This window comes from Molossus molossus, unplaced genomic scaffold, assembly GCF_014108415.1.
Source record: "Molossus molossus isolate mMolMol1 unplaced genomic scaffold, mMolMol1.p scaffold_m16_p_16, whole genome shotgun sequence".
NCBI classification, from domain to species: domain Eukaryota; kingdom Metazoa; phylum Chordata; class Mammalia; order Chiroptera; family Molossidae; genus Molossus; species Molossus molossus.
The window spans coordinates 46,018,974-46,082,369 of record NW_023425351.1 but is presented as its reverse complement, the minus strand read 5'-3'; the positions used below and the strand labels follow the sequence as shown (position 1 = coordinate 46,082,369).

At 41.8% G+C, this 63,396-nt stretch overlaps 1 protein-coding gene across 11 annotated transcripts; it reads left to right on the top strand.

Annotated features, from left to right (window-relative positions):
* Positions 1–6,783: 6,783 nt before the first annotated feature.
* On the top strand, positions 6,784–39,980 carry AZIN1 (antizyme inhibitor 1). 11 transcript variants are annotated; one of them, XM_036264398.1, is made up of 14 exons: positions 6,805–7,161; positions 11,359–11,496; positions 14,305–14,347; positions 21,550–21,695; positions 27,090–27,287; positions 29,844–30,017; positions 30,416–30,588; positions 32,369–32,503; positions 33,643–33,724; positions 34,083–34,157; positions 34,746–34,908; positions 36,759–36,874; positions 37,198–37,412; positions 37,616–39,839. In XM_036264398.1, the coding sequence occupies exons 5-14, from the start codon at positions 27,186–27,188 to the stop codon at positions 37,725–37,727; spliced, it is 1,347 nt and encodes a 448-aa protein (XP_036120291.1). In that variant the 5' UTR covers positions 6,805–7,161; positions 11,359–11,496; positions 14,305–14,347; positions 21,550–21,695; positions 27,090–27,185; the 3' UTR covers positions 37,728–39,839. The 11 variants fall into 11 exon arrangements, with proteins under 11 accessions (XP_036120295.1, XP_036120298.1, XP_036120297.1 ...); XM_036264402.1 differs by lacking the exon at positions 14,305–14,347 and having other exon boundaries at positions 6,784–7,161; positions 36,762–36,874; positions 37,616–39,980; XM_036264405.1 differs by lacking the exon at positions 14,305–14,347 and having other exon boundaries at positions 6,784–7,161; positions 32,217–32,503; positions 37,616–39,980.
* Positions 39,981–63,396: the final 23,416 nt, after the last annotated feature.

Genomic DNA, 63,396 nt, shown 5'->3' with positions numbered 1-63,396 from the left:
GCTGAACATTTTAATAATGTTAATTCTTCTAATCCATGAACACGATATATGCTTCCACTTGTTTGTATCTTCTTCAATTTCTTTCTTCAATGTCCTGTTGTTTTCTGAGTACAGGTCTTTTACCTCCTTAGTTAAATTTATTCCTAGGTACCTTATTTTGTTGTTGTTGCAATAGTAAATGGGATTTTCTTAGTTTCTCTTTCTGATAGTTCATTACTGGTATATAGAAATGCCATCAATTTACCCATATTGATGTATCCTGCTACTTTACCCAATTCATTTATTAGATCTAGTAGTTTTTATAACATTTTAAAATGCAGATGTTTTAAATTATGTTTTCTATACAATAGGAGTAAAATCTTATTAAGCTCTCTTTAAACAGTCCCATTAAACTGGGATTTTCACTTTCAATTACTATTGGACTCTTTACATTTGTCACATTTATATATGACTCTAAAATATTTCAATTATAGGCTGGTGATTTTGTTTTTGAGTGACTTGTCTTTACCAACAACCTAATTCATTCAATCTTTTATATCTATTGGCACAAAAGTAAATAAGTTTGAACCAGTGTACCAGGATGACCTAAGTGTGAATGGTTATATCATTTTATCTTAGGGCTATTTCATGATAATACTTTCTCTGGCACTACCTGTGTATTTGTGTATGAGTAACCCAACTTGGCAAAAGACCCAAAACCTCAAACCCCAAACACAATTAAATATGCTGTTCTCATTAGGAAGCTATCATTCTGTTAAAGTTACATACTATGTTGTCTACTTCATTGCAGTCCAGTTTTCAAGGTTCTATTGTATTCATTAAAAGCTAGCATTATTCTTTAAATTTGAATAAAGCAATAGTACTCATGAGGACACATAGTTTGAATAATAAAAGTTGAATTGCTTAATGGTACAAATGATGCTGGATTAGGCTATAGTCCATTTGAGTGGTCAACATTCACTGACTTCACTTCAGCTGCTCCTCACTCAATCCTCTGTGACTCATCTGTGCCTCCCACTCCACTGAAATTGTTCAGTTAAAGGTCACAGATAACTTCTTTTCAGGCCCTTATCATTCTTCTCAGTGGATTAGAATAGCTTTCCAAGTATTCTCCCTGCCACACACTTACAGTCCTTTCTCCTCCCAACTCCATATTAATTCCCTTTTCTAAAATTCAAACCACTCCCATGGTTGGAACTTTTTTCAGGATAAAACTCCGAACTTCAAAAAAAATAAAAATAAAAAAATAAATCCAAGCCATTTGGAAGGCTTTGGGCAATATTTCAGGCTGGGCTGAAGGTGGTTAATGCTAAGATAGTGGAGATGGAGATGAGTAATGAGTAGACTGGAGAAAGGTTTGTGTTTAGGAGGAAGAATCACGAGGACTTTATGTATTGGCAATGAGGGTGAGGCTCAGGTTTCTTTGTGATTGGAAATATCAGAAGAGAGGCTGGTTTAATAGACATTCACTCAGCTTGCAGCACTGAAGGGTCGCTGTGCTATGTACCAGGCTTGGTGTATCTGTTCAGCAGTGGAAACAGGTGGCCCACTCTGGGGAGCCCTCCCAGGAGTATGAGAGAGACATTAAGCCCATGATTATTTAATGGGTGGTGAGTGTTACCGGAGGAATTAATTTCATCTCAGGGGTCCTGGAAGGCCTGTTACATAGTAGGCTCTCAATAAATTTTGCTGAGAAAAAACAGGCTGAGACCTGAAGGATGAGTAGGTGTTAACCAGTAAGAGAGAAGAAAGAGCTCTAAGCAAGGAAAGGGCAGTGGCAGAGATGAAGGCTCTTCAAGGATCTGGAAGAAGGCCCCTGGTACCAGGGGATGAGAAAGCTGGGGAGAGATTGGGCAAAGGTGTCAGCTCAGTGTTGAAAGTTCTGAGGGCAGCCCAAGTAAAAGGCCCACAGAGGGCTGGATGTACTGGTCTGCACTCAGAAGAGAGACCTGGGCCACATAGAGACCTAGGAGTCGTCAGCCTATGGAAGGTAACTGAAGCATGTCGGTGGGCACAGCCACCTATAAAACAGGTACTGAGAAACATCAGTATTTACGGGGTGGCAAAAGGAAGAGGATCCCACAAAGGGAAGAGGTGACCAGAGAGGTAGGAGAAAATCCATGGGGCTTTCAAGGAGGTGGGAATGGTCAAGAACTGAAGAGGGTCTCTTGGATTTAGTAATGAGGAGGTCTTTGGTGACCTAAGCAAGGGCAGAGAAGTGAGAAATGAGGGGGCTAGGAGGTTTGGCCCAGGAGGAAGGAAGAGAAGGCTGTTGCTGGAGTGGATGGAGGTGGAGATGAAAGCTATCTGTACATCAAGAGCTGGTATACTCAGCTGGTCTTAGAATTAAACTGGTTTCCATTATAGAGAAAGGAAAGACAGGTGTGGTCCCATCAGGCACTGGACTCCTTGTTTGATGCCCTTGGAAGTTTTCCTTGAAGCCTAAGAGAGCTACTATTGCTTGTATTGTAAATCACTGTGAAACTTACACCAGCCAAGAAACTCTGTTGGGAAAGTTTTAGCCAACCTGAATGATAGAACTCTTAAAGAAATTACACTTTCTCTTTCAAGAATATGCAATAATCCCACTTGCCAGTGTTGCTAAAAGTGACTGGATGTAAGCTGCTGTTAGCCCTGGCTGGTGTGGCTCAGTTGGTTGAGTGTTGTCCCATGCACCAGGAGGTCCCCAGTTGGATTCTCCATCAGGGCACATGCACACATGCCTGGGTTGTGGGCTTGATTCCCAGTAGGGAGCGTGCAGGAGGCAGCTGATTGATGTTTGTCTCCAATATTCCTCCCTCCCTCCCTCCCTCTCTAAAATCAGTAAAAACATTAAAACACACACACACAAATGGTATAGCCCTGGCCAGTGTGGCTCAGTTGGTTGGAGTGTTGTCCTGTACACCAAAGGGTTGCAGGTTCAGTCCCAGTTTGGTGCATACAAGAAGGCAACCAATCAATGTTTCTCTCTCACATCAATGTTTTTCTACCTCCCCTGTCTCTAAAAAAAATCAATAGGCATGTCCTTGGGTGAGGATTCAAAAAAGAAAATGGTACAATTAAAATGGTGGAAGTGACATAAAACAATTATATAACTAAGAGTCTTCACATTGTTTAGCCTCGCTTTGAATAATATGAAGGAAAGCACAATTTATGTTCAAAAGTTACACACATACACACACAAAAATTCAAACTTCTTTTTTTTTTTTTTTATCCTCACCCGAGGACATTTTTCCATTTTTTGTTCAGGTACAGTGGGAGGGAGAGAGAGGAACAGAGAGAGAGAGAGAAACATCGATGTGAAAGGAACACATCGAGTGGCTGCCACCCACACAACCGACCAGGGCCAGGGACAAACTGCAACCGAGGCACGCGCCCTTAGCGGGAACCGAACCCGGGTCTCTCAGGACTGCAGGCGACGCTCTAACCGCTGAGCCAAACCGGCCAGGGCAAAAATTCAAACTTCTTAACATGAGATTGGATTTACCAATGATTTGCCATTTGCCAAAACCAGAACCCCTTTTTCATCCTGTTTGAGGGATATGACATCCTGATCACTCATTCCATCTTGAATGGTTTGACAGGGTATTATTGCAACTATCCTACTTCTTTGCTAGTCCTCTTGGTTTTCTCTGCCAGCCTCTCTTTTCTCTGATATTTCTCTATGCCCTGTGCTTAAATCCCTTTTCCTATATACCTCAACATTTCCTTAATTATCATGTCTGTGGAAGAGGCTCCCAAATTCACAGCCAAAAGGGCTCCATATTTCCCTATTTCCAGGGGCCTTTGCATAGATATTTTATCAATAGCTCAAACTATGCTCAAAACAGGTGCATCTTCTTCCCTCCAAAATAGGTCCTTCTATTTCTACCTCTGTTATAATTCCATAATTCTCCTTGTTGACTAGATTAAATCCCTAAATCATTTACACTATCTCCCTTGACATTCAAGATTATCTCTACTATTCCTATGCCTTTTCCCTCCCATCCATTCTGAATCCCTTAATCTTTTCTTAATTGCCGTGAGAGTCTCCCTCACTGTTTCTCTCTTCCAAACTTTTTATTTTCAATCCCGCTGATGCTATAGTAACACTTTAAAAACATCTTGAGTATATCCTGTCACTGCTTGATGGTTCCAGAATACAGTCCAAGCTCTGATCCCTTCTTGATCTCACCCTAACCTAGCTTTTCAATCTCATTTGCAACCTTGCCCCTATGTTGGAGCCTGAAAGCCCATTTGCAGTTCTCAGAACTGGCCCATTTCTGTGCCTTCTCTCACCTATTTCCCTTGCCTAGAATATCTGCTCTCAAAATCACTTGTTTCCCACGTCTGGAACTTCTCTTAAAGTCTTTCTCTACCCAAAGGACCCAATTAAAAAATGGGCAGAACTAAATAGACACCTCTCCAAACAGGACATACAAATGGCTAAGAGACATATGAAAAAATGCGCAACATCACTAATCATCAGAGAGATGCATATTAAAACAACGAGGTACCACTCACATCTGTCAGAATGGCCGCCATCAACAAATCATCAAACAAGTGTTCGTGAGGGTGTGGAGAAAAGGGGACTCTAGTACACTGCTGGTGGGAATGCAGACTAGTGCAGCCACTATGCAAAACAATATGGTGTTACCACAAAAAATTAACAATTGAACTGCCATTTGACCCAGTGATCCCACTTCTAGGAATATACCCTCAGAAGCCTGAAACACCAATCAGAAAGAATATATGTACCCCCATGTTCGTAGCAGCACTATTTACAATAGCTAAGATCTGGAAACAGCCCAAATGTCCATCAGTAGACAAATGGATAAAAAAGCTTTGGTACATATACACAATGGAGTACTATGCAGCTGTGAGAAGGAAAGATCTCTTATCCTTTGAGATGGCATGGAGGGACCTGGAGAGTATTATCCTAAGCAAAACAAGCCAAGCAGAGAAAGGCAAATATCACATGATCTCATTTATTTGTGGAATATAATGAACATAACAGTCTGAGGAACGGGGTATTCCCAGAGACCTGGAAGTAGGGTACAGACTGACAATCCCCAGAGGAGGGGGGTTGGGGGAGAGATAAACCACAGAACTTATATGCATGCATGCATGAACAGTGGACATGGACAACAAAGCTGGGGACAGGGCGGGGAGGGTGGCGGAGGGGGGTATCAGTGGGGTAAAAAGGAGAAACATCTGTAACAAAAATAAATCAAATTTTAAAAAAATCTATCTCTACCTTTTCCCAGCAGCCTTTTTCTTACTTAGCTGCAATCATTTCCTCCTTTCACTAGGTTCCAAGCAGCATTTTATCTATCTGTCTGTCTGTCAGTCAACAATTTAGTTATTTTGTGTCACTGTCTTATTTCCCCTGCTAGGATTGTAAGCAAGATTTTAAGTGGTGTATTCATTTCTTGCCTTCCAGGGGGTTGAGTAAAGTGCTGTACTTACAAATATTCTGAATCAAAAATAATTTTTAAAAGGAAAAAGCAGAATAAAATATGGAAAAACAAAATCAGGAATACAGTCCACAGCTCCTGTTTTCTACCTAATATTTTCATCCAAGAGCTCACATTTCCGCATTGCTACCTTTCCATTCAGAAAGGCTCTCTTTCCATTTGATGATTTATTAATCAAGCAGTGCTGCTCACAAAGTAAATAAACGGTAAGGAAGAAGGGGAAAAAAACAACAACAAAAACTCAGGGTCTTTATCTCAAAGACCTTAATTTTGGAGGGTGGAGGGTGTCGTTGAATCTGAGTTGCACGGCGTTAGCACGCTAGGACTCGGGGTTTCTGATCACTAGCGCGAAGACATTTTTAAAAAGAGAGAGTAAATTAAAAGCTATTTAGGTCGTCCTAGGTCCGTCAGTAAGTTTGTTATGGAGTAATAACATTAAGATGACGTGGGGGATAATAGTAATGTGAGCTTGTAACATCAGTAATCGGGGGATAATAGTAATGTGAGTTTGTAACATCAGTAATCCCCTCCTCAACACTGGTCCTTTATTAGTAAGGGCTGGGTTTGGCTGCACAAACACCTTTTGAAATGAAGATATAAAAGCCACATTCCATTAAAAATAAAATCCCTACTGCACTGTACTGCGACTTACGAGCACTGAGGATATTTTTTTCTCGGTCACTAGCCTCCGCAGCCACCCTAATACTGGGCCAACTGGTTCTGGCCATTACGAAGTCGCTTCCATAAAGAAGCGTGGCAGGTAGCCCTCGCGGGTTGGAGCCTGGAGCTGGGAGGGGAGCGAGGGCAGTCCCCAGGCGTCGTCTGCAGAGCCCTCACAAAGCGGAGTGCTCTTGAGGGGGTCGCTCCGGGGATGACCCCACAGGCCCCCTTTACACACTCCTCTGGGCCGTACACGCGTCGTGTCGCCCCTGGACCAAAACAGCATTGGGTACTGCGGTCACTGGGAAGCCAGGCCCAGCTACCAAAGCTCCAACCCGCCGCAGGCGTGAGCTTAGGCGCCCCAGGGGCGGGGACATGGGGCAACGCCGCGATACCACCCAGCCACCTCCCCTCAACCCCGCCCGCGGGTGATGCCGCCGCTGGCTCCGCGCCAGCCGGGGAGCTGCGTACCGCAAGAGGGCGGGAAGCTGCCCCGCGCGGTCAGCACCTGCAGCGCGGAGTGGCCCCGCCCCGTCCCCTGTAGCTCCCTTCGCGCCGTCCCCCTTTCTCTTCCGCCCCCTCCCTTTACCTCCGGCCTAGCCCGACTCCGCCCCGCTCGCGAGGCGGCGGGCCGGCTGTGACGTCGCCAGGCCACGCCCCTTCCTATAATACTGGCGTCGCTCGCACCGCCTCCCCACACTCTGACTCTCCGTTCCGCCGCAGGGTTCCTCTTTTTTTCCGCCTTTTCTGCCTCTTCTCATCCTTTCTCGCTCTTCTGCCGTGTGGTGTGGTGAGACTGAGTTCTCTCCCCACCCAGCCCTCGCCTTTCTTCTTGTACCCGCGCTGTTGTTCTATTTCTCTCCTTCGGCCGCCGCCGCCACTGCTGCACAGCTGGTGTCGGAGCCACGCTTTCCCCTACGTCGTCTCCGCAGCTTATGGCCCAGGCCGCCTTGGGTATTTCTGCTCAAGGTAACCACATCCCTCTTTAAAAATTCCGCCGAAAAAGAGAAGACGCTTTACCCGACTCTTTGGGCCGTTATCTCACGTGAGTACTAATCCGAGGGGTGCGGGCGGGTCCGGGGCGTGGAGCCGGCCTCGGGGAGCGGCCGAATGCCTCCCGTCTGGGCTCCGCCGCCCGGCTGGCATCCCGGCGGCGCCCCGCGGCCGGCCGCCTCGAACATGGCGGCCGGCGGTGTGTGTGGCGGCTGTCGGTGCCTCCGCGGCGGCCGCGGGCTTGTCCCAAGGCCCTCAGGCGGTCCCGGCCGCCCGGCGGAGTCCGGGCTGCGGCGGTTGGGGCGAGGGGGCGTGTGCGCGTGGGGGCTCGTGCGGGGGGCTCGCGGCCGGGGGTCGGCGTCGCCTCTGGCGGCGTGAGGCCCCCACCCCTCTCCCGTGGTGCATTGCTGTTTCCGGGGAGGGGGTCGGGCCGCAACCCTGAGGGGCCTAGGTCCCGCAGCCCGGGCGCTGAGCGGCGCCGCACCTTTTCCTTTCGGCCCCCGGCGGGCGGCAACGGCCGGGCCCCTAGGTTATGAATGGAGCGGGGCGGGCCGGCGCCGGCCTCCTGTGACAGCTGCCGGAGGAGGACGGGTGCCGGGAGTGCGGCCTCCCTCTGGTGGAGGAAAGTTGACGCCACGCGGGGCCCCGCGGCGGGGAACCCCGGGTGTCAGGTAGCGAGTGAGAGGCCTTTGGCCCCTTTTGGAAGCCTCGGGTCTGCTGCTCCGCCCCTTGCGGCGCTCATGATTGGGCCAAGTCGGTTTCACTCACCCCAGTCACCTCCTGGAGCCTGAGGATTAGTCACCATGGCTCCGTATTGTGGTCCGCGCCACGGTTCCTGGGCTGAGGGGGAGAGCGGTAGGTTTGGGTGGCTTATCACATGCTAGTACGACTGCCAGCAGTTAATGGTGGTGACGTGTTTTAACCTTTACCCGGTATATATCCTGAGTGTAGGTTTCTTGTGCTTAGCTCCTGGTTCGGAAACCTGAAAGGGCCGGTGTACAGTTTACAGCCCCATGATGTTTCAGCAGGTCTAACTGGGTTTTTGTGGCATCTTGGATACATCAGGATATTTTCGTGTCCTGTCCGGTTTCCATGTTGAGCTTCCAGCTTTGGTGGGAACCTGAGAAGCTTCCAGCTGGGGTGGGACACTTAAGGAAGAGAGAATTGCTGTGTGGTTAGGAAAGGTTGATGCAGACGAGCCTGGGAGAAATACTAATGATTTTTGAGCAAGGCCCTAGTGCTCCTTCAATTCCTTTTACAAGTGTAAGAGTGCAGATGCTGTCATGAAGACAAATAAGCCCCGAGAAGTTTACATTTTGTAAAATAGATAGGTTCCTAATGACTATGGGTGATGTGGTAGGTGCAATAATAAAGTAATCAGTACCTTCCCTCTTGCCACCCAATTTTAACTTGCAAATTTTAAAACATCCAGAGAAGGGGAAAGAATTGTATCCACACCTAAATTCACGTTTTGCTTTATTTGCCATCACTCTGTCCACGCATCAACCGGTCATATTTTTCCATGTATTTTGAAGTAAGTTGGATGCCCTGGCTGGGTGTCTCAGTTGGTTGGAGCATCATCCCGTACACCAAAGTAAATTGAAGTTGTCTGAACGCTTCACTGCTTAAAACTCCAGTATGCACATAAATAGTGTGTAATACTGCTTATTCTTAAAAAAAAAAAAAAAAGCTTTGGGTAAAATTCACCTAACAGTTAAATGTACAAATCTTAAGTAATACTGTTTGATGAGTTTTGACAAAAATACAGCTGTGTAATCCAAACCTGTCAAGATGTGGAACATTGCCATCACCTCAGAAAGTTCTTTTGCCCCTTCAAACTATCCCCTTCTCACCACAGAGGCAGCCATGATGGGGAGGGGAGTGGTGTTGCATTGTTTTTAACAGATTAGTTTTGTTCATTCTAGAACTTGTATGTAAATGGAATTATACCATATGCATTGCTTTGTTTAAAAGACTGACTTGATTCAGCATATATTTGATACTCAACCCGTGGTGAGTATCGTTTATCAGCAGGTTTTTCCTTTTTATTGCTCAATGGTAGTCCGTTATATGAATACTTATCTTGATTTTTTAGAACAAACTTTATTTTGAAATAATTTTAGATGTACAGAAAAGTCACAAAGATAGTACAGGAGGTGGTACTGTATACTTCTCACCCAGTTTACCTAAATAACATTTTACATTACTATAGTACATTTGTCAAAACTAAGAAACTGACTTTGATATATTACTGTAGACTCCAGACTTTCCTTGGCTTTCACCAGTTTTTAATGTCTTCTTTCTGTTCAGGGTCCAATCCACGGTACCACATTGCCTTTAGTTGTGATGTCTTCCCCAGACGTCTCTGATCTGTGACAATTAGTCTGTCTTGTTTTTCATGCCCTTGACAGTCTAGAGAAGTACTGGCCAGATATCCAGTAGAGCATCTCTCAATTTGGGTTTATCTGGTATTTTCTCCTGGTTAGACTGGAGTTTGAGGTTTTTGGAAAGAAGACCACAGAGCAACTTTAAAAGTCATTGGTAAAGGCAGTGTACGTTGTTCAGAGAAATACTGGTAATTTGGTCATACTAGGTTTTTGTGGGTAATTTCTGTCAAAATGATGGGAGAAGGTATTTTTGTATCTTAACTGGCCTACTGCCCACTTGGTGAAGTCTAGTTCTCCCTGTGCTCTTCACAAGGAACATGCAATGTTGTATACGATCCAACTGATTTACACACACCATTCTAAATGAGAATAATTTACCTTCCTAAAACTGTTTTTCCCCACATTTTATTTAACCTCACATGGCTTGTCTTGTATAAATAAAATTCTGTTTATCCTGTATGTAAAGGACCTCTTACCCTATATGCCCCTTTCATTATTTCTATTAAGATGTACCTTTCAAATTTTAGGGCCTTCATTTCTTACTTGTATCTTTTAGTTAGATGGAAATGTCTTGATCATACTGAAGAACCTTCTTGAATGTCTGAAGTTTAATGTCTTTAACATTTCACATTGCTGGTCTTGGGTTGCATTAAGCAGCAAGATAATCTGGCGGTATAGCAGGGAAAAGATGAAAATGCCTCTCTCAGGATAATTTTTCCTGTTTCTTAGAATAATTGAAAATAAACTCTGTCTCTGTCTCCAGCATGAGTCTTTCAATTTATTTTAAAAATTATCTTGGTGTGAGAAGCAGCAGAACCTTTTGTTTTGGAGTACATTATTTGGAGTCTAATGTAAGGTTATAATCACTGTTACATGCTAGTATTCTGCCTTATCATCCATTAGTGTCATGGAGAGTGTGAGCAAACTGAAAACTTTTTTTTAAACCTCCTACAAAGGTGGCCATCCTGGTTGAGATAGGAGATACGCTTTAAATATGCCTAGAGTGCTTCTGAAATCTCTCAGATTCTTGCCTTTATAATTTCTAGTTTAATAATTTTTCTGGTTTCTTTCTTACTCCTTTTTTTAGCAAATGCTATCAGGTTATATTTAAACTAGCAACCACTGAATTAGGATACAAGTACGTATGGGTATAGTGGTTTACCTTAGAGATATGTCTGTCCTATCAAGCCATAGTAAATAATAAGCAGTCCTAAAATTTATTTAGCATTTTGTAGTGTGCCAAGCATGTTCACATTTATATGTTCCTAGTGTAGTAGAGTGACTAAGTCTAGAGGTTAGAGATGAGGAGGTAAACCTTTAGAAGTCACTTGCCCAATATATAAGGCAGTTCTCAAAAGTTATTTCACTTATATACATAATGTATTAGCTAAGTCATAAAATCTTTTGATCTTTTTGGTATGTAGTAGGATTTCATGCTTTAAGCAAAAAAGAACTTGGAATCTGGGCATAAAAGAAATGTTCTGGGTAGTTCAAGACTACAGATTATGTTAGAACATTATACATACCAAGTCTTAATACACATCAGGTTGGTGAGGGTACTGGACATTTTTTAATTTTAGGCAACTTAGAAATTTCGGTTTTGGAGGAAAGATGAAAGCAAAAATGAAATTAGATGAAGACTGGAAACTGAGTAAGTAGGTAAAGCTACTTGGTAAGATGACCCTGACATCAGGTTATATAAATTTTGTACTATAACAGCTTGGGAAAACATTTTGTGTGAATTAATGAAATATTGTATTAAAACTAAAATTTCTGCAGTTAAAGATGTCAATTTAAGTGACGGCAGCCTAATATACTTTAAACATAGGGTTATATGCTACTATTTTTGTTTCCTTCTTTAGGGCGAACTTTCTGACCAAGTATACAACTACCCAGAAGGCCTAGGAGAAGTGCTGTATAGAGAGCAGTTCGACTTCAACGCTGAGCCACCTTGGGAACCTAGCTGATGATAGGGGGGTTCCATCTCCTAACTTGTCCATGTAAGTATTTTTACATCTGTGCAGGGTGTGAAATTGTAAAGTTGAAGTAAAGGAGAGTCTTGTTGCTTTTTGAAACTTGCAGTTGTATTTACCTCTTAAATTGCAGTGAACCTTAAAACTCCAAGTTCTAAAAACAGGCTTGATATTAGAGGTATACTGATTCAGTTACGCATTTTTTACCAATGACTGGATCACTTAACATTTTAAATACATGACAAGTATTACAGTACTTAAATATATATTGTAGGCTAAGTTTTAGCAAATCTTATTAGTCTAGGTTTTAATATAAATTGAGGAGAGGTTTTTTTAATTTAAGATATGGGCAGTAGTTTATCACATCACTCAAACAGAGCAAAAGATAATGCTCTCCATTCCATTCACTGCACCTGTATCCCAAAGCATGGGTTATGAAGGGTGAATCTTAGTTCTTGTTTTTCTAGTTATAAGCATCTTGCCAGACACAAAGTGATGTCTAGAGTTTATATTCTTTTTCATAAAAAAACTTTATATAGTACTCAGCTTGTGGGGAAAAACTGGTTGTTTTTAGAGGACTTACTGGGAGATTATATATGTATATATGTACATCTTCTAAACAGATTTTTCAGGGATAATTTTATTTTTTACTGTACTTGATTTTTCTATGCATTTGACTTTTGAATTAAATCTGTGAAATGCAATTCTGCAGTAAATTTGTTTGCATTTAAATTTGTGCTGCTAGATTTATGTGGTTCATTTAAAATCTGTTACTTATAGATTTTTTGCTATTGAGATTTGGGTTTTGGTGTTGAGGATTGGATGTTTTCGTGTTGGCTGGAGACTTGGAGAGAACACTTGAAATTATTAGGACTGCTTAGGGTATCAATTTAGTGTTTCTTTTTTTTTTTTTATCATCCTCACCCGAGGACATTTTTCCTTTTTTTGTTCAGGTAGAGTGGAAGGGAGAGAGAGGAACAGAGACAGAGAGAAATATCGATGTGAAAGGGACACATCGAGTGGCTGCCACCCGCACAACCAACCAGGGCCGGGGACAAACTGCAACCGAGGTACATGCCCTTAGCGGGAACCGAACCCCGGTCTCTTCGGACTGCAGGCTGATGCTCTAACCGCTGAGCCAAACCGGCCAGGGAAATTCAGTGTTTCTTTAGTTTGTCTTGTTAAACAGATTCTATTAAAAATATTTGCTCTGCCCTGTCCAGTTCGCTCAGTGGTTAGAGCGTCAGCCCGCAGACCAAAGAGGCGAGACATGGGTTCAGTTCCAGCCAAGGGCACATACCTCAGTTGCGGTTTGTACCCTGTCCTGGTCCAGGTCCTATGGGAGTCAACCAATCCGTATTTCTCTCTCTCTTCTTCCTTCTTCCCTTTCCCCCTCTTTCTCTCCCTACCTCCCCTCTATCTAAAGATAAATGGGAAAAAAATATCCTTAAGTGAGGATTAAAAAATAAAAAAGTATTTGCTTTGTCATATTAGGGAAAGTATGTTAAAGCAAACCTTTTCAACACATTTGATATTAACCTCAAATTACAATTTAAGACTCGGGTTTTGTTTTGTTTTGTTTTGTTTGGGGGACAGTTTAAATAATAGAATTTCTTGAAAATTCTACTGACTTAGAACCCTGATGGGAGGGTTCCCCATACTGGTTTTCTGGCTTTCTTCTAGCTGTGTGAATTTTAGCAAATTGCTTATTTTACACCATGATTTTTATGTAAAGTTCCTTTATTTTGTATAAACTTCCTATAGTCCTGAAATAATAAAATGATTTCTCTTTGAGTGTGTGATCTTTAGAACAGCAGCATTAGCATTACCTAGAACATAAATGTGGGATTTTGGCCCAGCCGGTATAGCTCAGTGGTTGAGTGTCAACCCATGTACCAAGAGGTCACCAGTTCAATTCCTGGTCGGGGCACATGTCCAGGTTGTGGGCCAAATCCCCAGTAGAGGGCATGCAGGACACAGCCAATCAGTGTTTCTCTCGCTCCCCCCTCTCCTTTCCTCTCTCTGAAATCAATAAAGGAAAAAAAGAGGAAAATGTGGAATTTTGACCCTGCCCAAACCTTAATCCGAAGCTGCATTTTAACCTAGTGGCGTTTGTGCATATGAAAGAGAAGCACTGTTGTCACCATCTCAGTTACCATGTCAGTTCTCTCTTAATTTTTGTTAATTGTTCTATTTCCAACACATCTGATGTTTTTCCCCAAGTTGGCTTGGATATTTAAAACTTTTCTGAGGTGGGCCCTGGCCAGTGTGGCTCAGTGGTTACAGTGTCACCCTCAAACAGAAGGGTCAAGGGTTCTATTCCTGGTCAAGAGCACGTGCCTGGGTTGCAGGTTTGATCTCCGCCCCAGTCGGAGAGTGTGCTGGAGGTAACCACACTATGTATCTCTCTCACATTGATGTGTCTCCCTTCTTCCCATTCTCTAAAAATCAGTGAAGAAAATTTTCTGAGGTGGGATCTAGTTGATGTGTAGTCATGAATAGATCCTAATGTGGAAATTTAAGAACAAGTTTCATGTTTTAAGGAAGACTGTATTAAAGGATAGGCTTCTTTTAGTTCAAGTCTCTTGCTATAATGGAAACTTAACAGTGATTATATTTAACATTACTAGTGATGTTTCTCCCCCTTGAGAAACCAATCTCAATGAGCTAATAGAGTAAATGATTCTGTCCAATCAGAGAAGAGTACTTTTTATTTAGAATAATTAATAATGTTGTAGAACTTGGAAAGTCCATAGTTTTCCCTCTTTTGGGGGTGTGTGTGGATGGATGGGAACAGATAGAATATGGTAAAGATATTTGTTATTTATTCTGCAGGTTCTGACAGCCAGAGTGACTGACTCTTATTTATTATGCCCAGGTACAGTGTATGTTACATTGAATGAAACTTCAGTACTTGACCCTGTCCTATAAAGTGAAGGTCCACAACACCTTATTCATATAATTTCAAAATCCAAAAGTTAAGGAAAAAATATTTTATAGTTTCTTTGATAATGGCCTAAACTGATTTGGAAACAAAAATGACCTGAATTTGAGCTGATTTGAGGCCATTTTTATCTTATTACCACATAATGCTAATATTTCTAAATTTTACTGCAGAAATACTGTGATTACAGGGTGTTGATTAATAGCCTGGAGAGTGTTACATGATATATGAAGTATATTTACTACTATTCTAGGTGCATAGGTCGATGCTCAACCACTGTGCCACACCAGCCAGGTTATACTACTATTCTAAAATCCGAGAAATTTTAAATTCAGAAAGATGTCTGGCTTCAGAAGGCTTCTTGACTAGAATTAGTAAAAATGGCGAGAGCCCTGGCCGGTTTGGCTCAGTGGTTGGAGCGTTGGCCTGCGGTACAGAGAGACCCGGGTTCGGTTCCTGCTAAGGGTATGTGCCTTGGTTGCACTTTGTCCCCAGCCCTGGTTGGTTGTGCGGGTGGCAACCACTCAATGTGTCCCTTTCACGTCGATGTTTCTGTCTCTCTCTTCCTCTCTCTCCCTCCCACTCTATCTGAACAAAAAAATGCAAAAGTGTCCTCGGGTGAGGATAAAAATAATAATAATAAAAAATAAAATGGCAAGAGAAAATTTTACATTCCAGAAATGTCCTCAGGTATCTTAAAGCAGTTTATTATACTGGACATTTGAAATCCTGAGGTTAATTTTTTGTGTGGAGCAGCAATACTGTTTGGGAAATGGTCATTAAAGGCACTTAACACACTGGACTTTATGGAAAATACTTGGCACATAGCATTGCAGATTGTGTCACTTAACTATAAGCTCTGTTCAACCCTGTAATACTCCAATGTTCCCAATGGGATTTCTGTGCAGGTGGTCTAAGACCTAGGAATTGGCTTCAGAGTTAGGTTTTTAAATAAGGTAACTATTTGGCCCATCTGTTGTGGCTCAGGGGTTGAGCATTAACTAACCTATGCACCAGGAGGTTCCAGTTGGACTCCTGGTCAGGGCACCTGCCTGAGTTGTGGCCTCCATCCCCAGTAGCAGGTGTGCAGGAGGCAGCCAATCGATGTTTCCCTCATCGTCAATATTTTTATCTCTTTCCCTTTCTCTCAAATCAATTGAAAACATCTTTTTTTTTTTTTTTTAAATAAGATAACCATCTGAATTTTGAGATAGTTCATAATTTATTAAGTATATGGAAATTTTGGAAGTTGCATACATCATAAGGTTTTTTCTTTCAAGACTTTTCTTTAGAATATGTGTATAATATAATGTGTGACCACTATAAAAATATCTTGACAACCCTGGCTGGTTTGGCTCAGCGGTTAGAATGTTGGCCCTCAGACCGAAGGGTCTCGGGTTTGATTCCCAGTTGAGGACTCGTACTTGTATTACAGGTTTGATCCCCATGTGGGAGGCAACAATTATTCATGTGTGTGTGTGTGTGTGTCTCTCTCTCTCTCCTCCCTCTCCATCCCTTTCTTCCACCCTGTCTAAAAATCAATGGGAAAATATCCTCAGGTGAGGATTAAGGAAAAAAATATATCTTTATAAATATTTTAATGTCAGTGATACCTCAGATTAATGTAGGGTCTCTAATTGTAGAAAAGTTTTTTTCATGCCTTTAAAAAAATTAGTTTGAGGTTTATGCTGGAGTGGTTCTTTTTCCAATGGGCTGGACTTTCAAGTTGTTGTATAGCTCTGATTATAATTAATAAATTAGCCTAATGGAAAATATTTGTTTTTATTTGTTTGTTTATTTTTATCCTCACCCGAGGACATTTTTGCATCCATTTTCAGGAAGAGAGAGAGAGGAAAACAACGTCAGAGAGACGCACCTACTGGTTGCCACCCGCACAACCCCATCCGGGGCTGGGGATGAACTGCAACCAAGGTACGTGCCTTTAGTGGGACCTGAACCCGGGACTCTCTGGCCTGCAGACCGATGCTCTAATTACTGAGCCAAACTGGCCAGGGCCTCATGGAAATTTTTTAAAAACTGTATTCCAGAAAACTAAATTCCCTTCTATCCAGCTGCTTCTATTAGTTGGTGAAGAAGTCAGATTGAATTAATTATTAGCATATATCTTATGCATTGTATCCAGTATGGAAAAAGGATGCAATTAATTGATTTGTTTACATGGACTCTTAAAATTTGCCTTAAAATTTTTACCTGGTTATCATTAGCTGACTCTGTATGTGTATGTTAGTGTAGAAATTTCATATGAACACCAGCATTTTAAATGTCCATTCTTTCTCATTTACATATGCCTTAATAGGACTTACCCAACATATAAATTTATATTATTTTAACTAGGGGAATAAAATGTTCTTTACGAGTTTATTGGTACTATTTTCTTGTGTTTTACTGATAATTTTCTGTAGAAAGGCAAAATTTTGACTCACGGAGAGAAGAAATTTTAGTTTTTGTAATTTAAAGATTCTATGATTCAAGTAAATTCAATAGTATATTTAGTATACAATGGTTGTTGATACTCTTTTGACCAAAAAACCTGAACAAAACTATCCTCATTGAAATTAGGAACCAGTTTTTTTTTAAGTATGTGTATCCCCTGGCATGTATAGAATAAGTAGTATTTGATGGTGCTTCATTGGTTTTGTAAAAGTAGCAAACATATATTCTGAACAAGCACAGTGTGAATAAATAGCATGTTAATGGGTAAAACAGAGTTTGAAGGACATTATAGTCTTTTTGGGGGCCAATTCAGAATCTTTTCTGGGCCCTGGCCGGTTTGGCTCAGCAGTTAGAGCGTCAGCCTGCGGTCCCCAGAGACCTGGGTTCGGATCCCGCTAAGGGCATGTACCTCGGTTGCAGTTTGTCCCCGGCCCTGGTTGGGTTGTGCGGGTGGCAGCCACTCGATGTGTCCCTTTCACGTTGATGTTTCTCTCTCTCTCTCTCTTTCTCTCTCTCTCTCTCTACCCCCCCCCTCCCACTCTATCTGAACAAAATATCAAAAAATGTCCTCGGGTGAGGATTTAAAAAAAAAAGAAAAGAAAAGAATCTTTTGTGGGAGGGCCAAATAGATTGAAAAGCAGTGTAGACCAGTTTGTAAAGTGGATAAAATGATTTTTGCGTTTATTACAGGAGACTCTTGGACCTAGAGACTTAATAGTAACTATCAGTGTGTGTTCATTACACTGTCTTTGCCTGGTCCTATTTCAGAGTTTTTGAGTTTGAAGTTTACTCCCCTCTCCAAAAAATTTTTTTTTTTTTTTTAATGCTTAATTCCAATTAGCATTACACAAGGTACTGTGTAAACTGTACCTTGTAGACAATAAAACCTACGTAAATGATAAGCTGCCATTCTAGACTGGCCATTGTTAAGGCAAGTCTAAGGAGGCTATTGCAAGTGAAGTGCTCTCACATACTGTTAAGTAAGGCCTAGGAGAAGCAGATATTTTTGTCCTTCACCTCCATTTTGGGGTCATCCAGTTTGTCACAAGCTAACTGTAGCAACGATTTGGCCTTTTTTTTTTTTTCTTCTCTATTCCAGTGTTAGCCATCCTTTTCTTTAATCTAGTGAATATTGTGAAGAACATTATACCATAAATAGAAAATATTTGTATAGCATACAGAGTTGCAAGGATTAGGCTGATGTTCAGCTTGCCCAGACCATACATGAGGTCTGTAACTAACTGACTTGCAGCAGGAGACAAGATAACACACTCTTGGAATATTCTGCTCTAAACTTTTTGTTCTTTTTAAAATTTTATGTAAGCACACATTTCAAATTTCTCTTCAGGACTTAACTTGTTATGGAGTTGGTCTTTGTTATCTTGAGCAAAGTTATTGGGGGTGGGTAACCTGTAATGTGTGGACTTGGTCTTTAGTTTAAAAATTGCGTATGGCCTTGGCTGGTTTGGCTCAGCCATTAGAGCGTCGGCCTGCGGACCAGAGTCCTGGGTTCCCTTTCCGCTAAGGGCACGTACCTTGGTTGCAGTTTGTCCCACGGCCCTGGTTGGGGTCATGTGGGTAGCAGCCAGTCTATGTGTCTCTGCACTTCGATGTTTTTCTCTCTCTCTCTCTTCCTCCCTCTCCTTCTCTATCTGAAGATAAATGCAAAAATGTCCTCGAGTGAGGATAAAAAAAAATTGCTTATGAAAACAGCATCTTCTATAACTGCTCTTCTAGTATAGTAGCAACTAGACAGATGACTATTTAAATTAAAATAAAATTTAAAATTGAGTTTTTCGGTTGCATGAGCCACATTTTGAGTGTTTGTGAGCTATATGTGGCTAATGGCTTTTGTTTTAGATAGTGATAAAAACAAATTTCAATCGCAGAAAGTTCTGTTGGAAGGATCACTGTAGGATCATTGTTTGTGAAGGTGAGTAGTATTAGCCATAGTAATCTTAAAACATCTGTTAATAAGAATCATAGGAATTATACATTCTCTTTGTTTTTCTCCTCATATTTGTCTAATAAAACATCTATTTTTAAAAAAACTGTAAGGACTTTTTAGTTTTATATTCCAGTCGAATTCTTTAGTTGCATGTATATTCTTAGGACATAATTCCCTACTCTCTATGGCTTTATGTGCTCATTCAGACTGAAATTAATACTAAGTTTATGTTGATTATATGACTTAGATTACTTTTATTACTTGTATTTCTTGCATTTTATTCCAAGGATCCTCTGATGCCCAGTTTATAAAGAGCTCCTAAATAAGTATAGTATCTTTGGTCCACAGGCCGACACTCTAATCGCTAAGCCAAACTGGCCAGGGCTATAGTATCTTTAGCTCATCATCTAGGTTCAAAATGATAAACAAATTTGGCATGAGCAACAGTAGGATGGGATATCATAGTTATGTTCAACTTGGACACTGTAACAAAACTCCTTAAATAATTAAGCAATCCTCAAAATAAGAGATACTTGCTATCCTGGAATTCATAAAGAGCTCCTATAGGTAAATAGGAAAAAGGAAAATAATCAAAAGACTCTTAAAAAAACCATTTTCATTTAACAACCTAGCAATTCTGCTCTCGGGTATGTATCTTTAGACTCTGGCTCCTAGACCAACACTACTTAAATTGCCAGTCAGCAATATAGACTCTTGCACCAGAATGTAAAATAGCACACTGCTTGGTTTTTAACTTGTGGGCTAGCTAGTTTGCAGACCACAGCTTGACTAGCAATATCCTTGAGGGGTACATAAATAATAGCAAGAAATTATATCATAAATAATGTAGCAAAAAATGGGAAGTAATCTATAGGTCCAGTTCAGATAAATAAGGGGGTACATAAATAATAGCAAGAAATTATATCAAATAATGTAGCAAAAATGGGAAGTAATCTATAGGTCCAGTTCAGATAAATAAATGTGGTATATCTATGCAGTAGAATACTACACAGACTCCAGTTATATCAGTCTGCATGGATAAATTAAACTATAAAGATGAACAGAAGTCAGTTATGGTAGATGAATAATGATTCCATTTATAGTTTAAAACCAGTAAAGCTAATGCCTCGGGCATTTAGAAGAATAAAATTATTAAGTAACAAGGGAATGATCATTAGAAAAGTCTGACCTGCTTATTCTAGGAGAGATACAACCATTGCTGCCTGGGGGAAATGTAATGGGGACTTTTAAGGTATTTGGTCTGTTTTCTTAACTGTGTTTCCTGCAATGCTTGTACAATTGGCCCTCGTTTGTTGCCGTTAATCAGTTCCAGACTCTACCACGATAAATGCATTTCCACGAAGTAGGATTTTTTATACACAGTCATCCCTCCCCACTTCGAGCTTCGACTTTCACGGCTTCGCGCTATTGCAGTTTTTTCAAATGTAGTATAGTATACAGTATGTGAAAAAACCGGGTAGCGTGGAGCCGTGAAAGTTGAAGTGTGAAGTGGTGAGGGACAACTATATTGCACACGTTTTTTTTCTATAATGAAAATAAGTTTTCCTCTTCGAGAGGTGAATCAAAATAAGTGCATTTGTTTACAGGGTTATTCCCTATACTGTACCAGGAAAGCTAGGAAGCTTGAAATTAATAAGGTTATGTATTTCTTGTTCGTGTTATATTCACTGCTTGTCTTTAATGTTACCACCTCTTAACTACCAAAACGGATATTCCCTCCAGAAACAAATTTAGTTTTCATATCAAACAATCAAGACTCTTTTTATAAGGGAACCTAATCTTGTCAATTCCACATGCAGAAACATTGCTATGAAAATCCCAGGTTTCATTTTCTCATTAAGATGTATTTTAGAATTTATTGTGAGGCATTTCATTCGACAACTTTACATAGGAACTTCAAATTTAGCTTGTTGAGCTCATTTCTTTGGGATCTCCCTCCCCCACTTCCCTTTAAATATATTCTGTTCATTTTTCTTGTCTGTCTTTCAAAATAATTCTTCAGCAGTTGCCTTTAATGTTCTTCCTCTAGGATTTCTCAGTGTTTTTCAACTTCCTTCCCTGAAAAATAACTTTAAGGGTGTTTATTGCCATTAGCCATTACTAGCTTTCTTCTTAGTGTCAATTGAAGCAAACCCTGTCCTGATTCTTCTGAGTACTCAGTGTAGGCTACTGTTAATATCATAATTTGTTTTGGGTCCGGCATGACCAAAGTTCTTGTGATTATTAAAATTTATTGGAACATCTTACCTGCCAGTTCCAGTATGTAGCTTCCTGGAACAACTTTTTTTTTAGCAGATTTACCTGCTCCAGGCTTCCCATCTGTAGTGCCCAAATCATCTTTTAGAAGCCTCTTCTAATATTCTTTCTCCTGGTTATTTCTAAAGATATTCTGTGTGGTAAGTAACATTTTTCTTTTGGAGGTAGAATGCAGAGGTGACTTGGACAGCATTGTGTCTATTTTTCAAGCTGTGAGCTGAGTGCTAAATTATCAAATGCCAGTGTAAAAAAAAAAAAATAAAGGTAGTAGAAGTGCCCTTAATCGTCTTCAGAATACTAGCAGTAGTCTAAATTTTCAGGTATTTAAGTTTTCATTTATAATGAGTAAGCACCCTTGTAGAAAAGTGGTGGATGTATTAAGGTTGGGTTTCCTGCATAGTAGATGTCTCTGAAATAGTACTCTTCAACCTTTCAGCTCTCCCTGTTCTACTTCCAGGGAGGTCTTCACTTCAGAAATCCAAGACTCATATTCATCCAGCCTGGTGTCAAGTGGGCTGTTGCTGCCAGAATTATCTTGTGATTATTTGAGAGATGTGTCAGTTTCTTCTGAAGTACAATCAACTGTAGAAGCCTTTGTAGCAGGTGTGTAACAAGGCAAGTGCCCAGCTGCTGCAGCCATTACTCTTGGAGCTACCTTCTCAGTGAACATGAGGACTGAACTGCCTCATGAAAGGCTCCAGGGAGAGCAGCGTGCCGTTCTTTGGAGCTTTTTCTTTGGCAGCGCTTTATAAAAAATGTATTCTCAAAAAACACCAATGTGAAGGTGTATAGGAATATTAAACATTTTTTCCTTCACAGCTACAGTGTCCAAGAGGAAATTACTTATTATAAAAGTAGTATTTGTGACTACAGCAGTTGTATTAGTGTAAAATAAGATGAGTTTTTTTTTTTTTTTTACCATATATTGTTTGGTTGTGAAAATAGCTTGATTCTTGTGAGAACAAAACAGTTCCTAGTAGCTGTTGATGGAAATAAATTCTCAAGTTCTAAAGCATTTTGGAGAGAATATAAAATTTTCTCCGGTTTAATGTAAATAATTCAACATCCAGCAGTACCAGACTACAGTATGTAGTGGTCTATAATGTACTGGAGTCAGTAAATGAGTCCCATTTCTGGCTTAATAGGCCATAAAAAGTGGTTCATTGTCTGTTAGGAATTTAACCCAGGATTGGAGTACTGGGAAGTTTGGCAGAAATTCCCTAGGGTGTTTAAAATTGAGGTGGATGAACTTGGAAGATCTGGCATACAGTATAAACTCTGCTTAGCCCCCAACTCATGCACACTTATTTTTGCTGCCTAGACTGTGCTCGTGTCTTGGATTTTTGGTTTAACCTAGCATCACCAAGTAACTTAAATGCCACTTGAAAACATTGTAGTAAAATATTTTAAGGCAGAAATGAACATAAATCTTTGGGTGACAGTGGAGTTTTAAAGTATTTACTAACATTTTAAAGAAATTGCAGGCAAAAACTCCTGGAGGTATCATTAAGAACTGCTTTTTAGGACTCCTTCAGTGAAATTGGGATACAATACTGAGGGTAAAGACTAATAATCAGCCCACCCTTCTCCAGCTATACTTAAGGCCTTTTCAATTTTGGAAATATTGGGCTTTCAAGTGACATTTCATTCGAACAAAAAGGATTGTTGGCTCAAAAGGTATTGAAACCCTCTTTCCTGAATGTTTTTATGTTTTGCAGATTCTTTTGAGGAATTAGTTTTTCCTGGGCGTAGTTTTTAGGGTTTAACAGTAACTGACAGTTGAGTTTTACATTTACATGTGGGTTACTTGTGTATCATGGTTTTGGGCTCCTTTTAAGAATGTGAAAGATGAACCATGTTTTTCAACACACTTCAAGGGAGTTTATTGCTGTCACCACCATTGCTAAGTTTAAGAGTTGTGAAGTCCTCTATCCCATCTGTTACTGAACACCTAATCTGGACTAAGAATTTTGGGACTATCAAAACTTTCACGAAGCATCTAAGAAGATAAACAGAGATAGAGCTCACTTATCTCTACATTTACCATCTGTTATGTATAAACTTTATTAGTAGTGTTTTGTTGTTTTAAATTTTTTTTCTTTGTTGATTTGAGAGAGAGAGAGAAACATCGATGAGAGAGAACATCGATTGGCCACCTCCTGCATGCCCCCAATGGGGATTTGGCCTACAACCTGGCCATTTGCCCTGACTGGGAATCGAACCAGCGACCTCTTGGTACATGAGTCGACACTCAACAACTGAGTCATACCAGCCGGGCTAGTAGTGGTTTTAATCAACAATTTTATTGCAAGGCTCAGTATAACTAAAAGTCTAATAATATTAATGTACTACATCTTCTTTAGTGGTTTAAGTGTGTTAGTCGCTTAATCCTTTTGTCAGGTGTTGCCAATAGAGTAAATGAGTTTTATTTTTCCATCAAAGTCCTTTTGTGAATCAGTTAGGAATTGGTAAACTAATGCTATGGTTATTTCTGAGTTGAGAGTGCCATTTCAATGATGATATTAGTCATTCTACAAGCATTATCATCTTTCCTTTAGAGCAGGGAATACACTCTAATATTTTTATGTTCATGGTACCATTATCTGTCAACTGTTTCCATTTTGTGCCCTCAGTTAATGTTTAAAATTATTTCTACAGAAATCAGATTAGACAGAAAGATCAATGGTTGCCTGAGGTGGAGTTGGGGATTTACTGCAGAAGGAACTTGAGGGAACTTATCTTTATAGTAGTGGTGATTGCACAGGTGTACAAATTTGTCAAAATTGGGTACACATTATTGCATGTAAAACTGTTGATAAGGTGGGTGAAAAAAGGAAAAACATTTTGGGGGTTACCTGAGAATTAGACAAAAGATAAGGTTAAAATGTAGAAAATAGTTATATGAAGAAAGGTTAAAAGGCTATGAATGAGGGAGGCATGATAGGATGTTTTTATACCATATTTGAATAAAGTTAGAGTTTATTAACAACTATGGGAATTTAGTCTGAGAAATGGTTAATTGATTATCGGGATATGATGAAGCTCTAACAGAGAGACTGATAATTGTGTTGGATTTCCAAAATAAAGAGACTTGTGTGCTGGGAAGACAGATTTTTCTTTTATTTTCAACATAATTTGATCAGCATCTCTAGAGCCAGCCTAATAGTTGTCCTGTGCCTCAGTGTCTTCAAACGTAAATGGGGTTAATAATGTTGTGGTTTTAAAGGTTGAGAGAATTTACACTATATAGATGATGTACTGAGAACAGTATCTGGCACACAAACATAAAACAGTGTGTACTATTACATTTAAGCGAGTTAGCAGTCAGAGTTGAACCTATACATTAATGTATTTAGAAAATAGTTGGGGGGGGGGTCCTTATGCCTATGACCATACTACTATAGAAAAAGCTTTGAAGAATATGGCATTCAGCGAGTAAGATTGGATGGAATGGGCCTGATCTTTTTGTAAGTACTGAGGATCCTGATGTTAGAGGAAAATACCCTTTCTTTCTCTAAGCACTATCGCTATAAGAAATTGAGGTTCATCTTGTCCGGACTTTAAAAGCTAGACTTCTTTTAAAAAATTAAAAATAAATAAATAAAAGCTAGACTTGTTGAATCTGGTAGCAGTTGCCTGTAGTGGTCTATAATTGATAACTGAAGGTTCCCAGGTAAAAACTACATATAAATAGTAGAATATACGATCTTAAATTATTTTTAAATGTTAATAGAATAAATGAATGCTGTTTTGTACAATTTAACAGGAAGTTTCTGCCATAATTTTTACACTTAAGCCTTTGCGTTGATCTTTTTGAATGAGTAGCCTTTATATTTTCTGTTTCTTAATATATAGTTGACTATCTCCTTAAAATTGATGTTCTCACTGGAGTTACATTGTTTAAGCATGTATTCTCAAGCCTAAGATGTTTTACTTTTTGGGCACAGATTTATGCTAATCCTAGCATAACAGACTTCAGAGAATGTTCAGGTTACCATTTGACTTTACTGCATAAGTATTAGGTTTCATGTGTATGTACCCTATTAATTCCTTTGGTAAAATAAAAATAGTCTTAACTTTTCTATTTCTACCATTTCAGGAAGATGTGATGGCCTAACTGAATGTTTTTGACTTGTTGGGGTGGAGTTATGTTTCAAATTTTAAAACTAAGAGTTGTTTGTTTGTATTTCATGAAATTTGACTGGTATGTCTTACTGATAAGTTTGATTTGGTGCAACCAAAAAGCTGACACCTTTGGAAGTGGAGTATACTTCTAGGATGAGGGCCATCACCCATGGTGAAGATTAACAGAGCAGGGTTGGGGGGATGAAAAGAAGTAAAAGACACAGGAAAGGCTGTGCAAGCTTTTGCGCTTTTTTCCCCTCCTTTATTGATTTTTAGAGAGAAAGGAGACAGATGGAAACATCGATGAGAGAGAACATCAGTTGGCCAACTCCTGCATGCCCCCTACCGGGGATTGGTCCCACAACCTGGGCATGTGCCCTGACCAGGAATCTAACTGGCAACCTCTTGGTGCATGGTTGACGCTCAACCACTGAGCCGCACCAGCTGGGCAAGGCTATGCAAGCTTTAAAATAGGCTGCCAACAGCTGGTCTGTGCCCATTGTTAAATGCGATAACCAGAAATCAGTATAAGACAAAATAGTAGTATTCTGCCTGGAGGACTTCTTTTGTTTATGGACTTCATGTTAAAAGGGGGGAAAAAATGAAGTAACCTAAAGATGAGTGCATTTAGCAAAAAAGTTAAACCTTTATGTCAGTATATGCTGTCCCATGAGTGGTCTGGGTAGAGGGTAGGGTTCTTTGATTGGAGAGTGGATTTAGTTTAGAGTCTCACTCAAGAATATGCTTATTTACTTTAGAGAAAGGGAAATTGGGGGAGGATCAGAGAGAGAGAGAAAGGAAAACATAATTGTGAGAGAGAACATCAAATGGTTGCCTTCTGTATATGCCCCATGGGTGATCGGACCCGTAACCTTTTGGTATACAGGATGATGCTCCAACCAGCTGAGCCATACCAGCCAGGGCTCTAATGCCTTTTTAAAAATCAGTTCTTGATAAATGGTTTATGATGTACAGGTAACTTAATTTATACCTAGTTTTGAATTATGATGGCATTTTTGTGTTTCTGACAATTTGCAGTTTAATTTTAGTTCTATTCTGAGCCAGTACTTAAAACAAGAGTTTTTATTTGTGTCCTGTGCGTTTTGTGTTTTTTTTTTTTTTTAAACAGCCTTTCGAGGAAGTAAAGGTCATTAACTGAAGTTTAGAGAAATTGACCTAAGATTGCATAGCTATTAAAGGACAAGTTCAGGACTAAGTCTTCTGAGTTCTAAGAAGTTAATGTTTTCACCAAATCAAACTCACCTCATCAGAGACATACATTGCTAACTTGACCTGGTCAATCTATAACAAAGCTACAGAATTTCCTCTCAAGTCACCCTCCACTCTCACTGATTTCAGTTAACTTTCATCTACTCTAAAATTTTATTCAGAAGGCGTTTATCTGAGTTACCTGGTAGCGTGCTGTGGTTATCTGGCTTGCAATATATTGAAATTTAGTATTTTGATTTCTTTGCTGCAGATACTTAATTCAGTAATTCACATGCTTTCTTTATTTAAAATGAATAAATTGTATGTGTTATGGAAGAACCATAAAACAAAGATAATGACTAATATAGACCATGTCTGTAACTTTATATAAATAAGGTGACCATATTGACTTGTAATAAATTGTCGCATGTGTGGATTGTCTTCTCAAAAATTATATATTGAGCTTTTCTATAAAAATATAAAGTGCACATTCACTTTAAAATGGGCACTAAAAACTATTAGCAATCAAGTGTTTCTGAAAGTGTTGAGTGATCACACAGATTCCCCATTATAGTCAGGCACTTAACACATTCATTGACAAGCCATACATTCAGATTTACTACTTAAATAATACAGACTTTGAAATAACTTCTATTTTGACAGTTTGTTGCATATTCTAAGGACCCAGATATAAGGCTTGGTGGCCCGTCTCTTGTTTTTCCTGGTTTATGACTTTCGGCTTTGTGGAATACGGCTGAGATGAAAGGATTTATTGACGATGCAAACTACTTCGTTGGCCTGTTGGATGAAGGAACAAACCTTGGAAATGTTATTGATAACTATGTTAATGAACATACCCTGGTAAGTGTGCCATCTCACATTTCTCAAATTTTTGTTTGTTTCTAAGATGTTAATCTAATAAAGCTGCTTTGTGCAAATACTAGCTTTTCCAGGTTGTCATTTTTTCTAGGTTGTCTAAACACTCCCATTCCCTTTGAGTAGGGATGAGGTTTTCTTTCCGGCCTACATTAAAAAAAAATGCTTCCTCTGCTGTGCCTTTTAGCACCTGGCTATGGTATATATTTGGTATATTTTTTTCTGATACATTGTCAACTGTCCTCATCAGTACATGGCTTCTTACATATTTTTCTCAACTGTATGCCTTAGATCTTAATTCATATTTCAGATAATCTTGTGTATGTTGACTGAGAATTTGATAATTTATATTGAATGTTTACACTCTATGCCCCAAGTGTCAATTTTTATAGAATCATATTTGCTACTACTTAAGATGGTTTATTTTTATTTTATACTTACTGATAGAATTATTTTTGTTTAGCCCTGGCTGGTTTGGCTCAGCGGTTAGAGTGTCGTCCCATGGACCGGGGAGTCCTGGGTTTGGTTCCCGCTAGGGGCACATACCTCAGTTGCAGTTTGTCTCTGGCCCCAGTTGGGGTTGTGTGGGTGGCATCCAGTTGATGTGTCTCTCTCACATCGCTGTTTCTCTCTCCCTCCCTTTCTCCCTCCTGCTCTATCTGAAGATTAAGGCAAAAATGTCCTCGGGTGAGGATTTTTTAAAAAGTTGTTTTTGTTTATTGCTGTATTAATAGAATTTCTTTGTTGAAACTAATCTCCCATATTCCCCAAATTTATTGAATTGTTTTTATGTTGCTAATGTTCAGTAATAGGATATCAAAAAATTATTCTCCTCTTGACTTACAGATGTGCTCACCTTCCCACACCTCAGCAAAGTTTCTTTATTTGTCTTACCCTGCTATCAAAATCTTGTGGGGGTGGGGACACACTTGTCATACTCTTCAGTCTGTTCTACAACCAAGTTTCTCTTCAGTTAATTCTCTCAGGTAACTAGGAACCTCCTCCTAGAAGTGTGCTGACCTTTCCGTTAGTCACTTAACTTTCACAACATTCTTCTTGGGTCAGATATGACCTTTGACATACTCCTTTCATCCATTCTCATTCTACAGTCAAATTATCTCACATTTGCTAACATTTAGTGAGGGTTAAGTCTCAACCGTATTCTCTCCTAGCAATCTTATTTTATTGACTGAAGGGTGGTTTACAACTGAATAGTTTGTTTCTCTTGCCAGTACCTATAATTGCCTTATTTTTTCATGTTAAAGTGAAAATGAAATTTCTGTCTTTAGAACATTAGAAATGGCATGTCTTGTAAGGATGGGATAAATTCAGTACAACTGTCCCATATCTGCCACACATAGCCCATGATTTCCAATAATGTCTTATTTCCTAGTCAATATGTTCTAGTAATACATAATTTCAAAAATTTGTTTTGGATATTGACTTTATGGCTTTTAAAACAATAGTTGGATGTTGTATATTCTTTTTTTTTTTAAATCCTCACCGGAGAACACTTTTCATTCTTTGGTGGGGGGAGGTTGACATGAAAGAGACACATTACTTGGTTGTCTCCAGCAGGACCCTGACTAGGGTCAGGGACTGAACTGCAATCAAGGCACGTGCCATGGGATGGGCCAACACTCTTAACTGCTGAGCCAAACCAGTCGGCTGGATGTTGTATATTCTAAATAAGATTATTTTATCCACCAACCAACATTTGAATAATCTGTGCTCTGGCTGACATATCTATAGTCATCTCTATCCCTGAGTAAAATCATTATAGATCTTTCCCAAATCCCTAATAAAATCACTTTTCTTTTGAAGGAAGAATATTTTCACTCAGGTTTATCTGATATTTAGTATACTTCTGGAACTTTTTATTTAGCCTTTTTATGCTCATAGACTACCAACATTGTCTCCTTAAAAACAGGTTCAGAATCAGTGTAGTTGCTCCCTTGTTTTTCCACTTTCTATTAGGGGCAATTTATAATGGAGATATATAACTTCTTTTGTTTAGCATTCCTGATTTTACTCACTATATTAGGGAATTAGATGCTGAATTTCCAAAGTAGTCCTATTTTAAATAGTAGCATGGAAGGAAATAGGTGATGTTCTTGCCCTCTATTCATAAGTACAATTGAGACGATTCTGCCAACATTTTTTTTTTGTACCTGCCCCTAGCAGGAACCGAACCTGGGACTTTCTGGTCTGCAGGCTGACGCTCCAACCGCTGAGCCAAACTGGCCAGGGCAAAATTGAAGCAATTCTGAAGTAGAAAGTCATTATAATATTTTTTTAAATCAAAGTAGAGAATATTTTCTATGTTACAACATAGTAGCACAACTAAAAGTCAGTTATTTTTTAAAAAAGGAAATGCGTCCAAGTTCTCCTTTGCTCATCTAGCTTAATTATTCTTCAAACACTTAAATGTATGTAAATGTGTTTTGGCTCATTTTGGAGGAAAGGGGGAGTTCTTTCCTACTTGATGATACTCTATTTTCAATAGCTCTGATTGTTTCTCTTTTTTCATAACCATAATAGACAGGAAAAAATGCATTTTTTGTGGGAGATCTTGGAAAGATTGTGAAGAAACACAGTCAGTGGCAGAACATAGTGGCTCAGATAAAGCCATTCTATACAGTGAAGTGCAACTCAACTCCAGCTGTACTTGAGATTCTGGCAGCTCTTGGAACTGGATTTGCTTGTTCCAATAAAGTAAGTATTTTCTCATTATTTTGACATTAAACTGTAACATTTAAAAATTCACTTTCTGACTTTTTAATTTTTTTTTAACGTTTTCTTTATCTTTAATCAAAACCTTTTTATTCTTCATTCTTAGGCTAGACCTAGCTAGACCAAATTACTTGTGATGACAAGTAAAATAATATTCTAAACTATGAAATTTCTCTGATCGTAATTATACCTTTAAAAGGTTTTAACACAGAGTGTAGTAATAAGCATTACCAAAATATAAACTGAGACATTATGTAATCCTAATTTAACCTCATATAACTTGAGTTTAACCAAAAAGTAAAATTATAAGGTAGTAATTGAATGTCAAGTAGTAGAAATTTTGCCTTTTAGATGATACTGTTTAAAATCTATTTTTACAGACTGAAATGGCTTTAGTGCAAGAATTGGGTGTATCTCCAGAAAACATCATTTACATAAGTCCTTGCAAGCAAGTGTCTCAGATAAAGTATGCAGCAAAAGTTGGAGTGAACATCATGACATGTGACAGTGAAGTTGAATTGAAGAAAATTGCACGTAATCATCCAAATGCCAAGTAAGTGTAAAACTTAGTACCTGGGTATATTATTTTACTTGCTTAGGGTTTAGGTTTGTCTTTAGCCTGGGAAAGGGGGCATTTATGTAGAGCAGTGGTGTATATTGTAATTATTTTAACTTACTTAAAGTTTCTATGTAGAAAATGCTAATATTTTATTGGCTGCCTTCTTCTGACCCATCATGCGGAGTTGGGATGAGATAAGGGCAATTTAGGACATGAATTTATAAATCTGTAACTCAAGGAAGATGTGGTTGGTGGGATAATCAAATGAGGTCCACCACCATGGCTTTATAACCACGTTATTCTTGCCAGTTATCTGTCATGTTGGAACAAGATGTATTTTGGTCAGCTTTCTGTCCTGGTTAGCTAAGGATATAATCTGCCCTCGAATGGTCATACTTAGTGATTTGAGAGGTTTCTTTAAAGCCCACACTGTGTTTGAATAGGAGGTGTGGGTTTTGTGTTTTTTTACTTTTTCCTGCATGCATCCCAAGATTTTTTTAAAATTTTAAAGTTTACTTTTTAAAATCAAAAAGTTTTAAGGTAAAAATAATGTCATGAACTGGCATGTCAGGAGGACTTTAGAATATACTAAAAGTATATTGTATTAGCACAAAATTGTTTTCTTACTTTGAGCTATATGTTACTGGAAAATGTATATCATCCATATTTTCCTTGTATATTTATAATTTTCTTAGTGACGTTAATGGTATTCTGATAAAAGGTATCCTGATAGTATTGACTACCTTGAAAACCTTTGTTTGGGCTTTTTTTGGAAAATTCTAGGGAACCTGTCTCTAAAAAATTCCTGTTCTATGATCATCTGACTATAAGCCCTGATTTGGATGGAGTGTTGACTGTGTTTAATTGTAAACTGAATGGTACATTTTTGATAGAGTTGATTCTCTACCCATAGGTAGAATAATTTTGCTTTTATCAGACTTGCCTTTTCATCATCATTCACCAGGAATTCCTTGTGAAAACAGCACTGGTATATTTGCAGATTTTAGTGGTTTTGTAATTACTTGAAGATCTCTTGATCATTTTGTCTAGACTGTCATGGTTTAGAAGGAAATACTAAATAAATTTGAATCGGTAGTCCAAAAGGCTGCTTTTTAGAAAAATAACCCAACCCACTCAGTGCTACCCGGCTAGTGTGGCTCAGTGGATTGAGCATCAATTCCCAGTAAGGGCATATGCCCAGGTTGTATGCTCAATCTCCTGGGGGGGGGGACCAGGGGGCAGCCAATAGATGTGTCTCTCTCACATCAGTATTTCTCTCTCTCCCTTCCTCTCTCTCTAAAAAAATAAAATAAAACAACTCAGTGCTTTCCAGTTCTTTTGTAACTGTAAGACATTAATAAGAGGAATGTTAGAATAAGTGGGTGGAAGGTTAGCCCTAATACCTTTTATTGAAAAACAATGATAGCATTGCTATTCAATTTAGTCTTTCTAGGTGGATTTGTGGACTGATGGACTTCATTTGAAAGTAATGTCTTTCATTACAGAGCCCTATCTACCTACCCTTGCTGCTACAACAGAATCTTAACTTCCTGCATTTTCCAAATTCCATCCTTGTAAGCTTCATGCTTTAGGCCCTAATTGCTAGTTTTTTCTCTGTACAGGATTGTTTTTCATTAGGTTCACTTGATTCATCCGTCGCTGGATTTGGGAGCACTGGCAACATAATGAAAACAGTTCCTACAATCTTCAGGCTTCACATGTGCTGATGATGATGTAAACCAACTCTGCCCCAATCATCTTCCCCTTCTCTTAGGGTCTTACTACATATTGCAACAGAAGATAATATTGGAGGTGAAGAGGGTAACATGAAGTTTGGCACTACCCTGAAGAACTGTAGGCATATTTTGGAATGTGCTAAGGAACTTGATGTCCAAATTATTGGGGTTAAGTGAGTATTTGTTTTAAACTTTATTTTATGGTGATAATCTTTGTCTTAAGATATATTGATTTAAGATTTCATTTATACGAACTCACAGATTCTACTTCCCTTCTTTTTTTTTTAGTTTAGGAAAAGCAAAATATGCTTTATCTTTCACACTGTTTTATGCCTGTATCTCCCCTTTCTCTATTAGAGAGATAAATAGGAAAATAAAAATTTAATTGTCCATTTAAATAACCTTATAAATTGAATGGAGAGGATTTGCTAGAGTTCTAATGGCTGCCAAAATGGCATTCAACTTGTAACGTGTTATTTTATTTTTTCTTCCCATCCTTAAGACTTTCTCTTCTTTTTAATCCTATAGGGACACTTCAATAATTCAGTAGACTTTGTTTTACCTTCTTGATTGTATATGTGAGGAAACTGAGACCCAGAGAGATAAGTGATTTGATTATAGTCTCAGAACTATGATCCAAGTCATATTTGGAGCATAAAATTCCAAATTTTCTGAGTTGCCATTCCATTGATAGTCTCACTACAAGATCTTGCTTTTTAAATTGTTCATAAAGATGAATAAAGAATCACCACTGTTAAATCGTACCTTAAGTGAAAATATTAACATATATTGAGAACTTTCATATTTCAACTAAATTTTATGTTTAAGCTAACATATAGGAAAAACGACTTTGGGTGTATATGCATTGTAACAGATTTGTATAATCTCTGCCACAATCAGGGTACAGAATCATACTTAAATTTAAGTATTGTTTTCTGAATAAGTAATATTAACAAGTATGTCAGTAATACTCAGCTGAATTAATGTTCATTTGTATTTCACAATAGATACATTTTGTGAGATAAAATTACACATTTAAATTAAAGGTTTTGTGACCCAATTTCATTGGCAGAGCTTGTTACTCTACAATACATACAAAAAGCACCCCCTACCCCTATCTGATAGCCATGAATCATGACTGATAACTCATTGTTAAGTAGTATAACTTGATAATTAGAGACTAGTGCTTCTAACGCTTTAAATATTTGGTAAGGTTAAGGTAAATACTTACTGTGTCAATAAGGTGAATGAGAATTCAAAGGAATTACAGTATTTTGCTGCTGCTTTAAATTTATTACTTTATTTCTTTCAGATTTCATGTTTCAAGTGCTTGCAAAGAATCTCAAGTATATGTACATGCGCTATCTGATGCTCGATGTGTGTTTGACATGGCTGTAAGTTTTTTCCTTAAATTTTGACATTTAAATTAGGATGTTAAAAGACTACAATTCAGTGTTTTTCTATCTGAGGTATTCTTATACTCATGACACACGCCTTATTTATTTACACTTTAAGCAGAATTCTATACAGTCCCATTTTAAAGTGGGTAAAGGGATTAAATAGTAATTTACTTGTCTACAAGACAGTACAGATAACATAACATTGAATTAATTTGCTTCTGTTAGAAACCAAAAAATTTGCTGTATTAAGGTCAGAACAGATATTTATCTTCCTGGGAGGGGGTTTTTGAAATGTCCCTATATTCATTGCAATTTGGGAAAACATTTAAAGTACTTTTTATTCGATCTCTAGGGAGAATTTGGCTTCACAATGAACATCTTAGACATTGGTGGAGGCTTCACAGGAACTGAATTTCAATTGGAAGAGGTAAATTTTGCTTAGTGAACATACTGAAATAATCTCTTTCTTTTGCTACTTACGTGGTAGATGTGTAGAGTAGGGTTTTACAGTGGCAGGAACTAAAAGCCTGAAACATACGTTTAAAATTTGATTCTAAAAAATAAACAGGCAGTAAGACCTAGCTAACTTTGATAAGTTTAATTAAAATCTTTTACTATAGCATGATAACTTGATCACAAAAAAGTTGTGGTCTTATGAACTACTTACTTGATGGAACAAAGGAATTCACAACTTAGATAGTTTAAGCTGTTTTATCCAGATGTACATCACTTCTTACCTTCCTATTCTGCTTTCCTTCCCACATTCTATAATACCTAGAAACTGATTTGAAATTTTGCTCCTTTGTTGCTAGACAGAAATATGGCTAAATAATCACCGGTAGGTATTTGCCATTTGAGTTATAATTTTTAACTAATGCCATTCTGATAAACTTGGATGACTTACAAGCCTACTTAATTGCTTTAAGATAACAACTAAATAGCAAAGTTTCGTGGTCTGTAATTTGAATTATCTAATCCAATATTGAAACCATAACGGGGGATTTTAAATCCATAGGTTAATCATATTATCAGCCCTTTTTTGGATGTCTACTTTCCTGAAGGATCTGGCATTAAGATAATTTCAGAACCTGGAAGCTATTACGTGTCTTCTGCATTCACACTTGCAGTTAATATCATTGCAAAGAAAGTTGTTGAAAGTGATAAATTTTCCTCTGGAGGTAAGTTACAAATTTTCTTGTTTTTTTTTTAGTAGATAATTCAAGTTATATTGAAGATGAATTTATCAGATACTGAAGTGGAATTATACTGTAGGACATTTTATGGATTAGAAAGTTGTGGGTGGTCTTCAGCCAGCTACAGGCAGTTAGGGAGTTTTTCTCAATGTCCATAAGACTTCCTGAATCCAGCTCTCTTGTACTAATGTTGAGATGGGCATATTTTAGGTACACTTCCCCCAGATAATTGATTCTCATCCTTTGTTAAGAAGTAGTGTTTTATTATATATCTGTCATGTTTCTTTCAGTCACATGAGTCACAGGGAGAATCTGCCTCATACTTTCTTACATAACAAAGGCCAACAGAGTCCTTTTAATTTGTCTCTAGACAAAGCACTAGACAGTCTAGAAGCATCACTTTTTAAAAAAAATGTGTAGGAAGTACTGTTCCCCATTAAGGAGATTTATTTCTTTGTATAGTTTTTTTCCTCAAATGAACAAGAGTAAGAGAGGTTTTTTGTTTGTTTTGTTTATAATTTCTTAAACATATCTGTATATCAAAAGCTGTGAATGTACAGGTATGTCCATATTGTACCTCCCTTTCCCAACAGTGAGAAACCTAGCTCCTGTTATTTCTCACTTAAGCCTAGAATACACAGAAGGTGTTTCCAGAATAGCTAACCCGTACCACTGTAAAACAGCAAGCTACCTAACCAGACTCAGTATCTGTTTAGGTTTTTGTTGTTGTTGTTGTTTGACATAAGTTTATATACAGTGAGCACAATCTTAAGTATGTAATTTGATAAGTTAATGAAGGCATACAGTGATATCCCTGTAAAAATAAAATTTTTATATCAGAATTATTTTTCTCACTTTTGTTCCCTTACCAAACATTTATTGTGATTCTTTTTCCACCATAGATTAATTTGAACTGCCTTTGGACTTTATATAAATATAATCATACAGCATATATTTCTGTTTGTTTGTTTAAGAAAACTCGGTATAGCCCTAGCCAGTTTGTTTCAGTGGTTAGAGCATTGGCCCATGGACCGAAGGGTCACAGGTTTGATTCCGGTTAAGGGCACCTAATTCGGTTGTGGCTTGATCCCTGGCCCTGGTTGGGGGTCATTTGGGATGCGACCAATCGGTGTTTCTCACATCGCTGTTTCTCTCTCCCCCTTCCTCCAACTCTATCTGAAAATCCATGGAAAAGTGTCTTCAGGTGAGGGTTAAAAAAAAAAAAAGCTCAGTATAATACCCGATTGAACCATTTTGTTTCATATTTATTGCTAATATTCTACTGTGAATATAGTTTATACATTCTCTTGCTAATGAATATTTAATTTCAGTTTTTGGCTGTTATGAATAAAACTTAACATTCTTATACAAGTCTTATGGACACTTTTATTTTGGGTAAATGTCTAAGAATAAGATTGCTAGATCATAGAATAGATAGGCGTTTCCCAAGATATCAAAGTGGTGTTAACCATTTACCCTCTCACTGGCAGTTAAATATGCAGGTCTGGTTGTTCCCCACCTTCATTGTCTTTTTACAGTGCCTGTGTTTTACCCATTCAGTAGGTGTGTGGTGGTGATAGCTCATTGTAGTTTTAATTTGCATTTACCTGATTATGAATTATGTAGAACACTGTCTCTTGTGTTTGTTGGCTATCTTCCTTTGTGAAATGCGTTGTCTGTTAGGCTAACAGTTTTGTTTAAGGTATGTCGGTAATATATTTTTGTGTTTTTTGTTTGTTTGTTTTTAGGTAAATAAATTTTCAGTGTATCTGATATGCATTGCATAACAACTGTATTAGGCATTTTACTATACATTCACCTTCATTTTCTTTCAGTAGAAAAAACCGGAAGTGATGAACCAGCCTTCGTGTATTATATGAATGATGGTGTTTATGGTTCTTTTGCAAGTAAACTGTCTGAGGACTTAAATACCATTCCAGAGGTTCACAAGGCAAGTTCTATTTTAAATAATATCAAATCTTCTCATCTGGCAGTTCTTAAACCGAGCTGTTATTTTTAAAATGCATCCTAATTTTTGGAGAAGTGTTTTAGGTTAGGGAGTATTGCCCTTTTTTGAGGATTTGCATTCTTCTTGCTTTAGTCTGTTGCCTTAGATGGAGTTAAGAAGGAGTACTACTGCCCCTGGCTCTAGACCTGCCTTCCACGGGCACACTGGATCTGAGATAGTGAAAAATGCTCTTAACTAACTACCCTCAAATGTAATACCTACATGAGTGAAAACTTAATGCTTAAAAACCTTTTTCTTTCCTACAGAAATACAAGGACGATGAGCCTCTGTTTACAAGCAGCCTTTGGGGTCCATCCTGTGATGAGCTTGATCAAATTGTGGAAAACTGTCTTCTTCCTGAGCTGAATGTGGGAGATTGGCTTATCTTTGATAACATGGGAGCAGATTCTGTCCACGAACCATCTGCTTTTAATGATGTTCAGAGGCCAGCTATTTATTACATGATGTCATTCAGTGATTGGTAAGTTGTTTTTATTTTAAAGCAAATTAGATATTTGAAGTGACAGATGTTTACTAATTTTAATTTTGTAATGAATACATAATTTACAAGTAATAGCAAAGTGTCATCTTCTAAGGGTTAGAGAAAGATATTTTATTGTCTGTTGGTTGTGTGGTCTTTGGGCATAAATTGAGAATTATGCTTTACTTTTTCTTTTTATGTAGGTATGAGATGCAAGATGCTGGAATTACTTTAGACACAATGATGAAGAACTTCTTCTTTGTGCCTTCTTGCATCCAGCTGAGCCAGGAAGACAGCTTTTCCACTGAAGCTTAAGCAGGCATTAACGCTTATTTAGATCTGAAGTTGCAGGTTAAGCTTGTCTGGTCTACATTCCAGTGTGGAAAAAATCAATCTCACTCTATTAATTCTCTTGGAAACAAACTATTAGTAATAGCTATTTGGGACCAGACAAAATCAGCTTTCTCTATAATTCATCAGGGGTTAATTGGGAGATTTAGATAAATGTATCCAGATTTAAACTTTACCAGTTTGTTCTACCCCTTAAGCGTTTAAAATAAAATATGCAACAAAATGGATGACTTAGTGGAGATGGAAGCCCATTAATTGGGTTCCCCATTAAATCGTTTACATACAAGTACACAGTTTTTATACTAAGGATTCGTGTTTAAAGTCTTGTAAAGTTAATGTCTTTCACCCAGATATATCAAATGTCAGTGGAAGACCAGTGTGACTTCATTAGATACGTTTAGTGTATTTAGAATGTGTAAATTTGTGCTTTGAACTGTAGTTTAATAAATGTAAAATTGCATCATAGTATTTGTTGTATTTGATCTAATGTAACCCTTGTATGATTGCAATAAAATTTTGTGTAGATTTTACTGTTTTTTCAGGCTAAAACTTTGGGAAAGGGGCTAGCTAGCAAAGGTAGTTTTGAAATAGATGTGTATATGGACTGTTTTGAAGGTTATTTTCTTTTATAGCCCACTTAAATTTAGTTTGACTCAGTACATTTTTTCAGTTATTTAACTAGTAATTTAAATAAAATGTTCCATTGTGAAGTTCAGATGCATCATGGAGAGTTGATGTGCAGTAAGCATGATGTTTAACAATTTTAACACCAAAAATGTTAATCCTGCATAAGCCAATTGTAATAATAGGTGTTTCTGTATAGATGGAATGCATAGAGTAACTTAGTAAATCTTTGAATCACAAATCTTTTGGCTGAGATGGACAATTCTATTAAATACTTTGAATAAACCTGGGGGGAGGGAGGTAAAAATTGCAGAAAACTCTGCAGCACGCTAAAATTTAAGAAGGGCTACATCTCTATCCAGATACCTGTTCTTTAGCACGTAATATCATTTAAATACAGAGTTGTGAGGGGCTGGGGGTGAAACACACCTATTTTCAATTTCTCAATTGCAATGATTTCAAACTTGAGTTTATTTTGTTATTTAGCTAATTGCTTGGTGTTTCTTATTTCCCATTTGTTCAGCTTAGTAATTGCTTTTAATTCTTTTCATACTAAAATTTTATGGTGATTGGGGGGAAGTGAATTAGTGTCACTAATCTGACAGTTTTTGCCAGGAATTTGCTTTGTTCACTGCTAGTATATTAGTAATCCTAGATCTCAGAATCACAATAGTAATACAATAAACAACAGGGGTCATTTTTCCTAACTTACTCTATGTTCAGATGTGGAATTTCTGTCTCCCAAGAGGAAATGTGACTTCACTTTGGTGCCAATGGACAGAAAATTCTACCTGTGCTACATAGGAGAAGTTTGGAGTGCACTTAATAGCTGGTTTTTACACCTTGATTTCAAGGTGGAAAAAATTGATCATGAATCTCTTAATAAATTTCAATCTCTTTAACCAGTAGGTGCTTAATATTTTTTGATTTGATTAATGCCCATTTGAATTTTATGGGTTCTACTAATAAAATTTTGGGACCCCAATCCATTGTCATTTTATACCATGGACTTTTCCCAAGGTATAATATGGGGTTTTATGCAAAATTCCAAGCTACCATGTAACTTTTTTTAATTGTAATAAGGAGGAGGAATTGTTCCCAACCTTCTTTACATATTGTGCTTTGGTCCAGAAATGCCAGATCTTTTAAAAGATGATACAGTTTTGAGTCTTTGGCTTGACAATACAACTTTGAGCTTCATGGCATGTCAATTTTGCAATATTCATAGGAGAGCTCTTCTATGTATAACAGCTCATAGTTGCAAAATCACATGTGAATGATAACGGTAACTAAGAAATGTCTGTATTGTATTTGAAGACTATTCGCCATAAATCTGAAGTTTGAACTTATGTATTTCGATTTGTATGCTAAAAAAGTACTGAATTAATGTAACAATCTTTTTTTAATTTACAATATTGTAATCGGTTAAGAATTTAACTGAATATAAAACCCAAATGATTTCTATATATAGTAAATTGAACTGTAAAGGTAACTTGTGTGTGATTCTGAATACACAGATAAAATGTTTTTTATTCCTCCTCACGTTTTATTTTGATGGCTTCTATTGCAAAAGAAAGATGAAATTTCATGTCAGCTTTGTATTGTATATTAGCTTGCCAAGCATTCCTTCAGAATCTTAACTTCATTACAGAGCAACAAATTGAATTTGGTAAAATGAAGCCAGGTATCAATATATATGTGAGCACTAAGATATTTCTAGAGCCACTTTTCTAGGCACATTAATTGACCAGCCTCCTAATAATTTTAAACTTAGACAAAGTGAACTAATCTATATCTATAAATTGAGCTAGAAATTCTAAGTAAACGTGAGCACTGATAATGCCATTCATTGCAAATATTGGGTTGAAAAAGTCACACTGCATTTTTTTTTTGGTCCTTTAATAGAGGAGTTACTCTATTTCCTCACTGTAGTTGGCCAACAAAGAATGCTTGTTTAATTGGCTTCAAAGTATGAAATCAGAAAGAAAAATAATAGTTTTCCACATTTAAGTTGTGAATTAAACCATACAAATACATTCCTGTCCCTAGAGTATAAAAGTATGGTGTACACATCTGCAGGCTCAGGCTTTCATAAATAGCCTAGCAGTAAGAGACAAAAACTAGTTCTGGTCTTCACTGGACATTTGCTGGAGGCTGATCTCTACCTACTTATTAAAGGGATAAGCTACCAGCTTTAAGGTGGCTGGATTTTGATAGCAAAAGTAAGTTATACCAATTTCTGACTCAAATTTCAGCTTTTTCTCTGCTGGGACTGGAATCACATTTGAGTCATGGATTGTTTGGGTTGAACATTTTCCTGGCTTTCTGTGATTGCTAATTCGGGGCAGGGAAAGTATGGAAATAGGAAAGCACTTCTTTTGAAGAAATTCTGGTAATGTATGATCATTTGGGCAAGTTAAAACTAACCTGAAAAGTAGCAGTTCTTACTCTAAAATATACTGAGCAATTTTGAGTTTCATTTGCTTACTACAGATTGTGGGTGCTACATGTATCCTTTTTTTTTTAATCCTCACCTGAGGACATTTTTTGATATTTTGTTCAGATAGAGTGGGAGGGAAGAGGAGAGAGAAATGTTGACATGAAAGGGGACACATTGAGTGGCCGCCATCCACATGACCCAACCAGGGCCAGGGACAAACTACAACCGAGGTACATGCCCTTAGCGGAAACTGAACCCAGGTCTCTGGACCGCAGGCCAATGCTCTAACCACTGAGCCAAACCGGCCAAGGCCATGTATCTTAATTATAGTACATATCTTCACCCAGAAAATAGTGTAAGTAGGGAAATAGAAACCACTCCACCACTCCAGGCTCAAGGCACCCAGACAGTGTTACACAGTTGAAGGATTTGGGTTTTATCCATTGCAAACAGGCTGGGCAATCTTTTTTCTTAATGACATGCCCAACGTGCTCATTTTGTGTGTGGTCTTGGACTTGGGCTTCAAAAGCAATTCCATTGTTAAGTGGTCTTTTCGAATTCTGACTCGACCATACTACCACTAAAGCCCTCAACAGCCTTTGCAGTTGATGGCCTGGTAAGAAAATAAGCAGTGGATCGATTAGGGAAGTTGGTAAATTAAGAATCTGCAATTGACAGATGAAGTGATTGTGCATTGGCAGTAGAAAAAAGGGTTCCTTTAGAGTGCAAAAGATGATCTTGCAGTGAACAAGTAGGATCTTCCTCTGATTAAATGTCCCAAGATTCTAGCTAAATAATGGTGCCAGACTTCACCTTGGGCCTGCCCATGCCGACAACTTTGTCACCACTCAATTTTTAGCAGCAGTATGCAGAGGAGGGCACATTGGGCCAAAGTTTTTCTGTATTTCATTGATTTCCTCCCATTTCTCAAATTGCTCTTCTTTCTCAGCCCTATATTCCAAGTCTGTTTTACACTTTTGAAACTGGAGTTTCCAAGCTAAGGGTGTGCAATATCTTTTATCTCGCAGAAGAGTGTTTTTTGGACATTTCCCTCACTCCCCCCTCTCCAAAGTTCTAGATAGTTTTCTCCAAATAGTTATTTTCTGTTTTCGACTTGGTCTGTATCTTTTGTGATTATAGGTATTCCTCAGGTGTCTGGTAATTCTTTCTTTTTTTTTTTTTTTTTGTGGTACGTGCCCCTAGCAGGAACCGAACCTGGGACTCTGGTCCGCAGACCGATGCTCAACCGCTGAGCCAAACTGGCCAGGGCAATGATTTCCTGTGTCTGAGTTGAGGACTGAAGAGCCAATAAGTAAAAGCTGTGAGTGCAGTTTGTCATCTGAAGCAATGTGATCTGTCCTGGTGGACTAGTTGGGGAACCTTTTATAGCATTATTTTGAAGTCTGCTAATTCTCAGTGAATTCTCTGTCTTGCCTGGAGGGTGATGGGCCATCTGCCAGTGTCCAGAAGCCAAGGGAGGTCAGAGGGTTGGGCTTCTATACACAATATACAGTAGGACAGCCCTGTCCCCAACAGTGCCTATTGTCCACCATTCCAGAGGCCCATTTACCCTCTCTAGTCAGTAAATGTTCAGTGTGGCTGAATGACAGAGGGCTCGTGCTCAGCTGTGCAGCATAGGAATAAGGATCTGGGATTTTAATGTTTAGACTTTGAAGCAATCTGTCTTTGCCAGAGGCCGGGATTGGCCAATTCTGCACCTTTTAGAATTAGCTTTTTGTTTTCCCCACTGCCTACATGGGACTCTCTTTTCTCCAGCTGCTAAATAATTTACTAATCTGCCCACTTTCCAGCTTCCATTTTTCATCTCTTCTGCTCTGTCCTTGCTTTTGCCCTTATAAATTCCTTTTTCAAAAAGAAACAAAAATAGCGCATTCACCATTGTTACTGTGCCCTTCAATATATAATCACATGCATAAACCTTGGTGTCAAAGTAGGAGGCCTTTTAGATTTGGGGATACCAAACTTATCTCCATCTGCATCATGGAACCCAGTTTGGGAGGAATGTTAAAGGTATTCTGGTATCCAAAATATAAAAAGGTTAAGTTTTTGCACAAGATTACAAGGAATAGTATATGAAGTATTTTAACATTTGACTTGAATCTCCTGTGGATTGTTGGCACATTTATACCAACAATCCTTTTCCACAGTGACATACTGTGGTATAGAATTTTAATTTCTGCATTTATCTAAAACTGTTCTTTTTAAGCTTAATGAATTGCATGCTTACAAGTTATAACGTATGCAATACTTAGTCAAACGTACCCTGAGCTTTTGTTGCCATCAGTTTTAATGCACTAAAGGCACTTTATATGTTTCAGTTCTCAATAATATCCCTCAGCATTAACTACTTAAGATACAGTCTCCCTTACTGTTAAGTTTCTCAGCAGAAATAAAGGAAGCAAGAACATTTTCAAAGTTAGGTTTCCTTTTTTAATTCTACAAGAATAAACAACAGAGTTTGCTGGGAGAGGAAAGAGAAATTTAGTGGTTCCCAAAGACAGGCAAAAAAATTTAAAAATATTTCTTAAGAATGGGTTTAGCTAGCCCTGGCCAGTTTGGCTCAGCTGTTAGTTGGCCTGTGGTCCAGAGAGACCCGGGTTCGGTTTCCGCTAAGGGCACGTACCTCGGTTGCAGTTTGTCCCCGGCCCTGGTTGGGTTGTGCAGAAGGCAGCCACTCGACGTGTCCCTTTCATGTCAATGTTTCTCTCTTCCTCTCCCTCCCTCCCTCCCACTCTAACAACAAAAAATGGAAAAATGTCCTCGGATGAGAATAAAAAATAAAAAAAAAAGAACGGGTTTAGCTAATATACCTTCATGTTACTGATGGAAAGGTCAAGGAAGGGTGTAATCGTGTAGAGCTGAACATATAAGTTCGCATTCAAGAGGAAAGTTTTACTTTCCGAGTGGTATGATGATGCTGCCCCCTCCCTTTTAAATGTTTTTTTAATTGATTTTTCAGAGAGGAAGGGAGAGAAACATCCATGCAATAGCGATACATCGATCGTCTGTTTCCTGCATGCCGCCCCTACTGGGGATCGAACCTGAAATCCAGGCATGTGCCCTGACCGGGAATCGAACTGGGACCTCTCAGTCCATAGGACAGCGCTCAGTCCACTGAGCCACACCAGCTGGGCATGCCCCCTTCCTCAGGTGCAGCTTTCTGCTTCTCCTGGTGTTTTTTTTTTTACATTTTACAAGTATTTTTTCTCATAAACTTTTTATTTTTTATCTTCACCCTAGGACATTTTTGCATTTATCTTCAGACAGAGCAGAAGGGAGAGAGGGAGGAACATCGATGTGAGAGAGACACACTGGTTGCCACCCACACAACCCCAACCGAGGCACATGCCCTTGGGGGAACCGAACCCGGGCCTCTCTGGTCCCCAGGCCGATGTTCTAACCGCTGAGCCAAACCGGCCAGGGCTCCCTGCTGTTTCTATAAGACAAAAATGGTATTAGAAGTCATGAAGTTTGTTAACATTGATCCCTAATAAACTGTTCACCCTGAAACAATGCAGTTCCAAAATGTGGGGTAACTGATTTATTTTCACCCTGTTGAGAGTAGATTTGAAGAGTGTTATCAATAAAGGATTTTACTCAAGCCTTCACTATCAGCAACCCCACTCTTGAATGACAGCAATTTGATGGAAATAGAGCAAAGAAAAGCAAAAACACAGGACATAGACATTGGAACTAAAAGCCTAGCCTTCAGCTCTTTAGTCAAAGCCCAACATCTCAACAGTCTCATGGGTCTATTGTAGGACACGTCAGAAATAAGGAGCTGTAAGTGCCCTAGAGATTTTCTCATCTAATTTCCTTGATTTACATTTGAAGACATGGGGACCCAAATATGTTAAGGAATATGCCCCAAATTTTACAGCTAGGACATATTAGAGCAGGGATTTGAACCTAACATTTGATAAATCCGTGTCACTCTCTGACTGGGTTTCCTGGACACAGATGGAGACAGCTGCATGCAGGTCAACTGAAAGTGCTTTTGGGAGATGGGAGGCAGGAGAGGGAGGGCCCAGGGAGAAGCTAATCCACAACGTGGTTCCACTGGAGGCCTTAGCTGACCTTACAGGGAGTTCTGGAGCTGGACTGGCCCTTCAGAGTTGAACCAAATTGAGAAGTGGGGGCTGGGACTTTGGATCCCAATATCAGCCAGTTATTGGCTACAGGCTGCACCTTGTAAGGGACAAGCAGTTCCCTGTGGCAGTTAATGATGAACAACATTGTGAGCCAATCCCAGGGAGCCTTCAGCAGCTGATATTCCTGCTAATTGGAGAATAGGTCCATCAGCCCTGCAGAACATCTGGGTGGAGCATCTCTGTGTCCAGTCATTAAAAGAAAAAGGCTAGCCCTGGCTAGTTTGGCTCAGCGGTTGGAGCGTCGGCCCACGGACTGGAGAGTCCTGGGTTTGGTTCCCGCTAAGGGCACGTACCTCGGTTGTGGTTTGTCCCTGGCCCAGGTTGGGGTCATGTGGGTGGCAACCACTCGATGTGTCTCTCGTGTTGATGTCTCTCTCTCTCTCTCTCTCCCTCCCTCCGGCTCTATCTGGGGTGAGGATAAAAAATTAAAAAAAAAGAAAAAGGCTAGCCCAGCTGGTGTGGCTCAGTGGTTGAACATCGACCCATGCACCAAGAGGTCGCCAGTTTGATTCCCAGCCATGGCACATGCTCAGGTTGTGGGCCCGATCCCCAATGGGGGACATGCAGGAAGCAGCCAATCGATGTTCACTCTCATCGATGTTTCTCTCTCTCTCTCTCCCTTCCTCTCTCTCTAAAATCAATAAAGGAAAAAAATTTTTTTTTAAAGAAAAAGGCTACATCAGGACTTTGTTTTTTTAAGAGGGAGGAAGGGAGAGAGAGAGAAGCACTGACTGGTTGCTACACGGTCTGACCAGGGATCCAACCTGTAATCTGGGTATGTGCCCTGACTGGGAATCAAACCCACAATCCTTCAGTGCACCCGATGACACTCCAACTGAGTTACACCGCCCGGGCCAGGCTGTATCATGTTTAATGTCCACTTAAGAAGGCCAGAACCTTTTCTGTGCTACCCAGACAGGTCCACACCGTGTTGCTATCTGTTCCCATGAAACTTTCATAATGTCCGGAACCGCTTACGAGCACCCAGTGGCTGTTCCTATCGATTCAGTGGCCTGAGCAGTGGGAGCTGCAGCCCAGTCTTCAGTGGAAGGCTGGGCGCTCGTCTTCGGTAGGAAACGGATGAAAAGACACAGGGCACCTGTGCCTTCAGTCTGCGTTGAGCAGCAGTGCACACGGGAGCTGGAGCAGTCCCCTCACCCTGAAATTACTCCTTGGTCACAGCCTTTCAGCAGCAGCCTGCTCTTGCTCTTCAATCTCGTCAGGGTCTCTGTAGAAGTAGAGATCAGGCATGACCTCCCGTGGCTGTTCACGGGAGGCGGTGCCACGCATGAGCAGAACCTCCAACATCCACCGCATCGGGCCCACTGAGTGAGCCCCGTTGTCTTTGCAAGGGATGGCAATGTTCCCCTAGCCCAGAGGAGGGTCTGTGTTACACCAAGCAGGGGTAGTCAGGTTAACATAAGACACCTCTGTGAGAGGCTGGTGGTCAACCCTGGGATTCGTAACCGCCAGAAGTCTACAAATGAAGGGCAAGGATATCCTCAAATTTCTTGCAGCAGGAACCCATTTAGGTGGCACCAACCTTGACTTCCAAATGGAACAGCACATACACAAAAGGAAAAGTGACGGCATATATCACAGATCTGAAGAGAACCTGGGAGAAGCTTCTGCTGGTAGCTTGTGCTATTATTGCCATTGAAACCCCCGCTGATGTCAGTGTCACAGTGTCCAGGAACACTGGCCAACGAGCTGTGAGGTTTGCTGCTGCTATTGGAGCCATCCTACTGCTGGCCGCTTTACTCCGGGAACCTTTATTAACCAGATTCTGGCAGCCTTCTGGGAACAGAGCCTTCTGTGGTTACTGAACTGCAGGTTGTCGCACACACAAACCAGCTCTCTCTGCTGGTGAGTTCCTTTTCCAGTCTGTGGCTCTGAAACAGCGCCCCTCAGGGCTCTTGACTCAGAGTGCGTGAAGCAGCAGTACAGCCTAGTGGTTAAGGACATGAACTTGGGGCATCCTAACCCCATTTCTACTACTTACTAGCTGTGTGACCTTGGATGAATTATTAACCTCTCTGAGCTTCAGCTACCTATTCCATAAAAGGTGTGTATTATCTGTTGTTGGGTAACACACTGTCCCAAAACTTTGAGCTTCATTTCTTTACCTATAAAAATAAGATTGCGCCCAGCCGGTGTGGCTCAGTTGATTGAGTGTCGTCCCATGGATTGAGAGGTCTTGGTTCGATTCCTGGTCAGGGCACATGCCCAGGTTGCCAGCTTGATCCCCAGTGGGGGCCATGTTTGTTTGCCCCAGAGGCAGCCAATCAAGGTTTCTCTCTCACATCAATGTTTCTCTTTCTCCCTTCCTCTCTCTCTCTCCCTTCCTCTCTCTCTGAAAAATAAAAGAATTCAATGAATTTTTACATTTAAAGTGCTTAGAAAAGTATCCAGAATATGGTAACAAATCACTGCATGTTGGCCATTATATCTCCTGGGTTTCTATCCACTGAATCTTAGCTTGATGCATCCTGGGGAAGACCTTGCTCCTGATGACTCCTGAATAAGATGTTTGGGAAGGTAATGGAGACTTCATATAGAATTACTGATGACTTCACTTCTTCCAAAAATTCTTTGAAACATCTTTCATATAAGATAGAAACTAGATAAGAAAATGTCAGTCAAGTGGAGAAGTATTTGAAAAATTAGATAAAAGGGAGGTGAGGCCCTGGCTGGTTTGGTTCAGCAGTTAGAGCATCGGCCTGCAGTCCCAAGAGACCCAGGTTCGGTTCCCGATAAGGGCATGTGCCTTGGTTGCAGTTTGTCCCCAGCCCTGGTTGGGTCATGCGGGTGGCAGCCACTCGATGTGTCCCTTTCATGTCGACGTTTCTCTCTCTGTCTCTCTCTTCCTCTCTCTCCCTCCCACTCTATCTGAACAAAAAAATGGAAAAATATTCTCGGGTAAGGATTTTTAAAAAAGGGGGGAGGTGAGATTAGTATAAAAGTGATCATAAGGTCCTGCTAAAGGTTGACCCCATTTTGGCTCTGAGGTTCCTGGCAGCCAGGTTAAAAGGAAATACATTTAATTCAAAAAAAAAGTTTAAGTGTTAACAAAATTCAAAGCATTTAGATTATGAGTGAGGGTTTCTTTCTCAGTGCAGAGCACAATGCCAGGGGCTATTAAATCAAAATGCTTTGACGAGGGTCCCAGGCAGTTGCTGGCCTCACTGTAGGTGGGAAGAGCTCAGACCTGTCGGACCTCAAGGCAGCAGCTCAGAAGAGCTCAGGTCAGCAGCCCTGCCGGTTTGGCTCAGCAGTTAGAGCGTCGGCCCGCGTTCCAGAGAGACCCAGGTTTGGTTCCCTCTAAGGTACATACCTTGGTTGCAGTTTGTCCCCAGCCCCAGTTGGAGTCGTGTGGGAGGCAACCAGTTGATGTTTCTCTCTCACATCGATGTTTCTCTCTCTCTCTTCATCTCTCCCTCCCTCTCACTCTATGCAAAAATGTCCTCGGGTGAGGATTAAAAAAAAAAAAAATGCTTAGGCTATACACTAATAAAAACTCTCAGAAAGAAAAACTTTAAAACAATCCCATTTACCATTGCAACAACAACAAAAAATAAGATACCTAGGAATAAACTTAACCAAGGAGGTAAAAGACCTATACTCGGAAAACCAAAGGATGTGAAAAAAGAAATAAAGATACAAAAGTGGAAGCATATACCATGTTCATAGATTGGAAGAATTAACATCATCCAAATGTCCATACTACCCAAAGCAATCAATAGATTCAATGCAATCCCTATTAAAATACCAACAGCATATTTCACAGATCTAGAACAAAGATTCCAAAAATTTATATGGAACCATAAAAGACCCCAAATGGTCTCAGCAATCTTGAGAAAGAAGAACAAAGTTGGAAGAATCAATACAGGATATCAAACTATACTACAAAGCCATTGTAATAAAAACAGCATAGTACTGACACAAGAACAGGCATATAAATCAATGGAACAGAACAGAGAGCTCAGAAATCAACCCACACCATCATGGTCAATTAATATTTGACAAAGGAGTTGAATATACAATGGAGTAAAGACAGTCTCTTCAATACATGATGTTGGGAAGATTGGATGGACACATGCAAAAAGATGAAACTAGACCGCAATATACACATGAATAAGCTAAAAAATGGATAAATGTAAGTCATGAAACCATAAAATCCTAGAAGAAAACAGGCAGCAAAATCTTGTGTAGCAGAATTTTCACTGATACTATTGCCTAGGGCAAGAGAAAAAAAAGAATAAAAAAATAAACAAATAGGACTACTACATCAAACTAAGAAGCTTCTGCACAGCTGAAAAAAACCATCCTGAAAATGAAAAGAATATTCACCAGTGACATCTGATAAGGGGTTAATTTCCAAAATATACAAAGAACTCATACAATTCAACAAAAGGAAGACAATCCAATTAAAAATGGGCAAAGGGCCCTGGCCGGTTTGGCTCAGCGGTTAGAGCGCCGGTCTGCGGTCCAGAGAGACCCGGGTTCGGTTCCCGCTAAGGGCACGTACCTCGGTTGCAGTTTGTCCCCGGCCCTGGTCGGTTGTGTGGGTGGCAGCCACTCGATGTGTTCCTTTCACGTCGATGTTTCTTTCTCTCTCTCTCTCTGTTCCTCTCTCTCCCTCCCACTCTACCTGAACAAAAAATAGAAAAATGTCCTCGGGTGAGGATAAAAAAAAAAAAAAATGGGCAAAGGACCTGAACAGGTACTTCTCTAAAGAGGGCATTCAGATGGCCAAGAGACATATCAAAAAACGATCAATGTCACTAATCATCAGAGAGATGCAAATTAAAACTACAATGAGGTATCACCTCACACCTGCCAGAATGGCTGCCATCAATAAATCAACAAACAACAGGTGCCAGTGAGGGTGTGAGGAAAAGGGAACCCTAGTACACTGCAGGTGAGAATGCAGACTTGTACAGACATTGCGGAAAACAGTGTAGAGTTTCCTCAAAAAATTCAAAATGGAACTGCCATTTGACCTAGCAATCCCACTTCTGGGAATATATCATAAAAATCCCAAAACACCAATCAGAAAGAATATATGCTTCCCTATGTTCATAGTGGCATTATTTACAATAGTTAAGATCTGGAAACAGCCCAAGTGTCCATCAGTAGATGAGTGGATAAAAAAGCTGTGGTACATTTACACAATGGAGTACTATGCAGCTGTAAGAAAGATCTCTTATCCTTTGAGACGACATGGAGGGACATGGAGATGATTATGCTAAGCGAAATAAACTAGTCAGACAAAGACAGATATCACATGATCTCACTTATATGTGGAATCTTATGAACAATCAAAACTGATTAACAAAATAGGTCCAGAGACACGGAAGCATGGCACAGACTGACAAATCTCAGAGGAAAGGAGGGTGGAGGCAGGGAGAGATTAACCAAAGAATTTATGTGTATGTATGCACAGCCCATGGACACAGACAATAATGCAGTGGACGGAGGCTTGGAGGGGGGTAAGGGAGGAGGGGGGAAATGGGGACATCTGTAATACTGTCAACAATAAAAATTTTAAAAATAAAAAAAACTCTGGGATTAGGCGGCAGTGGCATATTTTCCCACTAGATGGAGCTTGTGGATAACCTTTGCTCATAGTGCCCCAGAAGTTGCAGCAAACTTTTTCTGTGTCCTCAGCTGATACCATGTAGTATTAAATTCATATATTCTGTCATGTTTCTTCTTCTTTTGTTTATTGTCGAAAGTATTATAGATGTCCCCTCTTCCCCATTCCCACCCCTCTCCTGCTTTCCCCAACCTAATGTCTGTGTCCACCGGTTGTGCATATTGTCAAGTTTCTTAAGGTCATAAATGCCCCTGCATCTCTGTCCTTTGCATGGCTGCAGTGGGTTTTGAAGTGAAGTGGAGCAGGGAAGAAGAAGGGGATTCCTGCCCTTCTTCCCACCCCCATTCGCCCATCCCTAGCAATAAGAGCCTTTGCCTCCGCAAATCCCAAAGTACAGGTTTCCAGACATCACGACACCTTCCGGAGCTCTGAGCCCAGTGTGAACCAGCATTCCTGGGTGTGAGACAATGGGACCAAATGCCAGAAGACCTGGATGCTCAAGGGACGTGGCTTCTTCTAGGTGGGTTTTGAACTCCAAGGTGGAATGCCAGGCCCACCAAGGACATGCCCATGGCCACACCAAGCCAAGTGTACTTCGGTTGATGCATCCAAGGAACCCATACACCAGGTAAGCCTTCGTAGCCTCTCAACCTGAGAGGGTTAGGATGGGCTTTTTGAAGGGTCAGGTGGTTGAGGGAGCTAGGAAACAGAAGAATTAGGACTGATTGGTTGGGAGAAAGGGGACTTCTACTGATTGGTTCAGGCTCAAAAAAGGGACATTGTATCTGTGGGGGAAAGTTCCCTGTGTGGCTGTTTCTTTGCTAGGTCAATGGGGTCTGTTTTTGTGCTTTAAAAGTTAAGGTCTTGAAGGCAGGCAGTCAACAGGTTTCTCAGTCAGCTATCTTTCAGTAGCTCCTGAGGACACGGGCTGCATCTTTTTCATATTTCCAGAGCCTGGCACTTAACAGATGCTCTTTGTTGGATGGATGAACAAACTCGCAAACACCCCTTTTCCTATGCTTCTGGTTCTCCTCCTGGGCTTGTCCTAAGACGAATGAGCAGAACACACACTAACCTGGGGCAAGCAAACAAGGTAGAGAATTCATCATATGCTCATTCACACATTCATCAAACAAGTGTTTATGAAGCACCTACTTCATGGCGGGCTCTGGGCCAGATGCCGAGCACAAAATGACAGGCAAACCAGACACAAGTGTCCTGAGGGAAACAGGCAGGGATCAAATCAACAAATACATGTAAGACACGAGGAGTCGCAGATGTGAAGGTGGTGCTGAAGAGCGTGGTTTGATCAGGAAGATGTCCTGGTAAAACGATAGTTGCACTGAGATGTGAATGAAGAGCGGGAGTTAACCATGTGAAGAGATGAAGGGAGAATATTCCACAAAAGGGGCACAGCATAGGCAAAAGTTGTGGGATGGAAATTCCACTGGAGAAAGCAAGTTAGTACCCTTGGAGCTTAGAGACTCATAACACAGGGATGGGTCAGACCAGCCGGGGCTCTACAGGCCTTTTTTATGGATTTCTATTTCTATCCTGAGAGAAGCGAGGGAGGCGTTGATGTTTTATAGTTAGGGGGATGTTTTCACAGCTTTTAGTATTGCAGATCCTGTGCTGCAGAATCCTAGGTGAGGCCGTAAACCTGGGCAGCTGCTCCTGGTGGCCACGGGGCCTGTATGACATCATTCATTTTGTGTTTCAAGGGATTCCTCGGGCTTCATTGCAGAGAAAGGACCTGAGTAGAGTGAGAGTTGGAAATGGAAGCTGGACAGGCTCTTGTACTGGGACTGGATGGGGTGGTGAAGGTGGATAGCAGGAAGGGTTGGAGGGCTGTTTCAGAGGTAAACACACAAGGCTTGATGTGTTGGAGAAGGATGGAGAAGGATGTGGCAGATGCCTCTTAGTTTCTAGCTCGTGTACTGGGTGGATGATGGGCTCAATCACTGACATGGGTCACATTAGAAGAGGACCAAGTTTGAGGAAAGGGTGTGGGCATGATTTTGGACATGTTGCGCTTGAGGAGAATTTGGGATGGGAATCAAGTGGGGATGTCAGCAGGAGGCTGGCCATTCAGTCTGAAGCCTAGAGAGGCTGCACAGGGCTCTGTGCGTATGGCCACAGCACAACTGACAACGAGTGGAATAAATGTCTTGGTTCCCATACCCTTCTTGAGAAGTAACAGTGGCACTCCTTGGATCACAGTAGTGTCTGGGTAGGTGGGGGTCTTTGGGAGGAGTTCAGCCACTTTCTTTCAAAATCCCCGAGTAGGATTTATGGGGACAAGCATAGCCCTGGACATGAATCCAGGAAGAGGAAGATGTAATCATGAATGTGCTAACCACGAACGTGGTTTGCAGCTGGGAGTAGACTTACCTCCAAAAGTTTAACCCATCAAAGCCTATGCCTTCGCACATCTAATCAGCAGGCACCGCAGTTACCTGGAGTTACTGTGCACAGGTGTGTGAGAGACTGAGAAATGGGAAAGCACAGACTCACTCATGTCATCAGACCCTTGGGTGTCCCAGAAGTTAGTACTGGTCCAGTCTCTCTGAATTGAAAATTCAAAATGTTCTGGAAACCCAAAGTTTTTTGTTTAGTGTGATGAAAACTCATTTGGCCTTAAAACCTGACCTATTTGACATGAAGCTGTTTATAGTGTTTATTTATTCTACTTAGGGTGACTCCTCATACATTTTGCCACAGGAATGTGGTGTGTCCGATTACAGGGTGTGGTCCAGACACCAATGGGGCAGGGGTTACCTTATATGTGTCTGTATGCTGAATAATTCTGAATTCTAAACACATCTGGCCTTCAGACTCTAGCTAAGGAGGCTAGTGGTCCATTTTACCATCAACCTCTTACATATGGGGTCAGGGGATCATAAAAGAACATTTAAGCCTGCTAAAAAGGATAATCCTGGCTGCGTAAAACATGATCCCTTGTGGGGAGAAAGAACAAATGGTTTTGAGCACCTGGAGCACTGCCAGGCAGTGTTCTAGACACTGAGGGTGGAGCAATGAAAAGATCCAAGGCTTCTGCACTCACATAACTGACAATATTGTATTTTTTACTCCATAAAGAATGCGCACACACACAAGCTTGCAGATACAAAGCACTGGAAGGGCAGACAAAAACTCTTAAGAGTGTTTCTTTGCAGAGACAGGCATTATATGAGCGATTTATTTTCTTCTCCAGATTTTCTTCCATGCTCAGGGCTCATTTTTTAATTGAGAGAGAGAAAGACCGACAGACAGACAGACAGACAGACAGAGACAATGATGATCTTGAGTGATTTCTGAGGACCATACCGCAGCTGCCCTCCAGTCATCTCTGTAGGTGCGGGTGGCGGTCTCGGTGCAGTGCTGAGGTAGCACCAGCAGAGGGCGCTGCGCCCTCGGGACTGGGGCGGGGCGGCGGCCGCGCGTTTCTCCCCAACAACACGGCCCGCGCGCCGCCCGGGAGGCGCGGCCTCGCCGCTTTCCCTGCGGGGCCTCCCCTCGCCCCGCCCGGGCGGCACCCCAGATGCTACGGCCTCTCCCGCGCCTCGCCCCGTGGGCCAGGCAGACCCGCGCGGCAGGCGGGCCCGGCCCCTCTCAGACCCGCCCGCGCCACGAGGGAGGGAGGAGGCCGCCTCCCTCCCCCGTTCCCTGTCGCCCCCGGTGCCGCCCCCCTGCTGCCCCCGCCCTTCCGCGGGGTTGGCAGGGCCGCGGCTGACTTGTACTTTGGAGCCGGATGGGGAGACGTGACAGCCGAGACGCGGGCTGCGCCGGGAACAGGCGCGGGAGGGGGAGGCCACGTTTCTGGGCACCTTGCGGCCGCGGCGGATGGGAGCAGGGGAGGGGCGCGGCGGCCGCCTCCTTCTCGGCGCCGGGTTCCCCGGAGCGGGGGCGGGAAGTGGGCTCCTTCCCGGCGCTCCGGCCCCGGCCCTTGGCCCTTGGCCTGGGCGTGCGCGCGGGCGCCGATCCTCCTGCCCCTCTGTGCGGCTGGGCCTGGGCCACCCCTGCAGCGGAAGAGCCTGGCTCTGCAGGGCGGCGTGGTGACCAGGCCTGTCCACCGTAGGTGGTCTGGCCTTTCCTAGGGCGGGAGAAGGAGTTTATGGAACCCCATCCAGGCACGATTGAATTCCAGTGGTACCTCTTCCCATTTTTTAGATTAGGAAACCGAGGCTGGACAAGCAAATACCCACCTCCCAACAGACCCATAGGCTTCCCCACCAGGAAATTTGTGAGCTACCAGGAGAGGTGGGGTGGGGAGATCCCAAAGGAGCAAAATTGCCCCTTCCTAATGGGCCATGTGGTGGCACCTCTTCTGCATCTCTCTCGTTTGCCCTTATTTTGGCCAGGAAGGACCTTCCAATGAACACTGGTTACAGTTTCCTCTTTTGTGATGGGGATTCGAAGGGAGAAGAGGGCACAAATATTTCAATGACACTTTCCCTTTGGGTTTAATTCCCAAACCCTAGGATTCAGTGTGGCTTTTCTAGGACTCTGACTGCAGTGTTTGAGATGAAAAAGTAAAAATCCCAGGATTTTACAGTCAAAGGCCCCACTACTTTTAACTGATACTCTTTCAGAATACAATTCCAGCTCTGCCACTATGGTTGCTTCACCAAGTTATTGAATGTTTTTCTGCCTCAGTTTTCTCAGCTGTCAAATGGGAACAACGCTGCTTGGTGATGACAGGGTTGGGTGCTCAGGTTGAAGCTCCATCTGTCTTTTACAGATTCTCGTGGGTCCTTTAGGCAACATTGTCATTTGTCAGAAAATTCTTATTATAGTTCTAGATTCCCCCCTATTTCTGCTCAGTCCAGGGAAAGGATAGCTGGTTACCCCCTTGTTAATCGATCGCAGTCCCCTTGCAGCAGGGAACCATTGCTAAGTTCCTCCACCTGACTTTCTTTACACAGGGCCTCACATACAGCTTTAGAGTCCTCCCCAAAGCCTGTAGGTTGGGGTGGGGGTGGGGTAGACAAATGCTGACAGTTGGGAGGAGCAGACTTGGAGATTTCCCCTCAATTTGTGAAAGGAGTTACTAGCAAAACAGGAGGAACAAATGCTCACGGAAAACTATCTCCATGCTGGAGTAATTTATCTCAAGACAACTACAATTATCACCTCCGTTTTGCCAGGAAGAAAACAGAGGCCATGTTGCCCAAATCCCCAATCTGTCCTTAGCTGGATCATCTTCCCTTTCTGAGGGCCAGCGTTGCAGGAGATGGTGCCACCGCCACCTAGGCCCCCTTCCATGTGTGCAGAGTCCACGGGAAACTAATGCAGTTCCTACTGACGCCTGGTTCTCCTGCAGCAAGGTTCATGGTGGTTATCACTGGCTTGAAAGGCCAGTTGGCGCTTGAGAAACAAACAGAAGCCCTACCCTCCTCCCTTCCTGTTGGAAATTTTGGTCTCCGCTGCAGAACGGATGCCTGAGAAACACATTTCACGTCCAGCTCGGAGTCCAGCTGCTTATGGAGATCTGCCAAGGCCACTCTCAGGGCAGACTGAAGGCCCCGAGGCCCTGCTCTGTGTGGGCCTGACTCGAGCACTCTCAATAGTGACCATCTGCATCAGGGGTTCTCATCCCTGTGCCCACTGAAAGCATGCTGATGCCTGAGCTCCACCCCACACCAACGAAATCAAATTTCCAGGAGGGGACCCAAGCATCAAAATTTTTATTTTCTAAAACACCCCCAGGTAATTCTGTGCTGTTGGGTTTGAGAAACACTGAGGGAGATCAATACAAACAGATAGTGATCAAAGGGCAAAATAAGAAAGTATTTGAAATCTGAACAAAAGAACATTTGCATTAAATACCAATTAGTATGAGCCTCTCAAGGCAGCGAGGCTCCCGAAGCTGTGACTGAGCAGGACTGTGGAATTCTTGGAAGGATGTCATCTGTCTGGGAACTGGCATGACTCAGTGCCTCGGGGCAGAGGGTGGAACCCCATGGCTCCAGGTCCCTTTGGGCCACTGTGCCTGCTTCTGAGATCCACATCTATGCTGCTGGGCCAGGCTGCTGACGCTCCTGTGAGCCTCAGCTCTTCCAGTCCAACTGGATTGCTTGCCATTCCCAGAACTCACCCTGCTCTTTCCTGCCTCTAGGTTTTGGTTCCAGGCATTTGTTTTTGCTTGGACTGTCTGTCCTTTCCCCATCTGTTCAAATCATTCTTCTTCAAGGTCTCTGCCCTAATGCCAGCTCCCCCAGGGAAGCCTTCACCAATGCTCATGTGTGTCCCCACCCCCCCTTCCCATTTTGTCATTGCTTAAGGTGTGCCCAGGGCTGTCTCCCAGGTCAGGCTGTAGAGGCAGGGACCCCCTCTGTGACTCCTACCCTCCACCTGTCATTGGGAGTGGGGGGCACCTTGCATAGAGGAGCCTCACATACTTCTTGAATGCTGTAGAATTTGTCCCTGTTCCAGGACAGGGTGGACAGTCACACAGAGAACTCGTCTATGCTCCTGTCCTTGCTTGATAGTCCTCTGGCCCCTCTGTTCCATTTCCTGAGTGCCACGGGGCCTTGTGGTTAGCCAGCAGTGACAGGAAAGAGCTGGGGCCTGGCCTTGACCCCAGCACGTGGTTGTCTACAGCAGCAGTGCCTCTTCCCTTGGGCCGGGGTGGGGTAGAATGAGGTCGGGAATGAAGGCTGGTGCAGCCTCTTCCCACAGGCAGACCCAATGTCTTAAAGGGAGAGGGGAACTCGGGCGCCACCGAGACCAGCGCTGGTGCCTCAGAGCCGCCTTCTCCCCAGAGCTGTGTCTGTGCGACACCGGGAGAGGAAGCCTCCCGCCCCCGCCCCCTCGATCCCCACCCGCCCTGGGCCGCCCGGCACAGCAACTGCGTAAAGGAAGTGGGGCCCGGAGGCCGCCTGCAGGTGGCTGGGGTGTGGGGCTCGTTCCCTCCTTTGTTGCCTGCCCGCGCTGCAGATGACCCCGGCAGCTGCCAGCCGATCCCGCAGCGCCCCTGCCGCAGCCGCCCCTTGGGGGTTTGTCGAGCCCGCACCTCAGACGCCCGGGACCGCCGCCAGCCCAGCCTCTCCCCGCACTGCCCCCCACCTCCCCGGCCCGGGCGCACAGCAGGGCTTTCTGATGAGTCAGCAGGAGCAGGGAGCCCCCAGCCGCCCCGGGCATCTGCTCCGGTGACGCAGCGTGACTCACAGGCGCCCTGGCAGCCGCAGCCCCCGGCCCTGCCTGGCGCCCCGCACCCCGCTGCCTGGTGCTCCCGCCGGCCCAGCGCCGCCCGCCCGAGCGCCCCAGGCACCCGCCCCACCCCCCTTGCCCCTCTCTTCCCGGCTCCACTCCAAGCTGACATCAGACACTGGCCCGGCCACCCTCTGAGTCAACAGTTTCCGAAGCCGAGCCTGCTGCCAGGGGCGGGGAAAAAGCGCGGCCTCCGGGGGAGGGCTGGGGGTGGGGCGGGCAGCCGGGGTACGGCGACCGCGCAGGGGCGGGGGTGGGTGGGGACGAGCGGAGCTCTTACGAGAAGTCACCGGGCGGGGGATGTAGGCGGGGAAAGAGGGTGAAAACCCTTCTGCGGATCTGCGGGGCGGGGAGGAAACCTGCAGCCCCGGGGCCACGTGCTGAAGCCGGCAGTGGGTGTGTGGCTGGCCCGCCCCACAGTGACTTGGGAGGGCCTGCGGAGGGGGAGGCCCTTACTGGGAAAGGCCCCAGGCCTAGCGTGGGGGGGAGGAAAAGAACCAGTGGCGGATCCCGTCGGCCCCAAGGCACCAGCAAACGTTTGTATCTGGATAATTCGGCCCAGTCCCCTTTGGTGGTAGCAGCTCTGGCCTAGCCATGGGGCTGGCCCTGTCTGAAGAAATGCACTGGCCTCACCTAACTCTGGGGGTCCCTTCCTCACCCCAGCCCCTGCCTGCCCACCTCACATGTATGTCCTAGGGCAAAGGACTTCGAGAACCTCAGTAAACCGAGGGTAGGCGGTGTCCAGTGAAGGGAGGTGCAGTGGTAGGAAGAAGAAATGAAGCATAAAAAGAGGGAAGAATTTTAAGCATTTGTAGGGAACATGACTGGAGTCCTTGGAAAGGTGAGTTTCCTGCTACCTGAGAATCTAGGCCAAAGCCCCCTGCGGGGTGCGGGGGGAGGATTAGCCGTAGCAAGGAATGGAAGGTGGTGTGAAGGAGTCTGGGCTTCTTCCTCTGGGTAACCAGGCTGGAGGTCTGGGTGCTATGGGCTGCCACTGAGTCTGCGCTCAGCAACCATGTGGAGAGGCTGCATCCTGTGGCTCTAGGATGCTGAAGGAGGGCAAAAGATCCCTTAAAAATCACCCACCTGAAGTGGCCTAAGGGGCGCCTGGAAGCTTCTTTAGCCCTGACATGGTTCCCTGGCCTTGTCAGGAAGGGAGGGGAGAGGAGCCAGGAGCACAGAATGACCAGAATGGCAGTCAACCTCCACAGGCACTTGGGTTTCCTCCCCTCCCACTCCTTCCCACCTCACCCACCATCCTGTGACCCCCAGGATTCACAAGACACAACTGTTGGTGGTGGGCTTCCAGCTGGAATTCAAGTTCAGTCTCAGTCTGTTTCCGGGATTTGACTTGCTGTTCTTTCCAAAGCCAGGGCTCAACAAGTGATGCCAGCCCGGGGAAGGGGTGTGTGTGTCTCGTCTCGCAGGCAGAAGTAGCACCACAGTGGTGAACAAACCCCCTAGGGTCTGTGCAGAGCTGCTTGTCACCACAGCCTCCAGAGACCATGTGAGCTGCTTCTTCCTCCTTATGACCCTCATTCAAACTCGTGCAGAGCAAGAGCTCTCGGCCTTCTCCTTGGGCAGCCTTTTTCCAAGTATGCGGGTGGGCGGCTCATTTCTGCCAAGCTGATCCAGCTCAAAATAGTATTGAACCAGACTTCTGGGAAGCCCTGTGCTCCAAGGCCTCTGTAGAAAATAGTGAAAAATGACAGCTCTTGGGAAACTAAGGGGTCTAATTTGCTGAGATGGGACCAGATGCAGAACCCGGTGACATCAGAGGGCAAAAATAGTGGCCAGGGATCAGTATGGAAAGTGTTGGTGTGGCAGGTCCCCCGACCCTGTGTGGTTGCCCTTCTGGGAAGCTGGTGGGCTGGACCGGTGGGGATTATCCTGGGAGCTAAAACCAGGTGCAGGAGGAGGCTGTGGCCAGATACATAAGCCACAAACACCACAACCCCCAACTTCCACATTTGTTTTTCTGGCTGAGAACTCTCTTAGTGAGGGTTGCCTCCTCCACTGTTTCAAATTCTGATTTCTCATGTTTCAGGCTGGGGCCAGATCAGCTGCTACCTTCTCTGTGAAGCTGCCTTCTCCTGTCCCCTGAGTGCTCTTGGCCCTGGGCACTTCCACATAACCCATACTGTGCTTTGCTTGGCCTGAGAGGTTTTGTTGTACTCAACTTCCCACTCCACCCAGAGCTCCCCCGGGAGGCCCAGAGGTTCATCTTAGCATTTCCCTCTCTAGGTGGAACTCCTGGGGAAGTACATTAGCTGTCAGCTCTGCCCTCTCCTGCCCTGTGTGTGGCCTGATAGGCTTCCTTTGTGTCTGCCAGGACTTCCTGTTTGCTGTGTCTGCTTCCATGAGAGCCTCACCTTGCTCTTTGCCTGACCGTTCATCCCATCAGTTGGGGCCCTGGCTCATCATGCCGATTGACTCCTGGCAGCCATTCAGCAGGAAGAGCCTTTGCTCCCATCTTTAGCAACTGGAACTAGGGCAGAAGGTCGATGGAATATAAGTGTACCTCACTAAAACTATCGAGTTGTGTGTAAAACCTCACTCAGGAACACAGGTTGATTTCACTAGAGCTAACATAACATGTCAGGTGTAAATATTCATGCATACAAAAAAATAAATGAGGGCTTCACAAAACTTTTGTCAAAGCACACCAGTGAATATATCCTCGTACACTTTTAGAGGGCTCGTCTTCCTTGCAATTTGAGGGAACAGATGTATTGAAAGTGAGATATAAGATTAGGAGATGAGTTATTAGGGATGAGACTATTTTCAGGGGTCATGTAATAAAATTCTGTATTGTTGCAGATGCCAAACAAGTTGGAGAAGAAAGTGAGCTGGACTGGGAACATCTGTCTCAAATAGTTTGGCATAACTCCCCCAAACATCTGGCATCCCTTGGTAGCATTTATCACTTAACTGAGAAGCTGGCCTTCTCAAACCATCCTTGAGCACATAATGGAGCAGAGTGGGGGATTCTGTGTCAGGAACCCTCAGATCCACCTTTGGCTCTGCCATGTCTGAGTTCTGCTACCTGGGGCCACCTGCTTACCTGTCTGTGCCTTGGTTTCTTTCTTTCTTTTTTTTCTTTATTGATGTTAGACAGAGAGGAAAGGAGAGGGAGAGGGAGGCAGAAACATCAATGAGAGAGAACATCAATTGGCTGCTTCCTGCATGTCCCCCACTGGGGATTTGGGGCACAATCTGAGCAGGTGCCCTGACCAGGAATTGAACCGGCGACCTCTTGGTGCATGGGTAGACGCTCAACCACTGAGCCACACCAGCCGGGCTAAGTCATTCTTTCAGAAGCTGCTGGAAAAAAGATCCACATTTCTAGAAGTAAGGAATTTAATAGCAGCAAATCTACCAACCAATAGGGCTGAGAGAACCCTGATAATGAATTAGGCTTGAGGCCTACTCAGAGACAAAGGTGACCTTTACCCAGATGCTTTGCCCTGAATGAGGCTTTAATCCAGGAGGTGTTGAAAGAGTTTAATAAATACTTATTTCATTGAGTCAAATCCAAGAGTTTGAAGAAAAGTGCAAAAGTTAGATTTTGTGTGCCCCTCCACCACGTGAGATGTGACTCTGAGGGAAGACACTAAACCAGACCCTGCTTAATGGTGATGGGATCCAGAGCCTCATGCCAGGCGCTGGATTCTTGTTCCTGTGAATGGGAGCAGGAAGGACAGACACATCAACTGACTGCACTGGACACCCTTCTGAGAGGGAGCAAGAACTGTCCTTTGCACCTCCACTCTTTCTGGCCCAGCTGACTCCGATTCAGGAAAGATATGGCATATGGATTTCCTAGGACTGCATAACCACACACCACAAACTGGGTATCTTTTTTTTTTTCAAACTGAGTATCTTAAAACAACATAAATTTATTTGCTCAGAGTTCTGGATGCTAGAGGTCTGAAATCAAGGTGTCAGCAGGGCCATGCTCACTCGGAGACTGGGTAGAATCCTTCCTTGTTTTTTCCTAGCTTCCTAACCTCAGGTAGCTGACAATCCTTAGCATTCCTTGGTTTATAGCTACAGCTTTCCAATCTCCGCCTCTGTTGGCACATGGTATTCTCCCTGTGTCTGTCTTTACGTGGCATTCTCCTCTTTATAAGGATACCAGTCATAGTGGATAAGGGCCCACCTTAAGTACCTCTTCTTAACATGATTGTGCCTGCAAAGAACCTGTTTCCAAATAAGGTCATATTCATAGGTACTAGGGCAATATCTCTTTTAGAGAAAACAACTTGTAATATATGGTAAGAGTGATATGTTTGATAAATAGGCTGTAGCACAGGCTGAGGGGTAGTCAGCACTGGGGTGTTCCACTAGATGCTGGTGAGGGAGCAAATTGAGGCAGCAGGCTTGGCAGTCCATCTATCAGGAACCTCAAAAACATACCCACTTCTAGGAAGTCATCAAAAATGTTGATAGAAGCATGCACAGAGATATTTATCTCAATATTGTTTGTAATAATTAATTACTTGGAACAACTTCAATGTCCAACAGTTAGAGATGGTTATTAAAATAAGGTTGGTGTGGCTCAGTGGTTGAGCGTCAACCCATGCACCAAGAGGTCACCGGTTCAATTCCTGGTCAGGGCACATGCCCAGGTTGTGGGCTCAATCCCCAGTGGGGGGCATGCAGGAGGCAGTCAACCAGTCTTCTCTCTCATCAGTGTTTCTACCTCTCCCTCTCTCTTCCTCTCTCTAAAAATCAATAAAGAAAAAATATATTAAAAAAAATAATAATAAAATAAGGCATATCCACATGAGAGGATATTATGTAGCCTTTAGAAATGATATTTCTAGAAAAATAAAACTGAAAAGTGAAATCTAGTATGTTGTCAACTTTATAAAAATATATAAGGAAGGGAAAAAAAATCAACATCATTCCTCCCCCACCCTTTTATGGAGGAATTATGAGTGATTTTGTTGTTTAAGAAATCATGGCATTATACAAGTTATCTGCATTAGCTTTATAACCAAGGAGGGGGGAAAATCTAATGATCTTTAGAAAGTAGATGTAGAAATAGTTACTGGAGTATACATTCCAGGAAAGTTCTGGCTGGGAGGAGAACAGCAGCTGCTGGGTGTTCAGCTGATTCCCATGCTTATAAGTCACAGCCATCATCCCCCTGGACTTTGCAGCATGTAGTTGGGTGGCTACTTGCTTCAGAATTACCCATGATGCTTATTTTAAAATACAGAATTCTAGGCCCCACCCCAGACCTACTAAATCAGGATCTCTGGGTGCAGGGCCCAGGAATTTGCATTCTCATGGACTCTGTGCATTTGAGACTGAATTCCCCTGGCTTAAGAAACTGTGGACAACCCAGTCATCAGTAATCCAGTGTGGTTTGTCACACCAGTCATTGATGCCCCCTTCAGCCTACACTGCTTTGAAGAAAAAAACCAATAAACAGAGAACTTATCTTTGTATAAAGTCCATTTTTGGTTTCTTATCTAGAATGGGAAGCTGCAGAACACAATATTCAAAAGGATAGAAAATTCATAATTCTGTTTTATTTTGGAATCTAGCAGCAGCAGGATGCGTTTCTTCATTTAT

Excerpts from the sequence above, each read along its gene's own strand:
- AZIN1 (XM_036264400.1), top strand. The coding sequence starts at position 27,186 with ATGAAAGGATTTATTGACGATGCAAACTACTTCGTTGGCCTGTTGGAT. Across the intron at positions 27,288-29,843 it reads ATGTTAATGAACATACCCTG|ACAGGAAAAAATGCATTTTT; the intron begins GTAAGTGTGCCA and ends TAACCATAATAG. Across the intron at positions 30,589-32,368 it reads CGTAATCATCCAAATGCCAA|GGTCTTACTACATATTGCAA; the intron begins GTAAGTGTAAAA and ends CCCTTCTCTTAG.